Source organism: Pristiophorus japonicus, unplaced genomic scaffold, assembly GCF_044704955.1.
Source record: "Pristiophorus japonicus isolate sPriJap1 unplaced genomic scaffold, sPriJap1.hap1 HAP1_SCAFFOLD_212, whole genome shotgun sequence".
Lineage (NCBI taxonomy): Eukaryota > Metazoa > Chordata > Chondrichthyes > Pristiophoridae > Pristiophorus > Pristiophorus japonicus.
Genome location: NW_027251821.1, coordinates 86763 through 158851, shown reverse-complemented (window position 1 = coordinate 158851; position 72089 = coordinate 86763).

Below are 72089 nucleotides of genomic sequence, written 5' to 3'. Positions count from 1 at the left end.
AACACTACACTGTCCTGGGATTACCACCCATTTAATCACCTCCCACAGCCCGTGTACACAGTACACTGTCCTGGGATTACCACCCATTTAATCACCTCCCACAGCCCCTGTACACACGACACTGTCCTGGGATTACCACCCATTTAATCACCTCCCACAGCCCCTGTACACACTACACTGTCCTGGGATTACCACCCATTTAATCACCTCCCACAGCCCCTGTACACGCTACACTGTCCTGGGATTAACACCCATTTAATCACCTCCCACAGCCCCTGTACATACTACACTGTCCTGGGATTACCACCCATTTAATCACCTCCCACAGCCCCTGTACACACTACACTGTCCTGGGATTACCACCCATTTAATCACCTCCCACAGCCCCTGTACACGCTACACTGTCCTGGGATTACCACCCATTTAATCACCTCCCACAGCCCCTGTACACACTGCACTGTCCTGGGATTACCACCCATTTAATCACCTCCCACAGCCCCTGTACACACTGCACTGTCCTGGGATTACCACCCATTTAATCACCTCCCACAGCCCCTGTACACACTACACTGTCCTGGGATTACCACCCATTTAATCACCTCCCACAGCCCGTGTACACACTACACTGTCCTGGGATTACCACCCATTTAATCACCTCCCACAGCTCCTGTACACACTACACTGTCCTGGGATTACCACCCATTTAATCACCTCCCACAGCCCCTGTACACAATACACTACCCTGGGATTACCACCCATTTAATCACCTCCCACAGCCCCTGTACACAGTAGACTGTCCTGGGATTACCACCCATTTAATCACCTCCCACAGACCGTGTACACACTACACTCCCCTGGGATTACCACCCATTTAATCACCTCCCACAGCCCCTGTACACACTGCACTGTCCTGGGATTACCACCCATTTAATCACCTCCCACAGCCCCTGTACACACTACAATGTCCTGGGATTACCACCCATTTAATCACCTCCCACAGCCCCTGTACACACTACACTGTCCTGGGATTACCACCCATTTAATCACCTCCCACAGCCCCTGCACACACTACACTGTCCTGGGATTACCACCCATTTAATCACCTCCCACATCCCCTGTACACGCTATACTGTCCTGGGATTACCACCCATTTAATCACCTCCCACAGCCCCTGTACACAGTACACTTTCCTGGGATTACCACCCATTTAATCACCTCCCACAGCCCCTGTACACACTACACTGTCCTGGGATTACCACCCATTTAATCACCTCCCACAGCCCCTGTACACACTACACTGTCCTGGGATTACCACCCATTTAATCACCTCCCACAGCCCCTGTACACGCTACACTGTCCTGGGATTGCCACCCATTTAATCACCTCCCACAGCCCCTGTACACACTGCACTGTCCTGGGATTACCACCCATTTAATCACCTCCCACAGCCCCTGTACACACTGCACTGTCCTGGGATTACCACCCATTTAATCACCTCCCACAGCCCCTGTACACACTACACTGTCCTGGGATTACCACCCATTTAATCACCTCCCACAGCCCGTGTACACACTACACTGTCCTGGGATTACCACCCATTTAATCACCTCCCACAGCTCCTGTACACACTACACTGTCCTGGGATTACCACCCATTTAATCACCTCCCACAGCCCCTGTACACAATACACTACCCTGGGATTACCACCCATTTAATCACCTCCCACAGCCCCTGTACACAGTACGCTGTCCTGGGATTACCACCCATTTAATCACCTGTCACAGCCCCTGTACACACTATACTGTCCTGGGATTACCACCCATTTAATCACCTCCCACAGCCCCTGTACACAGTACACTGTCCTGGGATTACCACCCATTTAATCACCTCCCACAGGCCCTGTACACACTACACTGTCCTGGGATTACCACCCATTTAATCACCTCCCTCAGCCCCTGTACACAGTACACTGTCCTGGGATTACCACCTATTTAATCACCTCCCACAGCCCCTGTACATACTACATTATCCTGGGATTACCACCCATTTAATCACCTCCCACAGCCCCTGTACACACTGCACTCTCCTGAGATTACCACCCATTTAATCACCTCCCAAAGTCCATGTACATAGTACACTGTCCTGGGATTACCACCCATTTAATCAGCTCCCACAGCCCGTGTACACACTACACTGTCCTGGGATTACCACCCATTTAATCACATCCCACAGCCCCTGTACACACTACACTGTCCTGGGATTACCACCCATTTAATCACCACCCACAGCCCCTGAGATCACTACACTGTCCTGGTATTACCACCCATTTAATCACCTCCCATAGCCCCTGTACACACTACACTGTCCTGGGATTACAACCCATTAATCACCTCCCACAGCCCCTGTACACACTACACTACCCTGGGATTACCACCCATTTAAACACCTCCCACAGCTCCTGTACACGCTACACTGTCCTGGGATTACCACCCATTTAATCACCTCCCACAGCCCCTGTACACAATACACTACCCTGGGATTACCACCCATTTAATCACCTCCCACAGCCCCTGTACACACTACACTGTCCTGGGATTACCACCCATTTAATCACCTCCCACAGCCCCTGTACACACTACACTGTCCTGGGATTACCACCCATTTAATCACCTCCCACAGCCCCTGTAAACACTACACTGTCCTGGGATTACCACCCATTTAATCACCTCCCACAGCCCGTGTACACAGTACACTGTCCTGGGATTACCACCCATTTAATCACCTCCCACAGCCCCTGTACACACGACACTGTCCTGGGATTACCACCCATTTAATCACCTCCCACAGCCCCTGTACACACTACACTGTCCTGGGATTACCACCCATTTAATCACCTCCCACAGCCCCTGTACACGCTACACTGTCCTGGGATTAACACCCATTTAATCACCTCCCACAGCCCCTGTACATACTACACTGTCCTGGGATTACCACCCATTTAATCACCTCCCACAGCCCCTGTACACACTACACTGTCCTGGGATTACCACCCATTTAATCACCTCCCACAGCCCCTGTACACGCTACACTGTCCTGGGATTACCACCCATTTAATCACCTCCCACAGCCCCTGTACACACTGCACTGTCCTGGGATTACCACCCATTTAATCACCTCCCACAGCCCCTGTACACACTGCACTGTCCTGGGATTACCACCCATTTAATCACCTCCCACAGCCCCTGTACACACTACACTGTCCTGGGATTACCACCCAATTAATCACCTCCCACAGCCCGTGTACACACTACACTGTCCTGGGATTACCACCCATTTAATCACCTCCCACAGCTCCTGTACACACTACACTGTCCTGGGATTACCACCCATTTAATCACCTCCCACAGCCCCTGTACACAATACACTACCCTGGGATTACCACCCATTTAATCACCTCCCACAGCCCCTGTACACAGTAGACTGTCCTGGGATTACCACCCATTTAATCACCTCCCACAGACCGTGTACACACTACACTGCCCTGGGATTACCACCCATTTAATCACCTCCCACAGCCCCTGTACACACTGCACTGTCCTGGGATTACCACCCATTTAATCACCTCCCACAGCCCCTGTACACACTACAATGTCCTGGGATTACCACCCATTTAATCACCTCCCACAGCCCCTGTACACACTACACTGTCCTGGGATTACCACCCATTTAATCACCTCCCACAGCCCCTGCACACACTACACTGTCCTGGGATTACCACCCATTTAATCACCTCCCACATCCCCTGTACACGCTATACTGTCCTGGGATTACCACCCATTTAATCACCTCCCACAGCCCCTGTACACAGTACACTTTCCTGGGATTACCACCCATTTAATCACCTCCCACAGCCCCTGTACACACTACACTGTCCTGGGATTACCACCCATTTAATCACCTCCCACAGCCCCTGTACACACTACACTGTCCTGGGATTACCACCCATTTAATCACCTCCCACAGCCCGTGTACACAGTACACTGTCCTGGGATTACCACCCATTTAATCACCTCCCACAGCCCCTGTACACACGACACTGTCCTGGGATTACCACCCATTTAATCACCTCCCACAGCCCCTGTACACACTACACTGTCCTGGGATTACCACCCATTTAATCACCTCCCACAGCCCCTGTACACACTACACTGTCCTGGGATTACCACCCATTTAATCACCTCCCACAGCCCCTGTACACACTACACTGTCCTGGGATTACCACCCATTTAATCACCTCCCACAGCCCCTGTACACACTACACTGTCCTGGGATTACCACCCATTTAATCACCTCCCACAGCCCCTGTACACAATACACTGTCCTGGGATTACCACCCATTTAATCACCTCCCACAGCCCCTGTACACACTGCACTGTCCTGGGATTACCACCCATTTAATCACCTCCCACAGCCCCTGTACACACTACACTGTCCTGGGATTACCACCCATTTAATCACCTCCCACAGCCCCTGTACACACTGCACTGTCCTGGGATTACCTCCCATTTAATCACCTCCCACAGGCCCTGTACACAGTACACTGTCCTGGGATTACCACCCATTTAATCACCTCCCACAGCCCCTGTACACAGCACACTGTCCTGGGATTACCACCCATTTAATCACCTCCCACAGGCCCTGTACACACTACACTGTCCTGGGATTACCATCCATTTAATCACTTCCCACAGCCCCTGTACACAGTACACTGTGCTGGGATTACCACCCATTTAATCACCTCCCACAGCCCCTGTACACACTACACTACCCTGGGATTACCACCCATTTAATCACCTCCCACAGCCCCTGTACACACTGCACTGTCCTGAGCTTACCACCCATTTAATCACCTCCCACAGCCCATGTACACAGTACACTGTCCTGGGATTACCACCCATTTAATCACCTCCCACAGCCTCTGTACACACTGCTCTGTCCTGGGATTAGCACTCATTTAATCACCTCCCACAGCCCCTGTACACACTACACTGTCCTGGGATTACCACCCATTTAATCACCTCCCACAGCCCCTGTACTCAGTACACTGTCCTGGGATTACCACCCATTTAATCACCTCCCAAAGCCCATGTACACAGTACACTGTCCTGGGATTACCACCCATTTAATCACCTCCCACAGCCCCTGTACACACTGCACTGTCCTGAGATTACCACCCATTTAAACACCTCCCACAGTCCATGTACATAATACACTGTCCTGGGATTACCACCCATTTAATCAGCTCCCACAGCCCGTGTACACACTACACTGTCCTGGGATTACCACCCATTTAATCACATCCCACAGCCCCTGTACACACTACACTGTCCTGGGATTACCACCCATTTAATCACCACCCACAGCCCCTGAGATCACTACACTGTCCTGGGATTACCACCCATTTAATCACCTCCCACAGCCCCTGTACACACTACACTGTCCTGGGATTACAACCCATTTAATCACCTCCCACAGCCCCTGTACACACTACACTACCCTGGGATTACCACCCATTTAAACACCTCCCACAGCTCCTGTACACACTACACTGTCCTGGGATTACCACCCATTTAATCACCTCCCACAGCCCCTGTACACAATACACTACCCTGGGATTACCACCCATTTAATCACCTCCCACAGCCCCTGTACACAGTACACTGTCCTGGGATTACCACCCATTTAATCACCTCCCACAGACCGTGTACACAGTACACTGTCCTGGGATTACCACCCATTTAATCACCTCCCACAGCCCCTGTACACACTGCACTGTCCTGGGATTACCACCCATTTAATCACCTCCCACAGCCCCTGTACACACTACACTGCCCTGGGATTACCACCCATTTAATCACCTCCCACAGCCCCTGTACACACTACACTGTCCTGGGATTACCACCCATTTAATCACCTCCCACAGCCCCTGCAAACACTACACTGTCCTGGGATTACCACCCATTTAATCACCTCCCACAGCCCCTATGCACACTACACTACCCTGGGATTACCACTCATTTCATCAACTCCCACAACCCCTGTACACACTGCACTGTCCTGAGATTACCACACAGTTAATCACCTCCCACAGCCCATGTACACAGTACACTGTCCTGGGATTACCACCCATTTAATCACCTCCCACAGCCCCTGTACACACTACACTGTCCTGGGATTACCTCCCATTTAATCACCTCCCACAGGCCCTGTACACAGAACACTGTCCTGGGATTACCACCCATTTAATCACCTCCCACAGCCCCTGTACACAGTACACTGTCCTGGGATTACCACCCATTTAATCACCTCCCACAGGCCCTGTACACACTACACTGTCCTGGGATTACCATCCATTTAATCACTTCCCACAGCCCCTGTACACAGTACACTGTCCTGGGATTACCACCCATTTAATCAACTCCCACAGCCCCTGTACACACTACACTACCCTGGGATTACCACCCATTTAATCACCTCCCACAGCCCCTGTACACACTGCACTGTCCTGAGATTACCACCCATTTAATCATCTCCCACAGCCCATGTACACAGTACACTGTCCTGGGATTACCACCCATTTAATCACCTCCCACAGCCCCTGTACACACTAATCTGTCCTGGGATTAGCACCCATTTAATCACCTCCCACAGCTCCTGTACACACTACACTGTCCTGGGATTACCACCCATTTAATCACCTCCCAAAGCCCGTGTACACACTACACTACCCTGGGATTACCACCCATTTAATCACCTCCCACAGCCCCTGTACACAATACACTACCCTGGGGTTACCACCCATTTAATCACCTCCCACAGCCCCTGTACACAGTACACTGTCCTGGGATTACCACCCATTTAATCACCTCCCACAGCCCGTGTACACACTACACAGTCCAAGGATTACCACCCATTTAATCACCTCCCACAGCCCCTGTACACACTACACTGTCCTGAGATTACCACCCATTTAATCACCTCCCACAGCCCCTGTACACACTACACTGTCCTGGGATTACCACCCATTTAATCACCTCCCACAGCCCCTGTACTCAGTACACTGTCCTGGGATTACCACCCATTTAATCACCTCCCACAGCCCCTGTACACACTACACTGTCCTGGGATTACCACCCATTTAATCACCTCCCACAGCCCCTGTACACACTACACTGTCCTGGGATTACCACCCATTTAATCACCTCCCACAGCCCCTGTACATACTACACTGTCCTGGGATTACCACCCATTTAATCACCTCCCACAGCCCCTGTACACAGTACACTGTCCTGGGATTACCACCCATTTAATCACCTCCCACAGGCCCTGTGCACACTACACTGTCCTGGGATTACCATGCATTTAATCACCTCCCACAGCCCCTGTACACAGTACACTGTCCTGGGATTACCACCTATTTAATCACCTCCCACAGCCCCTGTACACACTACACTACCCTGGGATTACCACCCATTTAATCACCTCCCACAGCCCCTGTACACACTGCACTGTCCTGAGATTACCACCCATTTAATCACCTCCCACAGTCCATGTACATAGTACACTGTCCTGGGATTACCACCCATTTAATCAGCTCCCACAGCCCGTGTACACACTACACTGTCCTGGGATTACCACCCATTTAATCACCTCCCACAGCCCATGTACACACTACACTGTCCTGGGATTACCACCCATTTAATCACCACCCACAGCCCCTGAGATCACTACACTGTCCTGGGATTACCACCCATTTAATCACCTCCCACAGCCCCTGTACACACGACACTGTCCTGGGATTACAACCCATTTAATCACCTCCCACAGCCCCTGTACATACTGCACTACCCTGGGATTACCACCCATTTAAACACCTCCCACAGCTCCTGTACACACTACACTGTCCTGGGATTACCACCCATTTAATCACCTCCCACAGCCCCTGTACACAGTACACTGTCCTGGGATTACCACCCATTTATTCACCTCCCACAGCCCGTGTACACAGTACACTGTCCTGGGATTACCACCCATTTAATCACCTCCCACAGCCCCTGTACACACGACACTGTCCTGGGATTACCACCCATTTAATCACCTCCCACAGCCCCTGTACACACTACACTGTCCTGGGATTACCACCCATTTAATCACCTCCCACAGCACCTGTACACACGACAATGTCCTGGGATTACCACCCATTTAATCACCTCCCACAGCCCCTGTACACACTACACTGTCCTGGGATTTCCACGCATTTAATCACCTCCCACAGCCCCTGTACACACTACACTGTCCTGGGATTACCACCCATTTAATCACCTCCCACAGCCCCTGTACACACTACACTGTCCTGGGATTACCACCCATTTAATCACCTCCCACAGCCCCTGTACACACTACACTGTCCTGGGATTACCACCCATTTAATCACCTCCCACAGCCCCTGCACACACTACACTGTCCTGTGATTACCCCCCATTTAATCACCTCCCACAGCCCCTGCACACACTACACTGTCCTGGGATTTCCACCCATTTAATCACCCCCCACAGCCCCTATACACACTACACTACCCTGGGATTACCACTCATTTAATCACCTCCCACAACCCCTGTACACACTGCACTGTCCTGAGATTACCACACAGTTAATCACCTCCCACAGCCCATGTACACAGTACACTGTCCTAGGATTACCACCCATTTAATCACCTCCCACAGCCCCTGTACACACTACACTCTCCTGGGATTACCTCCCATTTAATCACCTCCCACAGGCCCTGTACACAGAACACTGTCCTGGGATTACCACCCATTTAATCACCTCCCACAGCCCCTGTACACAGTACACTGTCCTGGGATTACCACCCATTTAATCACCTCCCACAGGCCCTGTACACACTACACTGTCCTGGGATTACCATCCATTTAATCACTTCCCACAGCCCCTGTACACAGTACACTGTCCTGGGATTACCACCCATTTAATCACCTCCCACAGCCCCTGTACACACTACACTACCCTGGGATTAACACCCATTTAATCACCTCCCACAGCCCCTGTACACACTGCACTGTCCTGAGATTACCACCCATTTAATCACCTCCTACAGCCCATGTACACAGTACACTGTCCTGGGATTACCACCCATTTAATCACCTCCCATAGCCCCTGTACACACTACACTGTCCTGGGATTAGCACCCATTTAATCACCTCCCACAGCCCCTGTACACACTACACTGTCCTGGGATTACCACCCATTTAATCACCTCCCACAGCCCGTGTACACACTACACTACCCTGGGATTACCACCCATTTAATCACCTCCCACAGCCCCTGTACACAATACACTACCCTGGGATTACCACCCATTTAATCACCTCCCACAGCCCCTGTACACAGTACACTGTCCTGGGATTACCACCCATTTAATCACCTCCCACGGCCCGTGTACACACTACACTATCCAAGGATTACCACCCATTTAATCATCTCCCACAGCCCCTGTACACACTACACTGTCCTGAGATTACCACCCATTTAATCACCTCCCACAGCCCCTGTACACACTACACTGTCCTGGGATTACCACCCATTTAATCACCTCCCACAGCCCCTGTACTCAGTACACTGTCCTGGGATTACCACCCATTTAATCACCTCCCACAGCCCCTGTACACACTACACTGTCCTGGGATTACCACCCATTTAATCACCTCCCACAGCCCCTGTACACACTACACTGTCCTGGGATTACCACCCATTTAATCACCTCCCACAGCCCCTGTACATACTATACTGTCCTGGGATTACCACCCATTTAATCACCTCCCACAGCCCCTGTACACAGTACACTGTCCTGGGATTACCACCCATTTAATCACCTCCCACAGGTCCTGTGCACACTACACTGTCCTGGGATTACCATGCATTTAATCACCTCCCACAGCCCCTGTACACAGTACACTGTCCTGGGATTACCACCTATTTAATCACCTCCCACAGCACCTGTACACACTACACTACCCTGGGATTACCACCCATTTAATCACCTCCCACAGCCCCTGTACACACTGCACTCTCCTGAGATTACCACCCATTTAATCACCTCCCACAGTCCATGTCCATAGTACACTGTCCTGGGATTACCACCCATTTAATCAGCTCCCACAGCCCGCGTACACACTACACTGTCCTGGGATTACCACCCATTTAATCACATCCCACAGCCCCTGTACACACTACACTGTCCAGGGATTACCACCCATTTAATCACCACCCACAGCCCCTGAGATCACTACACTGTCCGGGGATTACCACCCATTTAATCACCTCCCACAGCCCCTGTACACACTACACTGTCCTGGGATTACAACCCATTTAATCACCTCCCACAGCCCCTGTACATAATGCACTACCCTGGGATTACCACCCATTTAAACACCTCCCACAGCTCCTGTGCACACTACACTGTCCTGGGATTACCACACATTTGATCACCTCCCACAGCCCCTGTACACAATACACTACCCTGGGATTACCACCCATTTAATCACCTCCCACAGCCCCTGTACACAGTACACAGTCCTGGGATTACCACCCATTTAATCACCTCCCACAGACCGTGTACACACTACACTGTCCTGGGATTACCACCCATTTAATCACATCCCACAGCCCCTGTACACACTGCACTGTCCTGGGATTACCACCCATTTAATCACCACCCACAGCCCCTGAGATCACTACACTGTCCTGGGATTACCACCCATTTAATCACCTCCCACAGCCCCTGTACACAGTACACTGTCCTGGGATTACCACCCATTTATTCACCTCCCACAGCCCGTGTGCACAGTACGCTGTCCTGGGATTACCACCCATTTAATCACCTCCCACAGCCCCTGTACACACGACACTGTCCTGGGATTACCACCCATTTAATCACCTCCCACAGCCCCTGTACACATTACACTGTCCTGGGATTACCACCCATTTAATCACCTCCCACAGCCCCTGTACACACTACACTGTCCTGGGATTACCACCCATTTAATCACCACCCACAGCCCCTGAGATCACTACACTGTCCTGGGATTACCACCCAATTAATCACCTCCCACAGCCCCTGTACACAGTACACTGTCCTGGGATTACCACCCATTTATTCACCTCCCACAGCCCGTGTACACAGTACACTGTCCTGGGATTACCACCCATTTAATCACCTCCCACAGCCCCTGTACACACGACACTGTCCTGGGATTACCACCCATTTAATCACCTCCCACAGCCCCTGTACACATTACACTGTCCTGGGATTACCACCCATTTAATCACCTCCCACAGCCCCTGTACACAGTACACTGTCCTGGGATTACCACCCATTTAATCACCTCCCACAGCCCGTGTACACACTACACTGTCCTGGGATTACCACCCATTTAATCACCTCCCACAGCCCCTGCACACACTACACTGTCCTGTGATTACCCCCCATTTAATCACCTCCCACAGCCCCTGCACACACTACACTGTCCTGGGATTTCCACCCATTTAATCACCCCCCACAGCCCCTATACACACTACACTACCCTGGGATTACCACTCATTTAATCACCTCCCACAACCCCTGTACACACTGCACTGTCCTGAGATTACCACACAGTTAATCACCTCCCACAGCCCATGTACACAGTACACTGTACTAGGATTACCACCCATTTAATCACCTCCCACAGCCCCTGTACACACTACACTCTCCTGGGATTACCTCCCATTTAATCACCTCCCACAGGCCCTGTACACAGAACACTGTCCTGGGATTACCACCCATTTAATCACCTCCCACAGCCCCTGTACACAGTACACTGTCCTGGGATTACCACCCATTTAATCACCTCCCACAGGCCCTGTACACACTACACTGTCCTGGGATTACCATCCATTTAATCACTTCCCACAGCCCCTGTACACAGTACACTGTCCTGGGATTACCACCCATTTAATCACCTCCCACAGCCCCTGTACACACTACACTACCCTGGGATTAACACCCATTTAATCACCTCCCACAGCCCCTGTACACACTGCACTGTCCTGAGATTACCACCCATTTAATCACCTCCCACAGCCCATGTACACAGTACACTGTCCTGGGATTACCACCCATTTAATCACCTCCCATAGCCCCTGTACACACTACTCTGTCCTGGGATTAGCACCCATTTAATCACCTCCCACAGCCCCTGTACACACTACACTGTCCTGGGATTACCACCCATTTAATCACCTCCCACAGCCCGTGTACACACTACACTACCCTGGGATTACCACCCATTTAATCACCTCCCACAGCCCCTGTACACAATACACTACCCTGGGATTACCACCCATTTAATCACCTCCCACAGCCCCTGTACACAGTACACTGTCCTGGGATTACCACCCATTTAATCACCTCCCACGGCCCGTGTACACACTACACTATCCAAGGATTACCACCCATTTAATCATCTCCCACAGCCCCTGTACACACTACACTGTCCTGAGATTACCACCCATTTAATCACCTCCCACAGCCCCTGTACACACTACACTGTCCTGGGATTACCACCCATTTAATCACCTCCCACAGCCCCTGTACTCAGTACACTGTCCTGGGATTACCACCCATTTAATCACCTCCCACAGCCCCTGTACATACTATACTGTCCTGGGATTACCACCCATTTAATCACCTCCCACAGCCCCTGTACACAGTACACTGTCCTGGGATTACCACCCATTTAATCACCTCCCACAGGTCCTGTGCACACTACACTGTCCTGGGATTACCATGCATTTAATCACCTCCCACAGCCCCTGTACACAGTACACTGTCCTGGGATTACCACCTATTTAATCACCTCCCACAGCACCTGTACACACTACACTACCCTGGGATTACCACCCATTTAATCACCTCCCACAGCCCCTGTACACACTGCACTGTCCTGAGATTACCACCCATTTAATCACCTCCCACAGTCCATGTCCATAGTACACTGTCCTGGGATTACCACCCATTTAATCAGCTCCCACAGCTCGTGTACACACTACACTGTCCTGGGATTACCACCCATTTAATCACATCCCACAGCCCCTGTACACACTACACTGTCCAGGGATTACCACCCATTTAATCACCACCCACAGGCCCTGAGATCACTACACTGTCCTGGGATTACCACCCATTTAATCACCTCCCACAGCCCCTGTACACACTACACTGTCCTGGGATTGCAACCCATTTAATCACCTCCCACAGCCCCTGTACATAATGCACTACCCTGGGATTACCACCCATTTAAACACCTCCCACAGCTCCTGTGCACACTACACTGTCCTGGGATTACCACCCATTTGATCACCTCCCACAGCCCCTGTACACAATACACTACCCTGGGATTACCACCCATTTAATCACCTCCCACAGCCCCTGTACACAGTACACAGTCCTGGGATTACCACCCATTTAATCACCTCCCACAGACCGTGTACACACTACACTGTCCTGGGATTACCACCCATTTAATCACATCCCACAGCCCCTGTACACACTGCACTGTCCTGGGATTACCACCCATTTAATCACCACCCACAGCCCCTGAGATCACTACACTGTCCTGGGATTACCACCCAATTAATCACCTCCCACAGCCCCTGTACACAGTACACTGTCCTGGGATTACCACCCATTTATTCACCTCCCACAGCCCGTGTACACAGTACGCTGTCCTGGGATTACCACCCATTTAATCACCTCCCACAGCCCCTGTACACACGACACTGTCCTGGGATTACCACCCATTTAATCACCTCCCACAGCCCCTGTACACATTACACTGTCCTGGGATTACCACCCATTTAATCACCTCCCACAGCCCCTGTACACACTACACTGTCCTGGGATTACCACCCATTTAATCACCTCCCACAGCCCCTGTACACACTACACTGTCCTGGGATTACCACGCATTTAATCACCTCCCACAGCCCCTGTACACACTACACTGTCCTGGGATTACCACCCATTTAATCACCTCCCACAGCCCCTGTACACACTACACTGTCCTGGGATTACCACCCATTTAATCACTTCCCACAGCCCCTGTACACTGTCCTGGGATTACCACCCATTTAATCACCTCCCACAGCCCCTGCACACACTACACTGTCCTGTGATTACCACCCATTTAATCACCTCCCACAGCCCCTGCACACACTACACTGTCCTGGGATTACCACCCATTTAATCACCTCCTACAGCCCCTATACACACTACACTACCCTGGGATTACCACTCATTTAATCACCTCCCACAACCCCTGTACACACTGCACTGTCCTGAGATTACCACACAGTTAATCACCTCCCACAGCCCATGTACACAGTACACTGTCCTGGGATTACCACCCATTTAATCACCTCCCACAGCCCCTGTACACACTACACTCTCCTGGGATTACCTCCCATTTAATCACCTCCCACAGGCCCTGTACACAGAACACTGTCCTGGGATTACCACCCATTTAATCACCTCCCACAGCCCCTGTACACAGTACACTGTCCTGGGATTACCACCCATTTAATCACCTCCCACAGGCCCTGTACACACTACACTGTCCTGGGATTACCATCCATTTAATCACTTCCCACAGCCCCTGTACACAGTACACTGTCCTGGGATTACCACCCATTTAATCACCTCCCACAGCCCCTGTACACGCTACACTGTCCTGGGATTACCACCCATTTAATCACCTCCCACAGCCCGTGTACACACTACACTACCCTGGGATTACCACCCATTTAATCACCTCCCACAGCCCCTGTACACAATACACTACCCTGGGATTACCACCCATTTAATCACCTCCCACAGCCCCTGTACACAGTACACTGTCCTGGGATTACCACCCATTTATCACCTCCCACGGCCCGTGTACACACTACACTGTCCAAGGATTACCACCCATTTAATCATCTCCCACAGCCCCTGTACACACTACACTGTCCTGAGATTACCACCCATTTAATCACCTCCCACAGCCCCTGTACACACTACACTCTCCTGGGATTATCTCCCATTTAATCACCTCCCACAGGCCCTGTGCACAGAAAACTGTCCTGGGATTACCACCCATTTAATCACCTTCCACAGCCCCTGTACACAGTACACTGTCCTGGGATTACCACCCATTTAATCACCTCCCACAGGCCCTGTACACACTACACTGTCCTGGGATTACCATCCATTTAATCACTTCCCACAGCCCCTGTACACAGTACACTGTCCTGGGATTACCACCCATTTAATCACCTCCCACAGTCCCTGTACACACTACACTACCCTGGGATTAACACCCATTTAATCACCTCCCACAGCCCCTGTACACACTGCACTGTCCTGAGATTACCACACAGTTAATCACCTCCCACAGCCCATGTACACAGTACACTGTCCTGGGATTACCACCCATTTAATCACCTCCCACAGCCCCTGTACTCAGTACACTACCCTGGGATTACCACTCATTTAATCACCTCCCACAGCCCCTGTACACAATACACTACCCTGGGATTACCACCCATTTAATCACCTCCCACAGCCCCTGTACACAGTACACTGTCCTGGGATTACCACCCATTTAATCACCTCCCACAGCCCGTGTACACACTACACTGTCCAAGGATTACCACCCATTTAATCATCTCCCACAGCCCCTGTACACACTACACTGTCCTGAGAGTACCACCCATTTAATCACCTCCCACAGCCCCAGTACACACTAAACTGTCCTGGGATTACCACCCATTTAATCACCTCCCACAGCCCCTGTACTCAGTACACTGTCCTGGGATTACTACCCATTTAATCACCTCCCACAGCCCCTGTACACACTACACTGTCCTGGGATTACCACCCATTTAATCACCTCCCACAGCCGCTGTACACACTACACTGTCCTGGGATTACCACCCATTTAATCACCTCCCACAGCCCCTGTACACACTGCAATGTCCTGGGATTACCACCCATTTAATCACCTCCCACAGCCCCTGTACACACTACACTGTCCTGGGATTACCACCCATTTAATCACCTCCCACAGACCGTGTACACACTACACTGTCCTGGGATTACCACCCATTTAATCACATCCCACAGCCCCTGTACACACTGCACTGTCCTGGGATTACCACCCATTTAATCACCACCCACAGCCCCTGAGATCACTAAACTGTCCTGGGATTACCACCCATTTAATCACCTCCCACAGCCCCTGTACACACTACACTTTCCTGGGATTACCACCCATTTAATCACCTCCCACAGCCCGTGTACACAGTACACTGTCCTGGGATTACCACCCATTTAATCACCTCCCACAGCCCCTGTACACACGACACTGTCCTGGGATTACCACCCATTTAATCACCTCCCACAGCCCCTGTACACACTACACTGTCCTGGGATTACCACCCATTTAATCACCTCCCACAGCCCCTGTACACACTACACTGTCCTGGGATTACCACCCATTTAATCACCTCCCACAGCCCCTGTACACACTACACTGTCCTGGGATTAACACCCATTTAATCACCTCCCACAGCCCCTGTACACACTACACTGTCCTGGGATTACCACCCATTTAATCACCTCCCACAGCCCCTGTACGCACTACACTGTCCTGGGATTACCACCCATTTAATCACCTCCCACAGCCCCTGTACACACTACACTGTCCTGGGATTACCACCCATTTAATCACCTCCCACAGCCCCTGCACACACTACACTGTCCTGTGATTACCACCCATTTAATCACCTCCCACAGCCCCTGCACACACTACACTGTCCTGGGATTACCACCCATTTAATCACCTCCCACAGCCCCTATACACACTACACTACCCTGGGATTACCACTCATTTAATCACCTCCCACAACCCCTGTACACACTGCACTGTCCTGAGATTACCACACAGTTAATCACCTCCCACAGCCGATGTACACAGTACACTGTCCTGGGATTACCACCCATTTAATCACCTCCCACAGCCTCTGCACACACGACACTCTCCTGGGATTACCTCCCATTTAATCACCTCCCACAGGCCCTGTACACAGAACACTGTCCTGGGATTACCACCCATTTAATCACCTCCCACAGCCCCTGTACACAGTACACTGTCCTGGGATTACCACCCATTTAATCACCTCCCACAGGTCCTGTGCACACTACACTGTCCTGGGATTACCATGCATTTAATCACCTCCCACAGCCCCTGTACACAGTACACTGTCCTGGGATTACCACCTATTTAATCACCTCCCACAGCACCTGTACACACTACACTACCCTGGGATTACCACCCATTTAATCACCTCCCACAGCCCCTGTACACACTGCACTCTCCTGAGATTACCACCCATTTAATCACCTCCCACAGTCCATGTCCATAGTACACTGTCCTGGGATTACCACCCATTTAATCAGCTCCCACAGCCCGCGTACACACTACACTGTCCTGGGATTACCACCCATTTAATCACATCCCACAGCCCCTGTACACACTACACTGTCCAGGGATTACCACCCATTTAATCACCACCCACAGCCCCTGAGATCACTACACTGTCCGGGGATTACCACCCATTTAATCACCTCCCACAGCCCCTGTACACACTACACTGTCCTGGGATTACAACCCATTTAATCACCTCCCACAGCCCCTGTACATAATGCACTACCCTGGGATTACCACCCATTTAAACACCTCCCACAGCTCCTGTGCACACTACACTGTCCTGGGATTACCACACATTTGATCACCTCCCACAGCCCCTGTACACAATACACTACCCTGGGATTACCACCCATTTAATCACCTCCCACAGCCCCTGTACACAGTACACAGTCCTGGGATTACCACCCATTTAATCACCTCCCACAGACCGTGTACACACTACACTGTCCTGGGATTACCACCCATTTAATCACATCCCACAGCCCCTGTACACACTGCACTGTCCTGGGATTACCACCCATTTAATCACCACCCACAGCCCCTGAGATCACTACACTGTCCTGGGATTACCACCCATTTAATCACCTCCCACAGCCCCTGTACACAGTACACTGTCCTGGGATTACCACCCATTTATTCACCTCCCACAGCCCGTGTGCACAGTACGCTGTCCTGGGATTACCACCCATTTAATCACCTCCCACAGCCCCTGTACACACGACACTGTCCTGGGATTACCACCCATTTAATCACCTCCCACAGCCCCTGTACACATTACACTGTCCTGGGATTACCACCCATTTAATCACCTCCCACAGCCCCTGTACACACTACACTGTCCTGGGATTACCACCCATTTAATCACCACCCACAGCCCCTGAGATCACTACACTGTCCTGGGATTACCACCCAATTAATCACCTCCCACAGCCCCTGTACACAGTACACTGTCCTGGGATTACCACCCATTTATTCACCTCCCACAGCCCGTGTACACAGTACACTGTCCTGGGATTACCACCCATTTAATCACCTCCCACAGCCCCTGTACACACGACACTGTCCTGGGATTACCACCCATTTAATCACCTCCCACAGCCCCTGTACACATTACACTGTCCTGGGATTACCACCCATTTAATCACCTCCCACAGCCCCTGTACACAGTACACTGTCCTGGGATTACCACCCATTTAATCACCTCCCACAGCCCGTGTACACACTACACTGTCCTGGGATTACCACCCATTTAATCACCTCCCACAGCCCCTGCACACACTACACTGTCCTGTGATTACCCCCCATTTAATCACCTCCCACAGCCCCTGCACACACTACACTGTCCTGGGATTTCCACCCATTTAATCACCCCCCACAGCCCCTATACACACTACACTACCCTGGGATTACCACTCATTTAATCACCTCCCACAACCCCTGTACACACTGCACTGTCCTGAGATTACCACACAGTTAATCACCTCCCACAGCCCATGTACACAGTACACTGTACTAGGATTACCACCCATTTAATCACCTCCCACAGCCCCTGTACACACTACACTCTCCTGGGATTACCTCCCATTTAATCACCTCCCACAGGCCCTGTACACAGAACACTGTCCTGGGATTACCACCCATTTAATCACCTCCCACAGCCCCTGTACACAGTACACTGTCCTGGGATTACCACCCATTTAATCACCTCCCACAGGCCCTGTACACACTACACTGTCCTGGGATTACCATCCATTTAATCACTTCCCACAGCCCCTGTACACAGTACACTGTCCTGGGATTACCACCCATTTAATCACCTCCCACAGCCCCTGTACACACTACACTACCCTGGGATTAACACCCATTTAATCACCTCCCACAGCCCCTGTACACACTGCACTGTCCTGAGATTACCACCCATTTAATCACCTCCCACAGCCCATGTACACAGTACACTGTCCTGGGATTACCACCCATTTAATCACCTCCCATAGCCCCTGTACACACTACTCTGTCCTGGGATTAGCACCCATTTAATCACCTCCCACAGCCCCTGTACACACTACACTGTCCTGGGATTACCACCCATTTAATCACCTCCCACAGCCCGTGTACACACTACACTACCCTGGGATTACCACCCATTTAATCACCTCCCACAGCCCCTGTACACAATACACTACCCTGGGATTACCACCCATTTAATCACCTCCCACAGCCCCTGTACACAGTACACTGTCCTGGGATTACCACCCATTTAATCACCTCCCACGGCCCGTGTACACACTACACTATCCAAGGATTACCACCCATTTAATCATCTCCCACAGCCCCTGTACACACTACACTGTCCTGAGATTACCACCCATTTAATCACCTCCCACAGCCCCTGTACACACTACACTGTCCTGGGATTACCACCCATTTAATCACCTCCCACAGCCCCTGTACTCAGTACACTGTCCTGGGATTACCACCCATTTAATCACCTCCCACAGCCCCTGTACATACTATACTGTCCTGGGATTACCACCCATTTAATCACCTCCCACAGCCCCTGTACACAGTACACTGTCCTGGGATTACCACCCATTTAATCACCTCCCACAGGTCCTGTGCACACTACACTGTCCTGGGATTACCATGCATTTAATCACCTCCCACAGCCCCTGTACACAGTACACTGTCCTGGGATTACCACCTATTTAATCACCTCCCACAGCACCTGTACACACTACACTACCCTGGGATTACCACCCATTTAATCACCTCCCACAGCCCCTGTACACACTGCACTGTCCTGAGATTACCACCCATTTAATCACCTCCCACAGTCCATGTCCATAGTACACTGTCCTGGGATTACCACCCATTTAATCAGCTCCCACAGCTCGTGTACACACTACACTGTCCTGGGATTACCACCCATTTAATCACATCCCACAGCCCCTGTACACACTACACTGTCCAGGGATTACCACCCATTTAATCACCACCCACAGGCCCTGAGATCACTACACTGTCCTGGGATTACCACCCATTTAATCACCTCCCACAGCCCCTGTACACACTACACTGTCCTGGGATTGCAACCCATTTAATCACCTCCCACAGCCCCTGTACATAATGCACTACCCTGGGATTACCACCCATTTAAACACCTCCCACAGCTCCTGTGCACACTACACTGTCCTGGGATTACCACCCATTTGATCACCTCCCACAGCCCCTGTACACAATACACTACCCTGGGATTACCACCCATTTAATCACCTCCCACAGCCCCTGTACACAGTACACAGTCCTGGGATTACCACCCATTTAATCACCTCCCACAGACCGTGTACACACTACACTGTCCTGGGATTACCACCCATTTAATCACATCCCACAGCCCCTGTACACACTGCACTGTCCTGGGATTACCACCCATTTAATCACCACCCACAGCCCCTGAGATCACTACACTGTCCTGGGATTACCACCCAATTAATCACCTCCCACAGCCCCTGTACACAGTACACTGTCCTGGGATTACCACCCATTTATTCACCTCCCACAGCCCGTGTACACAGTACGCTGTCCTGGGATTACCACCCATTTAATCACCTCCCACAGCCCCTGTACACACGACACTGTCCTGGGATTACCACCCATTTAATCACCTCCCACAGCCCCTGTACACATTACACTGTCCTGGGATTACCACCCATTTAATCACCTCCCACAGCCCCTGTACACACTACACTGTCCTGGGATTACCACCCATTTAATCACCTCCCACAGCCCCTGTACACACTACACTGTCCTGGGATTACCACGCATTTAATCACCTCCCACAGCCCCTGTACACACTACACTGTCCTGGGATTACCACCCATTTAATCACCTCCCACAGCCCCTGTACACACTACACTGTCCTGGGATTACCACCCATTTAATCACTTCCCACAGCCCCTGTACACTGTCCTGGGATTACCACCCATTTAATCACCTCCCACAGCCCCTGCACACACTACACTGTCCTGTGATTACCACCCATTTAATCACCTCCCACAGCCCCTGCACACACTACACTGTCCTGGGATTACCACCCATTTAATCACCTCCTACAGCCCCTATACACACTACACTACCCTGGGATTACCACTCATTTAATCACCTCCCACAACCCCTGTACACACTGCACTGTCCTGAGATTACCACACAGTTAATCACCTCCCACAGCCCATGTACACAGTACACTGTCCTGGGATTACCACCCATTTAATCACCTCCCACAGCCCCTGTACACACTACACTCTCCTGGGATTACCTCCCATTTAATCACCTCCCACAGGCCCTGTACACAGAACACTGTCCTGGGATTACCACCCATTTAATCACCTCCCACAGCCCCTGTACACAGTACACTGTCCTGGGATTACCACCCATTTAATCACCTCCCACAGGCCCTGTACACACTACACTGTCCTGGGATTACCATCCATTTAATCACTTCCCACAGCCCCTGTACACAGTACACTGTCCTGGGATTACCACCCATTTAATCACCTCCCACAGCCCCTGTACACACTACACTACCCTGGGATTAACACCCATTTAATCACCTCCCACAGCCACTGTACACACTGCACTGTCCTGAGATTACCACCCATTTAATCACCTCCCACAGCCCATGTTCACAGTACACTGTCCTGGGATTACCACCCATTTAATCACCTCCCACAGCCCCTGTACACACTACTCTGTCCTGGGATTAGCACCCATTTAATCACCTCCCACAGCCCCTGTACACGCTACACTGTCCTGGGATTACCACCCATTTAATCACCTCCCACAGCCCGTGTACACACTACACTACCCTGGGATTACCACCCATTTAATCACCTCCCACAGCCCCTGTACACAATACACTACCCTGGGATTACCACCCATTTAATCACCTCCCACAGCCCCTGTACACAGTACACTGTCCTGGGATTACCACCCATTTATCACCTCCCACGGCCCGTGTACACACTACACTGTCCAAGGATTACCACCCATTTAATCATCTCCCACAGCCCCTGTACACACTACACTGTCCTGAGATTACCACCCATTTAATCACCTCCCACAGCCCCTGTACACACTACACTCTCCTGGGATTATCTCCCATTTAATCACCTCCCACAGGCCCTGTGCACAGAACACTGTCCTGGGATTACCACCCATTTAATCACCTTCCACAGCCCCTGTACACAGTACACTGTCCTGGGATTACCACCCATTTAATCACCTCCCACAGGCCCTGTACACACTACACTGTCCTGGGATTACCATCCATTTAATCACTTCCCACAGCCCCTGTACACAGTACACTGTCCTGGGATTACCACCCATTTAATCACCTCCCACAGTCCCTGTACACACTACACTACCCTGGGATTAACACCCATTTAATCACCTCCCACAGCCCCTGTACACACTGCACTGTCCTGAGATTACCACACAGTTAATCACCTCCCACAGCCCATGTACACAGTACACTGTCCTGGGATTACCACCCATTTAATCACCTCCCACAGCCCCTGTACTCAGTACACTACCCTGGGATTACCACTCATTTAATCACCTCCCACAGCCCCTGTACACAATACACTACCCTGGGATTACCACCCATTTAATCACCTCCCACAGCCCCTGTACACAGTACACTGTCCTGGGATTACCACCCATTTAATCACCTCCCACAGCCCGTGTACACACTACACTGTCCAAGGATTACCACCCATTTAATCATCTCCCACAGCCCCTGTACACACTACACTGTCCTGAGAGTACCACCCATTTAATCACCTCCCACAGCCCCAGTACACACTAAACTGTCCTGGGATTACCACCCATTTAATCACCTCCCACAGCCCCTGTACTCAGTACACTGTCCTGGGATTACTACCCATTTAATCACCTCCCACAGCCCCTGTACACACTACACTGTCCTGGGATTACCACCCATTTAATCACCTCCCACAGCCGCTGTACACACTACACTGTCCTGGGATTACCACCCATTTAATCACCTCCCACAGCCCCTGTACACACTGCAATGTCCTGGGATTACCACCCATTTAATCACCTCCCACAGCCCCTGTACACACTACACTGTCCTGGGATTACCACCCATTTAATCACCTCCCACAGACCGTGTACACACTACACTGTCCTGGGATTACCACCCATTTAATCACATCCCACAGCCCCTGTACACACTGCACTGTCCTGGGATTACCACCCATTTAATCACCACCCACAGCCCCTGAGATCACTAAACTGTCCTGGGATTACCACCCATTTAATCACCTCCCACAGCCCCTGTACACACTACACTTTCCTGGGATTACCACCCATTTAATCACCTCCCACAGCCCGTGTACACAGTACACTGTCCTGGGATTACCACCCATTTAATCACCTCCCACAGCCCCTGTACACACGACACTGTCCTGGGATTACCACCCATTTAATCACCTCCCACAGCCCCTGTACACACTACACTGTCCTGGGATTACCACCCATTTAATCACCTCCCACAGCCCCTGTACACACTACACTGTCCTGGGATTACCACCCATTTAATCACCTCCCACAGCCCCTGTACACACTACACTGTCCTGGGATTAACACCCATTTAATCACCTCCCACAGCCCCTGTACACACTACACTGTCCTGGGATTACCACCCATTTAATCACCTCCCACAGCCCCTGTACGCACTACACTGTCCTGGGATTACCACCCATTTAATCACCTCCCACAGCCCCTGTACACACTACACTGTCCTGGGATTACCACCCATTTAATCACCTCCCACAGCCCCTGCACACACTACACTGTCCTGTGATTACCACCCATTTAATCACCTCCCACAGCCCCTGCACACACTACACTGTCCTGGGATTACCACCCATTTAATCACCTCCCACAGCCCCTATACACACTACACTACCCTGGGATTACCACTCATTTAATCACCTCCCACAACCCCTGTACACACTGCACTGTCCTGAGATTACCACACAGTTAATCACCTCCCACAGCCGATGTACACAGTACACTGTCCTGGGATTACCACCCATTTAATCACCTCCCACAGCCTCTGCACACACGACACTCTCCTGGGATTACCTCCCATTTAATCACCTCCCACAGGCCCTGTACACAGAACACTGTCCTGGGATTACCACCCATTTAATCACCTCCCACAGCCCCTGTACACAGTACACTGTCCTGGGATTACCACCCATTTAATCACCTCCCACAGGCCCTGTACACACTACACTGTCCTGGGTTTACCATCCATTTAATCACTTCCCACAGCCCCTGTACACAGTACACTGTCCTGGGATTACCACCCATTTAATCACCTCCCACAGCCCCTGTACACACTACACTACCCTGGGATTAACACCCATTTAATCACCTCCCACAGCCCCTGTACACACTGCACTGTCCTGAGATTACCACCCATTTAATCACCTCCCACAGCCCATGTACACAGTACACTGTCCTGGGATTACCACCCATTTAATCACCTCCCACAGCCCCTGTACACACTACTCTGTCCTGGGATTAGCACCCATTTAATCACCTCCCACACCCCCTGTACACACTACACTGTCCTGGGATTACCACCCATTTAATCACCTCCCACAGCCCGTGTACACACTACACTACCCTGGGATTACCACCCATTTAATCACCTCCCACAGCCCCTGTACACAATACACTACCCTGGGATTACCACCCATTTAATCATCTCCCACAGCCCCTGTACACAGTACACTGTCCTGGGATTACCACCCATTTAATCACCTCCCACGGCCCGTGTACACACTACACTGTCCAAGGATTACCACCCATTTAATCATCTGCCACAGCCCCTGTACACACTACACTGTCCTGAGATTACCACCCATTTAATCACCTCCCAGAGCCCCTGTACACACTACACTGTCCTGGGATTACCACCCATTTAATCACCTCCCACAGCCCCTGTACTCAGTACACTGTCCTGGGATTACCACCCATTTAATCACCTCCCACAGCCACTGTACACACTACACTGTCCTGGGATTACCACCCATTTAATCACCTCCCACAGCCCCTGTACACACTACACTGTCCTGGAATTACCACCCATTTAATCACCTCCCACAGCCCCTGCACACACTGCAATGTCCTAGGATTACCACCCATTTAATCACCTCCCACAGCCACTGTACACACTACACTGTCCTGGGATTACCACCCATTTAATCACCTTTCACAGCCCCTGTACACAATGCACTGTCCTGGGATTACCACCCATTTAATCACCTCCCACAGCCCCTGTACACACTACACTGTCCTGGGATTACCACCCATTTAATCACGTCCCACAGCCCGTGTACACACTACACTGTCCCGGATTACCACCCATTTAATCACCTCCCACAGCCCCTGTACACACTACACTGTCCTGGGATTACCTCCCATTTAATCACCTCCCACAGGCCCTGAAAACAGTACACTGTCCTGGGATTACCACCCATTTAATCACCTCCCACAGCCCCTGTACACACTACACTCTCCTGGGATTATCTCCCATTTAATCACCTCCCACAGGCCCTGTACACAGAACACTGTCCTGGGATTACCACCCATTTAATCACCTCCCACAGCCCCTGTACACAGTACACTGTCCTGGGATTACCACCCATTTAATCACCTCCCACAGCCCGTGTACACACTACACTACCCTGGGATTACCACCCATTTAATCACCTCCCACAGCCCCTGTACACAATACACTACCCTGGGATTACCACCCATTTAATCACCTCCCACAGCCCCTGTACACAGTACACTGTCCTGGGATTACCACCCATTTAATCACCTCCCACAGCCCGTGTACACACTACACTGTCCAAGGATTACCACCCATTTAATCATCTCCCACAGCCCCTGTACACACTACACTGTCCTGAGAGTACCACCCATTTAAGCACCTCCCACAGCCCCTGTACACACTACACTGTCCTGGGATTACCACCCATTTAATCACCTCCCACAGCCCCTGTACTCAGTACACTGTCCTGGGATTACTACCCATTTAATCACCTCCCACAGCCCCTGTACACACTACACTGTCCTGGGATTACCACCCATTTAATCACCTCCCACAGCCCCTGTACACACTACACTGTCCTGGGATTACCACCCATTTAATCACCTCCCACAGCCCCTGTACACACTGCAATGTCCTGGGATTACCACCCATTTAATCACCTCCCACAGCCCCTGTACACACTACACTGTCCTGGGATTACCACCCATTTAATCACCTCCCACAGCCCGTGTACACACTACACTGTCTTGGGATTACCACCCATTTAATCACCTCCCACAGCCCCTGTACACACTACACTGTCCTGGGATTACCTCCCATTTAATCACCTCCCACAGGCCCTGTACACAGTACACTGTCCTAGGATTACCACCCATTTAATCACCTCCCACAGCCCCTGTACACAGTACACTGTCCTGGGATTACGACCCATTTAAACACTTCCCACAGGCCCTGTACACACTACACTGTCCTGGGATTACCATCCATTTAATCACTTCCCACAGCCCCTGTACACACTACACTGTCCTGGGATTACCACACATTTAATCACCTCCCACAGCCCCTGTACACACTACACTACCCTGGGATTACTACCCATTTAATCACCTCCCACAGCCCCTGTACACACTGCACTGTCCTGAGATTACCACCCATTTAATCACCTCCCGCAGCCCATGTACACAGTACACTGTCCTGGGATTACTACCCATTTAATCACCTCCCACAGCCCCTGTACACACTGCTCTGTCCTGGGATTAGCACCCATTTAATCACCTCCCACAGCCCCTGTACACACTACACTGTCCTGGGATTACCACCCATTTAATCACCTCCCACAGCCCGTGTACACACTACACTACCCTGGGATTACCACCCATTTAATCACCTCCCACAGCCCATGTACACAGTACACTGTCCTGTGATTACCACCCATTTAATCACCTCCCACAGCCCCTGTACACACTACACTGTCCTGGGATTACCACCCATTTAATCACCTCCCACAGCCCCTGTACACACTACACTGTCCTAGGATTACCTCCCATTTAATCACCTCCCACAGGCCCTGTACACAGTACACTGTCCTGGGATTACCACCATTTAATCACCTCCCACAGCCCCTGTACACACTACACTCTCCTGGGATTATCTCCCATTTAATCACCTCCCACAGGCCCTGTACACAGAACACTGTCCTGGGATTACCACCCATTTAATCACCTCCCACAGCCCCTGTACACAGTACACTGTCCTGGGATTACCATCCATTTAATCACCTCCCACAGCCCATGTACACAGTACACTGTCCTGGGATTACCACCCATTTAATCACCTCCCACAGCCCCTGTACACACTACACTGTCCTGGGATTACCACCCATTTAATCACCTCCCACAGCCCGTGTACACACTACACTACCCTGGGATTACCACCCATTTAATCACCTCCCACAGCCCCTGTACACAATACACTACCCTGGGATTACCACCCATTTAATCACCTCCCACAGCCCCTGTACACAGTACACTGTCCTGGGATTACCACCCATTTAATTACCTCCCACAGCCCGTGTACACACTACACTGTCCAAGGATTACCACCCATTTAATCATCTCCCACAGCCCCTGTACACACTACACTGTCCTGAGAGTACCACCCATTTAATCACCTCCCACAGCCCCTGTACACACTACACTGTCCTGGGATTACTACCCATTTAATCACCTCCCACAGCCCCTGTACACACTACACTGTCCTGGGATTACCACCCATTTAATCACCTCCCACAGCCCCTGTACACACTACACTGTCCTGGGATTACCACCCATTTAATCACCTCCCACAGCCCCTGTGCACACTGCAATGTCCTGGGATTACCACCCATTTAATAACCTCCCACAGCCCCTGTACACACTACACTGTCCTGGGATTACCACTCATTTAATCACCTCCCACAGCCCCTGTACACAATGCACTGTCCTGGGATTACCACCCATTTAATCACCTCCCACAGCCCCTGTACACACTACACTGTCCTGGGATTACCACCCATTTAATCACCTCCCACAGCCCGTGTACACACTACACTGTCCTGGGATTACCACCCATTTAATCACCTCCCACAGCCCCTGTACACACTACACTGTCCTGGGATTACCTCCCCTTTAATCACCTCCCACAGCCCCTGTACACAGTACACTGTCCTGGGATTACGACCCATTTAAACACTTCCCACAGGCCCTGTACACACTACACTGTCCTGGGATTACCATCCATTTAATCACTTCCCACAGCCCCTGTACACACTACACTGTCGTGGGATTACCACACATTTAATCACCTCCCACAGCCCCTGTACACACTACACTACCCTGGGATTACCACCCATTTAATCACCTCCCACAGCCCCTGTACACACTGCACTGTCCTGAGATTACCACCCATTTAATCACCTCCCGCAGCCCATGTACACAGTACACTGTCCTGGGATTACTACCCATTTAATCACCTCCCACAGCCCCTGTACACACTGCTCTGTCCTGGGATTAGCACCCATTTAATCACCTCCCACAGCCCCTGTACACACTACACTGTCCTGGGATTACCACCCATTTAATCACCTCCCACAGCCCGTGTACACACTACACTACCCTGGGATTACCACCCATTTAATCACCTCCCACAGCCCATGTACACAGTACACTGTCCTGGGATTACCACCCATTTAATCACCTCCCACAGCCCCTGTACACAGTACACTGTCCTGGGATTACCACCCATTTAATCACCTCCCACAGCCCCTGTACACAGTACACTGTCCTGGGATTACCACCCATTTAATCACCTCCCACAGCCCCTGTACACACTACACTGTCCTGGGATTACCACCCATTTAATCACCTCCCACAGCCCCTGTACACACTCCACTGTCCTGGGATTACCACCCATTTAATCACCTCCCACAGCCCCTGTACACACTGCACTGTCCTGGGATTACCACCCATTTAATCACCTCCCTCAGCCCCTGTACACACTACACTGTCCTGCGATTACCACCCATTTAATCACCTCCCACGGCCCCTGTACACAATACACAGTCCTGGGATTACCACCCATTTAATCACCTCCCACAGCCCGTGTACACACTGCACTGTCCTGGGATTACCACCCATTTAATCACCTCCCACAGCCCCTGTACACACTACACTGTCCTGGGATTACCACCCATTTAATCACCTCCCACAGCCCCTGTACACACTACACTGTCCTGGGATTACCACCCATTTAATCACCTCCCACAGCCCCTGTACACAGTACACTGTCCTGCGATTACCACCCATTTAATCACCTCCCACAGCCCGTGTACACACTACACTGTCCGGGGATTACCACCCATTTAATCACCTCCCACAGCCCCTGTACACACTACACTGTCCTGGGATTACCACGCATTTAATCACCTCCCACAGCCCGTGTACACAGTACACTGTCCTGGGATTACCACCCACTTAATCACCTCCCACAGCCCCTGTACACACTACACTGTCCTGGGATTACCACCCATTTAATCACCTCCCACAGCCTATGTACACACTGCACTCTCCTGGGATTACCACCCATTTAATCACCTCCAACAGCCCCTGTACACACTGCACTGTCCTGGGATTACCACTCTTTTAATCACCTCCCACAGCCCCTGTACACACTGCACTGTCCTGGGATTACCACCCATTTAATCACCTCCCACAGCCCCTGTACACACTGCACTGTCCTGGGATTACCACCCATTTAATCACCTCCCACAGCCCCTGTACACACTGCACTGTCCTGGGATTAACACCCATTTAATCACCTCCCACAGCCCCTGTATACACTGCACTGTCCTGGGATTACCACCCATTTAATCACCTCCCACAGCCCCTGTACACACTACACTGTCCTGGGATTACCACGCATTTCATCACCTCCCACAGCCCGTGTACACAGTACACTGTCCTGGGATTACCACCCATTTAAACACATCCCACAGCCCCTGTACACACTGCACTGTCCTGGGATTACCACCCATTTGATCACCTCCCACAGCCTCTGTACACACTACACTGTCGTGGGATTACCACCCATTTAATCACCTCCCACAGCCCCTGTACACACTGCACTGTCCTGGGATTACCACCCATTTAATCACCTCCCAAAGCCCCTGTACACACTTCACTGTCCTGGGATTACCACCCATTTAATCACCTCCCACAGCCCCTGTACACACTGCACTGTCCTGGTATTACCACCCATTTAATCACCTCCCACAGCCCCTGTACACACTACACTGTCCTGGGGTTACCACCCATTTAATCACCTCCCACAGCCCCTGTACACACTACACTGTCCTGGGATTACCACCCATTTAATCACCTCCCACAGCCCCTGTACACACTACACTGTCCAGGGATTACCACCCATTTAATCACCTCCCACAGCCCCTGTACACACTACACTGTCCTGCGATTACCACCCATTTAATCACCTCCCACAGCCCGTGTACACACTACACTGTCCGGGGATTACCACCCATTTAATCACCTCCCACAGCCCCTGTACACACTACACTGTCCTGGGATTACCACGCATTTAATCACCTCCCACAGCCCGTGTACACAGTACACTGTCCTGGGATTACCACCCATTTAATCACCTCCCACAGCCCCTGTACACACTACACTGTCCTGGGATTACCACCCATTTAATCACCTCCCACAGCCTATGTACACACTGCACTCTCCTGGGATTACCACCCATTTAATCACCTCCCACAGCCCCTGTACACACTGCACTGTCCTGGGATTACCACTCTTTTAATCACCTCCCACAGCCCCTGTACACACTGCACTGTCCTGGGATTACCACCCATTTAATCACCTCCCACAGCCCCTGTACACACTGCACTGTCCTGGGATTACCACCCATTTAATCACCTCCCACAGCCCCTGTACACACTGCACTGTCCTGGGATTAACACCCATTTAATCACTTCCCACAGCCCCTGTATACACTGCACTGTCCTGGGATTACCACCCATTTAATCACCTCCCACAGCCCCTGTACACACTGCACTGTCCTGGTATTACCACCCATTTAATCACCTCCCACAGCCCCTGTACACACTACACTGTCCTGGGGTTACCACCCATTTAATCACCTCCCACAGCCCCTGTACACACTACACTGTCCTGGGATTACCACCCATTTAATCACCTCCCACAGCCCCTGTACACACTACACTGTCCAGGGATTACCACCCATTTAATCACCTCCCACAGCCCCTGTACACACTACACTGTCCTGGGATTACCACCCATTTAATCACCTCCCACAGCCCCTGTACACACTACACTGTCCTGGGATTACCACCCATTTAATCACCTCCCACAGCCCCTTTACACAGTACACTGTCCTGCGATTACCACCCATTTAATCACCTCCCACAGCCCGTGTACACACTACACTGTCCGGGGATTACCACCCATTTAATCACCTCCCACAGCCCCTGTACACACTACACTGTCCTGGGATTACCACGCATTTAATCACCTCCCACAGCCCGTGTACACAGTACACTGTCCTGGGATTACCACCCATTTAATCACCTCCCACAGCCCCTGTACACACTACACTGTCCTGGGATTACCACCCATTTAATCACCTCCCACAGCCTATGTACACACTGCACTCTCCTGGGATTACCACCCATTTAATCACCTCCCACAGCCCCTGTACACACTGCACTGTCCTGGGATTACCACTCTTTTAATCACCTCCCACAGCCCCTGTACACACTGCACTGTCCTGGGATTACCACCCATTTAATCACCTCCCACAGCCCCTGTACACACTGCACTGTCCTGGGATTACCACCCATTTAATCACCTCCCACAGCCCCTGTACACACTGCACTGTCCTGGGATTAACACCCATTTAATCACTTCCCACAGCCCCTGTATACACTGCACTGTCCTGGGATTACCACCCATTTAATCACCTCCCACAGCCCCTGTACACACTACACTGTCCTGGGATTACCACGCATTTCATCACCTCCCACAGCCCGTGTACACAGTACACTGTCCTGGGATTACCACCCATTTAATCACATCCCACAGCCCCTGTACACACTGCACTGTCCTGGGATTACCACCCATTTAATCACCTCCCACAGCCTCTGTACACACTACACTGTCGTGGGATTACCACCCATTTAATCACCTCCCACAGCCCCTGTACACACTGCACTGTCCTGGGATTACCACCCATTTAATCACCTCCCAAAGCCCCTGTACACACTTCACTGTCCTGGGATTACCACCCATTTAATCACCTCCCACAGCCCCTGTACACACTGCACTGTCCTGGTATTACCACCCATTTAATCACCTCCCACAGCCCCTGTACACACTAAACTGTCCTGGGGTTACCACCCATTTAATCACCTCCCACAGCCCCTGTACACACTACACTGTCCTGGGATTACCACCCATTTAATCACCTCCCACAGCCCCTGTACACACTACACTGTCCAGGGATTACCACCCATTTAATCACCTCCCACAGCCCCTGTACACACTACACTGTCCTGGGATTACCACCCATTTAATCACCTCCCACAGCCCCTGTACACACTACACTGTCCTGGGATTACCACCCATTTAATCACCTCCCACAGCCCGTGTACACACTACACTGTCCTGAGATTACCACCCATTTAATCACCTCCCACAGCACCTGTACACACTACACTGTCCTGGGATTATCACCCATTTAATCACCTCCCACAGCCCCTGTACACAGTACACTGTCCTGGGATTACCACCCATTTAATCAGCTCCCACAGCCCCTGTACACACTACACTGTCCTGGGATTACCACCCATTTAATCACCTCCCACAGCACCTGTACACAATACACTGTCCTGGGATTACCACCCATTTAATCACCTCCCACAGCCCCTGTACACAGTACACTGTCCTGGGATAACCACCCATTTAATCACCTCCCACAGCCCCTGTACACACTACACTGTCCTGGGATTACCACCCATTTAATCACCTCCCACAGCCCCTGTACACAGTACACTGTCCTGGGATTACCACCCATTTAATCACCTCCCACAGCTCCTGTACACAGTACACTGTCCTGGGATTACCACCCATTTAATCACCTCCCACAGCCCCTGTACACACTACACTGTCCTGGGATTACCACCCATTTAATCACCTCCCACAGCCCGTGTACACACTACACTGTCTTGGGATTACCACCCATTTAATCACCTCCCACAGCCTGTGTACACACTACACTGTCCTGGGATTAGAACCCATTTAATCACCTCCCACAGCCCCTGTACACACTACACTGTCCTGGGATTACCACCATTTAATCACCTCCCACAGCCCCTGTACACACTATACTGTCCTGGGATTACCACCCATTTAATCACCTCCCACAGCCCCTGTGCACAGTACACTGTCCTGGGATTACCACCCATTTAATCACCTCCCACAGCCCCTGTACACAATACACTGTCCTGGGATTACCACCCATTTAATCACCTCCCACAGCCCCTGTACACACTACACAGTCCTGGGATTACCACCCATTTAATCACCTCACAAAGCCCCTGTACACGTTACACTGTCCTGGGATTACCACCCATTGAATCACCTCCCACAGCCCCTGTACACAGTACACTGTCCTGGGATTACCACCCATTTAATCACCTCCCACAGCCCCTGTACACAGTACACTGTCCTGGGATTACCACCTATTTAATCACCTCCCACAGCCCGTGTATACAGTACACTGTCCTGGGATTACCACCCATTTAATCACCTCCCAAAGCCCCTGTACACAATACACTGTCCTGGGATTACCACCCATTTAATCACCTCCCACAGCCCGTGTACACACTACACTGTCCTGGGATTACCACCCATTTAATCACCTCCCACAGCCCCTGTACACACTACACTGTCCTGGGATTAACACCCATTTAATCACCTCCCACAGCCCGTGTACACACTGCACTGTCCTGGGATTACCACCCATTTAATCACCTCCCACAGCCCCTTTGCACAGTACACTGTCCTGGGATTACCACCCATTTAATCACCTCCCACAGCCCCTGTACACAATACACTGTCCTGGGATTACCACCCATTTAATCACCTCCCACAGCCCCTGTACACACTACACAGTCCTGGGATTACCACCCATTTAATCACCTCACAAAGCCCCTGTACACATTACACTGTCCTGGGATTACCACCCATTGAATCACCTCCCACAGCCCCTGTACACAGTACACTGTCCTGGGATTAGAACCCATTTAATCACCTCCCACAGCCCCTGTACACACTACACTGTCCTGGGATTACCACCCATTTAATCACCTCCCACAGCCCCTGTACACACTACACTGTCCTGGGATTACCACCCATTTAATCACCTCCCACAGCCCCTGTGCACAGTACACTGTCCTGGGATTACCACCCATTTAATCACCTCCCACAGCCCCTGTACACAATACACTGTCCTGGGATTACCACCCATTTAATCACCTTCCACAGCCCCTGTACACACTGCACTGTCCTGGGATTACCACCCATTTAATCACCTCCGACAGCCCCTGTACACAGTAGAGTGTCCTGGGATTACCACCCATTTAATCACCTCCCACAGCCGCTGTACACACTACACTGTCCTGGGATTACCACCCATTTAATCACCTCCCACAGCCCCTGTACACACTGCACTGTCCTGGGATTATCACACATTTAATCACCTCCCACAGCCCCTGTACACAGTACACTGTCCTGGGATTACCACCCAGTTAATCACCTCCCACAGCCCCTGTACACACTACACTGTCCTGGGATTACCACCCATTTAATCACCTCCCACAGCCCCTGTACACAATACACTGTCCTGCGATTACCACCCATTTAATCACCTCCCACAGCCCCTGTACACAGTACACTGTCCTGGGATTACCACCCATTTAATCACCTCCCACAGCCCCTGTAAACACTACACTGTCCTGGGATTACCAGCCATTTAATCACCTCCCACAGCCACTGTACAGACTGCACTGTCCTGGGATTACCACCCATTTAATCACCTCCCACAGCCCATGTACACACTACACTGTCCTGGTATTACCACCCATTTAATCACCTCCCACAGCCCGTGTACACACTGCACTGTCCTGTGATTACCACCCATTTAATCACCTCCCACAGCCCCTGTACACACTACACTGTCTTGGAATTACCACCCATTTAATTCACCACCCACAGCCCCTGTACACACTACACTGTCCTGGGATTACCACCCATTTAATCACCTCCCACAGCCCCTGTACACACTGCACTGTCCTGGGATTACCACCCATTTAATCACCTCCCACAGCACCTGTACACACTGCACTGTCCTGGGATTACCACCCATTTAATCACCTCCCTCAGCCCCTGTACACACTACACTGTCCTGGGATTACCACCCATTTCATCACCTCCCACAGCCCGTGTACACACTGCACTTTCCTGGGATTACCACCCATTTAATCACCTCCCACAGCCCCTGTACACACTACACTGTCTTGGAATTACCACCCATTTAATCACCTCCCACAGCCCCTGTACCCACTACACTGTCCTGGGATTACCACCCATTTAATCACCTCCCACAGCCCCTGTACACATTACACTGTCTTGGAATTACCACCCATTTAATCACCTCCCACAGCCCCTGTACACACTACACTGCCCTGGGATTACCACCCATTTAATCACCTCCCACAGCCCCTGTACACACTACACTGTCCTGGGATTACCACCCATTTAATCACCTCCCACAGCCCGTATACACACTGCACTGTCCTGGGATTACCACCCATTTAATCACCTCCCACAGCCCCTGTACACACTACACTGTCCTGGGATTACCACCCATTTAATCACCTCCCACAGCCCCTGTACACACTACACTGTCCTGGGATTACCACCCATTTAATCACCTCCCACAGCCCCTGTACACAGTACACTGTCCTGCGATTACCACCCATTTAATCACCTCCCACAGCCCGTGTACACACTACACTGTCCGGGGATTACCACCCATTTAATCACCTCCCACAGCCCCTGTACACACTACACTGTCCTGGGATTACCACGCATTTAATCACCTCCCACAGCCCGTGTACACAGAACACTGTCCTGGGATTACCACCCATTTAATCACCTCCCACAGCCCCTGTACACACTACACTGTCCTGGGATTACCACACATTTAATCACCTCCCACAGCCTATGTACACACTGCACTCTCCTGAGATTACCACCCATTTAATCACCTCCCACAGCCCCTGTACACACTGCACTGTCCTGGGATTACCACTCTTTTAATCACCTCCCACAGCCCCTGTACACACTGCACTGTCCTGGGATTACCACCCATTTAATCACCTCCCACAGCCCCTGTACACACTGCACTGTCCTGGGATTACCACCCATTTAATCACCTCCCAGAGCCCCTGTACACACTGCACTGTCCTGGGATTAACACCCATTTAATCACCTCCCACAGCCCCTGTATACACTGCACTGTCCTGGGATTACCACCCATTTAATCACCTCCCACAGCCCCTGTACACACTACACTGTCCTGGGATTACCACGCATTTCATCACCTCCCACAGCCCGTGTACACAGTACACTGTCCTGGGATTACCACCCATTTAATCACATCCCACAGCCCCTGTACACACTGCACTGTCCTGGGATTACCACCCATTTAATCACCTCCCACAGCCTCTGTACACACTACACTGTCGTGGGATTACCACCCATTTAATCACCTCCCACAGCCCCTGTACACACTGCACTGTCCTGGGATTACCACCCATTTAATCACCTCCCAAAGCCCCTGTACACACTTCACTGTCCTGGGATTACCACCCATTTAATCACCTCCCACAGCCCCTGTACACACTGCACTGTCCTGGTATTACCACCCATTTAATCACCTCCCACAGCCCCTGTACACACTACACTGTCCTGGGGTTACCACCCATTTAATCACCTCCCACAGCCCCTGTACACACTACACTGTCCTGGGATTACCACCCATTTAATCACCTCCCACAGCCCCTGTACACACTACACTGTCCAGGGATTACCACCCATTTAAGCACCTCCCACAGCCCCTGTACACACTACACTGTCCTGGGATTACCACCCATTTAATCACCTCCCACAGCCCCTGTACACACTACACTGTCCTGGGATTACCACCCATTTAATCACCTCCCACAGCCCGTGTACACACTACACTGTCCTGAGATTACCACCCATTTATTCACCTCCCACAGCCCCTGTACACACTACACTGTCCTGGGATTATCACCCATTTAATCACCGCCCACAGCCCCTGTACACAGTACACTGTCCTGGGATTACCACCCATTTAATCAGCTCCCACAGCCCCTGTACACACTACACTGTCCTGGGATTACCACCCATTTAATCACCTCCCACAGCACCTGTACACAATACACTGTCCTGGGATTACCACCCATTTAATCACCTCCCACAGCCCCTGTACACAGTACACTGTCCTGGGATTACCACCCATTTAATCACCTCCCACAGCCCCTGTACACACTACACTGTCCTGGGATTACCACCCATTTAATCACCTCCCACAGCCCCTGTACACAATACACTGTCCTGGGATTACCACCCATTTAATCACCTCCCACAGCTCCTGTACACAGTACACTGTCCTGGGATTACCACCCATTTAATCACCTCCCACAGCCCCTGTACACACTACACTGTCCTGGGATTACCACCCATTTAATCACCTCCCACAGCCCGTGTACACACTACACTGTCTTGGGATTACCACCCATTTAATCACCTCCCACAGCCTGTGTACACACTACACTGTCCTGGGATTAGAACCCATTTAATCACCTCCCACAGCCCCTGTACACACTACACTACCCTGGGATTACCACCCATTTAATCACCTTCCACAGCCCCTGTACACACTAAACTGTCCTGGGATTACCACCCATTTAATCACCTCCCACAGCCCCTGTACACAATACACTGTCCTGCGATTACCACCCATTTAATCACCTCCCACAGCCCCTGTACACAGTACACTGTCCTGGGATTACCACCCATTTAATCACCTCCCACAGCCCCTGTAAACACTACACTGTCCTGGGATTACCAGCCATTTAATCACCTCCCACAGCCACTGTACAGACTGCACTGTCCTGGGATTACCACCCATTTAATCACCTCCCACAGCCCATGTACACACTACACTGTCCTGGTATTACCACCCATTTAATCACCTCCCACAGCCCGTGTACACACTGCACTGTCCTGTGATTACCACCCATTTAATCACCTCCCACAGCCCCTGTACACACTACACTGTCTTGGAATTACCACCCATTTAATTCACCACCCACAGCCCCTGTACACACTACACTGTCCTGGGATTACCACCCATTTAATCACCTCCCACAGCCCCTGTACACACTGCACTGTCCTGGAATTACCACCCATTTAATCACCTCCCACAGCCCCTGTACACACTACACTACCCTGGGATTACCACCCATTTAATCACCTTCCACAGCCCCTGTACCCACTACACTGTCCTGGGATTACCACCCATTTAATCACCTCCCACTGCCCCTGTACACAATACATTTTCCTGGGATTACCACCCATTTAATCACCTCCCACAGCACCTGTACACACTGCACTGTCCTGGGATTACCACCCATTTAATCACCTCCCTCAGCCCCTGTACACACTACACTGTCCTGGGATTACCACCCATTTCATCACCTCCCACAGCCCGTGTACACACTGCACTTTCCTGGGATTACCACCCATTTAATCACCTCCCACAGCCCCTGTACACACTACACTGTCTTGGAATTACCACCCATTTAATCACCTCCCACAGCCCCTGTACCCACTACACTGTCCTGGGATTACCACCCATTTAATCACCTCCCACAGCCCCTGTACACATTACACTGTCTTGGAATTACCACCCATTTAATCACCTCCCACAGCCCCTGTACACACTACACTGCCCTGGGATTACCACCCATTTAATCACCTCCCACAGCCCCTGTACACACTACACTGTCCTGGGATTACCACCCATTTAATCACCTCCCACAGCCCGTATACACACTGCACTGTCCTGGGATTACCACCCATTTAATCACCTCCCACAGCCCCTGTACACACTACACTGTCCTGGGATTACCACCCATTTAATCACCTCCCACAGCCCCTGTACACACTACACTGTCCTGGGATTACCACCCATTTAATCACCTCCCACAGCCCCTGTACACAGTACACTGTCCTGCGATTACCACCCATTTAATCACCTCCCACAGCCCGTGTACACACTACACTGTCCGGGGATTACCACCCATTTAATCACCTCCCACAGCCCCTGTACACACTACACTGTCCTGGGATTACCACGCATTTAATCACCTCCCACAGCCCGTGTACACAGAACACTGTCCTGGGATTACCACCCATTTAATCACCTCCCACAGCCCCTGTACACACTACACTGTCCTGGGATTACCACACATTTAATCACCTCCCACAGCCTATGTACACACTGCACTCTCCTGAGATTACCACCCATTTAATCACCTCCCACAGCCCCTGTACACACTGCACTGTCCTGGGATTACCACTCTTTTAATCACCTCCCACAGCCCCTGTACACACTGCACTGTCCTGGGATTACCACCCATTTAATCACCTCCCACAGCCCCTGTACACACTGCACTGTCCTGGGATTACCACCCATTTAATCACCTCCCACAGCCCCTGTACACACTGCACTGTCCTGGGATTAACACCCATTGAATCACCTCCCACAGCCCCTGTATACACTGCACTGTCCTGGGATTACCACCCATTTAATCACCTCCCACAGCCCCTGTACACACTACACTGTCCTGGGATTACCACGCATTTCATCACCTCCCACAGCCCGTGTACACAGTACACTGTCCTGGGATTACCACCCATTTAATCACATCCCACAGCCCCTGTACACACTGCACTGTCCTGGGATTACCACCCATTTAATCACCTCCCACAGCCTCTGTACACACTACACTGTCGTGGGATTACCACCCATTTAATCACCTCCCACAGCCCCTGTACACACTGCACTGTCCTGGGATTACCACCCATTTAATCACCTCCCAAAGCCCCTGTACACACTTCACTGTCCTGGGATTACCACCCATTTAATCACCTCCCACAGCCCCTGTACACACTGCACTGTCCTGGTATTACCACCCATTTAATCACCTCCCACAGCCCCTGTACACACTACACTGTCCTGGGGTTACCACCCATTTAATCACCTCCCACAGCCCCTGTACACACTACACTGTCCTGGGATTACCACCCATTTAATCACCTCCCACAGCCCCTGTACACACTACACTGTCCAGGGATTACCACCCATTTAAGCACCTCCCACAGCCCCTGTACACACTACACTGTCCTGGGATTACCACCCATTTAATCACCTCCCACAGCCCCTGTACACACTACACTGTCCTGGGATTACCACCCATTTAATCACCTCCCACAGCCCGTGTACACACTACACTGTCCTGAGATTACCACCCATTTATTCACCTCCCACAGCCCCTGTACACACTACACTGTCCTGGGATTATCACCCATTTAATCACCGCCCACAGCCCCTGTACACAGTACACTGTCCTGGGATTACCACCCATTTAATCAGCTCCCACAGCCCCTGTACACACTACACTGTCCTGGGATTACCACCCATTTAATCACCTCCCACAGCACCTGTACACAATACACTGTCCTGGGATTACCACCCATTTAATCACCTCCCACAGCCCCTGTACACAGTACACTGTCCTGGGATTACCACCCATTTAATCACCTCCCACAGCCCCTGTACACACTACACTGTCCTGGGATTACCACCCATTTAATCACCTCCCACAGCCCCTGTACACAATACACTGTCCTGGGATTACCACCCATTTAATCACCTCCCACAGCTCCTGTACACAGTACACTGTCCTGGGATTACCACCCATTTAATCACCTCCCACAGCCCCTGTACACACTACACTGTCCTGGGATTACCACCCATTTAATCACCTCCCACAGCCCGTGTACACACTACACTGTCTTGGGATTACCACCCATTTAATCACCTCCCACAGCCTGTGTACACACTACACTGTCCTGGGATTAGAACCCATTTAATCACCTCCCACAGCCCCTGTACACACTACACTACCCTGGGATTACCACCCATTTAATCACCTTCCACAGCCCCTGTACCCACTACACTGTCCTGGGATTACCACCCATTTAATCACCTCCCACTGCCCCTGTACACAATACATTTTCCTGGGATTACCACCCATTTAATCACCTCCCACAGCACCTGTACACACTGCACTGTCCTGGGATTACCACCCATTTAATCACCTCCCTCAGCCCCTGTACACACTACACTGTCCTGGGATTACCACCCATTTCATCACCTCCCACAGCCCGTGTACACACTGCACTTTCCTGGGATTACCACCCATTTAATCACCTCCCACAGCCCCTGTACACACTACACTGTCTTGGAATTACCACCCATTTAATCACCTCCCACAGCCACTGTACACACTACACTGTCCTGGGATTACCACCCATTTAATCACCTCCCACAGCCCCTGTACACATTACACTGTCTTGGAATTACCACCCATTTAATCACCTCCCACAGCCCCTGTACACACTACACTGCCCTGGGATTACCACCCATTTAATCACCTCCCACAGCCCCTGTACACACTACACTGTCCTGGGATTACCACCCATTTAATCACCTCCCACAGCCCGTATACACACTGCACTGTCCTGGGATTACCACCCATTTAATCACCTCCCACAGCCCCTGTACACACTACACTGTCCTGGGATTACCACCCATTTAATCACCTCCCACAGCCCCTGTACACACTACACTGTCCTGGGATTACCACCCATTTAATCACCTCCCACAGCCCCTGTACACAGTACACTGTCCTGCGATTACCACCCATTTAATCACCTCCCACAGCCCGTGTACACACTACACTGTCCGGGGATTACCACCCATTTAATCACCTCCCACAGCCCCTGTACACACTACACTGTCCTGGGATTACCACGCATTTAATCACCTCCCACAGCCCGTGTACACAGAACACTGTCCTGGGATTACCACCCATTTAATCACCTCCCACAGCCCCTGTACACACTACACTGTCCTGGGATTACCACCCATTTAATCACCTCCCACAGCCCCTGTACACACTGCACTGTCCTGGGATTACCACTCTTTTAATCACCTCCCACAGCCCCTGTACACACTGCACTGTCCTGGGATTACCACCCATTTAATCACCTCCCACAGCCCCTGTACACACTGCACTGTCCTGGGATTACCACCCATTTAATCACCTCCCACAGCCCCTGTACACACTGCACAGTCCTGGGATTAACACCCATTTAATCACCTCCCACAGCCCCTGTATACACTGCACTGTCCTGGGATTACCACCCATTTAATCACCTCCCACAGCCCCTGTACACACTACACTGTCCTGGGATTACCACGCATTTCATCACCTCCCACAGCCCGTGTACACAGTACACTGTCCTGGGATTACCACCCATTTAATCACATCCCACAGCCCCTGTACACACTGCACTGTCCTGGGATTACCACCCATTTAATCACCTCCCACAGCCTCTGTACACACTACACTGTCGTGGGATTACCACCCATTTAATCACCTCCCACAGCCCCTGTACACACTGCACTGTCCTGGGATTACCACCCATTTAATCACCTCCCAAAGCCCCTGTACACACTTCACTGTCCTGGGATTACCACCCATTTAATCACCTCCCACAGCCCCTGTACACACTGCACTGTCCTGGTATTACCACCCATTTAATCACCTCCCACAGCCCCTGTACACACTACACTGTCCTGGGGTTACCACCCATTTAATCACCTCCCACAGCCCCTGTACACACTACACTGTCCTGGGATTACCACCCATTTAATCACCTCCCACAGCCCCTGTACACACTACACTGTCCAGGGATTACCACCCATTTAAGCACCTCCCACAGCCCCTGTACACACTACACTGTCCTGGGATTACCACCCATTTAATCACCTCCCACAGCCCCTGTACACACTACACTGTCCTGGGATTACCACCCATTTAATCACCTCCCACAGCCCGTGTACACACTACACTGTCCTGAGATTACCACCCATTTAATCACCTCCCACAGCCCCTGTACACACTACACTGTCCTGGGATTATCACCCATTTAATCACCGCCCACAGCCCCTGTACATAGTACACTGTCCTGGGATTACCACCCATTTAATCAGCTCCCACAGCCCCTGTACACACTACACTGTCCTGGGATTACCACCCATTTAATCACCTCCCACAGCACCTGTACACAATACACTGTCCTGGGATTACCACCCATTTAATCACCTCCCACAGCCCCTGTACACAGTACACTGTCCTGGGATTACCACCCATTTAATCACCTCCCACAGCCCCTGTACACACTACACTGTCCTGGGATTACCACCCATTTAATCACCTCCCACAGTCCCTGTACACAATACACTGTCCTGGGATTACCACCCATTTAATCACCTCCCACAGCTCCTGTACACAGTACACTGTCCTGGGATTACCACCCATTTAATCACCTCCCACAGCCCCTGTACACACTACACTGTCCTGGGATTACCACCCATTTAATCACCTCCCACAGCCCGTGTACACACTACACTGTCTTGGGATTACCACCCATTTAATCACCTCCCACAGCCTGTGTACACACTACACTGTCCTGGGATTAGAACCCATTTAATCACCTCCCACAGCCCCTGTACACACTACACTGTCTTGGGATTACCACCCATTTAATCACCTCCCACAGCCCCTGTACACACTACACTGTCCTGGGATTACCACCCATTTAATCACCTCCCACAGCCCCTGTGCACAGTACACTGTCCTGGGATTACCACCCATTTAATCACCTCCCACAGCCCGTGTACACACTACACTGTCCTGGGATTACCACCCATTTAATCACCTCGCACAGCCCCTGTACACACTACTCTGTCCTGGGATTACCACGCATTTAATCACCTCCCACAGCCCGTGTACACAGTACACTGTCCTGGGATTACCACCCATTTAATCACCTTCCACAGCCCCTGAACACACTACACTGTCCTGGGATTACCACCCATTTAAGCACCTTCCACAGCCCCTGTACACACTACACTGTCCTGGGATTATCACCCATTTAATCACATCCCACAGCCCCTGTACACAGTACACTGTCCTGGGATTACCACCCATTTAATCACCTCCCACAGCCCCTGTACACACTACACTGTCCTGGGATTACCAGCCATTTAATCACCTCCCACAGCCCCTGTACACAATACACAGTCCTGGGATTACCACCCATTTAATCACCTCCCACAGCCTGTGTACACACTACACTGTCCTGGGATTAGAACCCATTTAATCACCTCCCACAGCCCCTGTACACACTACACTGTCTTGGGATTACCACCCATTTAATCACCTCCCACAGCCCCTGTACACACTACACTGTCCTGGGATTACCACCCATTTAATCACCTCCCACAGCCCCTGTGCACAGTACACTGTCCTGGGATTACCACCCATTTAATCACCTCCCACAGCCCGTGTACACACTACACTGTCCTGGGATTACCACCCATTTAATCACCTCGCACAGCCCCTGTGCACACTACTCTTTCCTGGGATTACCACGCATTTAATCACCTCCCACAGCCCGTGTACACAGTACACTGTCCTGGGATTACCACCCATTTAATCACCTTCCACAGCCCCTGTACACACTACACTGTCCTGGGATTACCACCCATTTAAGCACCTTCCACAGCCCCTGTACACACTACACTGTCCTGGGATTATCACCCATTTAATCACATCCCACAGCCCCTGTACACAGTACACTGTCCTGGGATTACCACCCATTTAATCACCTCCCACAGCCCCTGTACACACTACACTGTCCTGGGATTACCAGCCATTTAATCACCTCCCACAGCCCCTGTACACAATACACAGTCCTGGGATTACCACCCATTTAATCACCTCCCACAGCCCCTGTACACAGTACACTGTCCTGGGATTACCACCCATTTAATCACCTCCGACAGCCCCTGTACACAGTACACTATCCTGGGATTACCACCCATTTAATCACCTCGCACAGCCCCTGTACACACTACAGTGTCCAGTGATTACCACCCATTTAATCACCTCCCACACCCACTGTACACACTACACTGTCCTGGGATTACCACCCATTTAATCACCTCCCACAGCCCCTGTACACACTACACTGTCCTGGGATTACCACCCATTTAATCACCTCCCACAGCCCGTGTACACACTACACTGTCCTGCGATTACCACCCATTTAATCACCTCCCACAGCCCGTGTACACACTACACTGTCCGGGGATTACCACCCATTTAATCACCTCCCACAGCCCCTGTACACACTACACTGTCCTGGGATTACCACGCATTTAATCACCTCCCACAGCCCGTGTACACAGTACACTGTCCTGGGATTACCACCCATTTAATCACCTCCCACAGCCCCTGTACACACTACACTGTCCTGGGATTACCACACATTTAATCACCTCCCACAGCCTATGTACACACTGCACTCTCCTGGGATTACCACCCATTTAATCACCTCCCACAGCCCCTGTACACACTGCACTGTCCTGGGATTACCACTCTTTTAATCACCTCCCACAGCCCCTGTACACACTGCACTGTCCTGGGATTACCAGCCATTTAATCACCTCCCACAGCCCCTGTACACAATACACAGTCCTGGGATTACCACCCATTTAATCACCTCCCACAGCCCCTGTACACAGTACACTGTCCTGGGATTACCACCCATTTAATCACCTCCGACAGCCCCTGTACACACTACACTGTCCTGGGATTACCACCCATTTAATCACCTCGCACAGCCCCTGTACACACTACAGTGTCCAGTGATTACCACCCATTTAATCACCTCCCACAGCCCCTGTACACACTACACTGTCCTGGGATTACCACCCATTTAATCACCTCCCACAGCCCCTGTACACACTACACTGTCCTGGGATTACCACCCATTTAATCACCTCCCACAGCCCGTGTACACACTACACTGTCCGGGGATTACCACCCATTTAATCACCTCCCACAGCCGCTGTACACACTACACTTTCCTGGGATTACCACACATTTAATCACCTCCCACAGCCTATGTACACACTGCACTCTCCTGGGATTACCACCCATTTAATCACCTCCCACAGCCCCTGTACACACTACACTGTCCTGGGATTACCACCCATTTAATCACCTCCCACAGCCCCTGTACACACAGCACTGTCCTGGGATTACCACTCTTTTAATCACCTCCCACAGCCCCTGTACACACTGCACTGTCCTGGGATTACCACCCATTTAATCACCTCCCACAGCCCCTGTACACACTGCACTGTTATTGGGATTACCACCCATTTAATCACCTCCCGCAGCCCCTGTACACACTGCACTGTCCTGGGATTAACACCCATTTAATCACCTCCCACAGCCCCTGTATACACTGCACTGTCCTGGGATTACCACCCATTTAATCACCTCCCACAGCCCCTGTACACACTACACTGTCCTGGGATTACCACGCATTTCATCACCTCCCACAGCCCGTGTACACAGTACACTGTCCTGGGATTACCACCCATTTAATCACATCCCACAGCCCCTGTACACACTGCACTGTCCTGGGATTACCACCCATTTAATCACCTCCCACAGCCTCTGTACACACTACACTGTCGTGGGATTACCACCCATTTAATCACCTCCCACAGCCCCTGTACACACTGCACTGTCCTGGGATTACCACCCATTTAATCACCTCCCAAAGCCCCTGTACACACTTCACTGTCCTGGGATTACCACCCATTTAATCACCACCCACAGCCCCTGTACACACTGCACTGTCCTGGTATTACCACCCATTTAATCACCTCCCACAGCCCCTGTACACACTACACTGTCCTGGGGTTACCACCCATTTAATTACCTCCCACAGCCCCTGTACACACTACACTGTCCTGGGATTACCACCCATTTAATCACCTCCCACAGCCCCTGTACACACTACACTGTCCAGGGATTACCACCCATTTAAGCACCTCCCACAGCCCCTGTACACACTACACTGTCCTGGGATTACCACCCATTTAATCACCTCCCACAGCCCCTGTACACACTACACTGTCCTGGGATTACCACCCATTTAATCACCTCCCACAGCCCGTGTACACACTACACTGTCCTGAGATTACCACCCATTTAATCACCTCCCACAGCCCCTGTACACACTACACTGTCCTGGGATTATCACCCATTTAATCACCGCCCACAGCCCCTGTACACAGTACACTGTCCTGGGATTACCACCCATTTAATCAGCTCCCACAGCCCCTGTACACACTACACTGTCCTGGGATTACCACCCATTTAATCACCTCCCACAGCACCTGTACACAATACACTGTCCTGGGATTACCACCCATTTAATCACCTCCCACAGCCCCTGTACACAGTACACTGTCCTGGGATTACCACCCATTTAATCACCTCCCACAGCCCCTGTACACACTACACTGTCCTGGGATTACCACCCATTTAATCACCTCCCACAGCCCCTGTACACAATATACTGTCCTGGGATTACCACCCATTTAATCACCTCCCACAGCTCCTGTACACAGTACACTGTCCTGGGATTACCACCCATTTAATCACCTCCCACAGCCCCTGTACACACTACACTGTCCTGGGATTACCACCCATTTAATCACCTCCCACAGCCCGTGTACACACTACACTGTCTTGGGATTACCACCCATTTAATCACCTCCCACAGCCTGTGTACACACTACACTGTCCTGGGATTAGAACCCATTTAATCACCTCCCACAGCCCCTGTACACACTACACTGTCTTGGGATTAGCACCCATTTAATCACCTCCCACAGCCCCTGTACACACTACACTGTCCTGGGATTACCACCAATTTAATCACCTCCCACAGCCCCTGTGCACAGTACACTGTCCTGGGATTACCACCCATTTAATCACCTCCCACAGCCCGTGTACACACTACACTGTCCTGGGATTACCACCCATTTAATCACCTTGCACAGCCCCTGTACACACTACTCTGTCCTGGGATTACCACGCATTTAATCACCTCCCACAGCCCGTGTACACAGTACACTGCCCTGGGATTACCACCCATTTAATCACCTTCCACAGCCCCTGTACACACTACACTGTCCTGGGATTACCACCCATTTAAGCACCTTCCACAGCCCCTGTACACACTACACTGTCCTGGGATTATCACCCATTTAATCACATCCCACAGCCCCTGTATACAGTACACTGTCCTGGGATTACCACCCATTTAATCACCTCCCACAGCCCCTGTACACACTACACTGTCCTGGGATTACCACCCATTTAATCACCTCCCACAGCCCCTGTACACAATACACAGTCCTGGGATTACCACCCATTTAATCACCTCCCACAGCCCCTGTACACAGTACACTGTCCTGGGATTACCACCCATTTAATCACCTCCGACAGCCCCTGTACACACTACTCTGTCCTGGGATTAGCACCCATTTAATCACCTCCCACAGCCCCTGTACACACTACACTGTCCTGGGATTACCACCCATTTAATCACCTCCCACAGCCCGTGTACACACTACACTACCCTGGGATTACCACCCATTTAATCACCTCCCACAGCCCCTGTACACAATACACTACCCTGGGATTACCACCCATTTAATCACCTCCCACAGCCCCAGTACACAGTACACTGTCCTGGGATTACCACCCATTTAATCACCTCCCACAGCCCGTGTACACACTACACTGTCCTGGGATTACCACCCATTTAATCACCTCCCACAGCCCCTGTACACACTACACTGTCCTGGGATTACCACCCATTTAATCACCTCCCACAGCCCCTGTACACACTACACTGTCCTGGGATTACCACCCATTTAATCACCTCCCACAGCCCGTGCACACACTACACTGTCCTGGGATTACCACCCATTTAATCACCTCCCACAGCCCATGTACACAGTACACTCTCCTGGGATTACCACCCATTTAATCACCTTCCACAGCCTCTGTACACACTGCTCTGTCCTGGGATTAGCACCCATTTAATCACCTCCCACAGCCCCTGTACACACTACACTACCCTGGGATTACCACCCATTTAATCACCTCCCACAGCCCCTGTACACACTGCACTGTCCTGAGATTACCACCCATTTAATCTCCTCCCACAGTCCATGTACATAGTACACTGTCCTGGGATTACCACCCATTTAATCAGCTCCCACAGCCCGTGTACACACTACACTGTCCTGGGATTACCACCCATTTAATCACATCCCACAGCCCCTGTACACACTACACTGTCCTGGGATTACCACCCATTTAATCACCACCCACAGCCCCTGAGATCACTACAATGTCCTGGGATTACCACCCATTTAATCACCTCCCACAGCCCGTGTACACACTACACTGTCCTGGGATTACAACCCATTTAATCACCTCCCACAGCCCCTGTACACACTACACTACCCAGGGATTACCACCCATTTAAACACCTCCCACAGCTCCTGTACACACTACACTGTCCTGGGATTACCACCCATTTAATCACCTCCCACAGCCCCTGTACACAATACACTATCTGGGATTACCACCCATTTAATCACCTCCCACAGCCCCTGTACACAGTACACTGTCCTGGGATTACCACCCATTTAATCACCTCCCACAGCCCGTGTACACACTGCACTGTCCTGGGATTACCACCCATTTAATCACCTCCCACAGCCCGTGTACACACTACACTGTCCTGGGATTACCACCCATTTAATCACCTCCCACAGCCCCTGTACACACTGCACTGTCCTGGGATTACCACCCATTTAATCACCTCCCACAGCCCGTGTACACACTACACTGTCCTGGGATTACCACCCATTTAATCACCTCCCACAGCCCCTGTACACACTACACTGTCCTGGGATTACCACCCATTTAATCACCTCCCACAGCCCCTGTACACACTACACTGTCCTGGGATTACCACCCATTTAATCACCTCCCACAGCCCCTGTACACACTGCACTGTCCTGGGATTACCACCCATTTAATCACCTCCCACAGCCCCTGTACACACTGCACTGTCCTGGGATTACCACCCATTTAATCACCTCCCACAGCCCCTGTACACACTACACTGTCCTGGGATTACCACCCATTTAATCACCTCCCACAGCCCGTGTACACACTACACTGTCCTGGGATTACCACCCATTTAATCACCTCCCACAGCCCCTGTACACACTGCACTGTCCTGGGATTACCTCCCATTTAATCACCTCCCACAGGCCCTGTACACAGTACACTGTCCTGGGATTACCACCCATTTAATCACCTCCCACAGGCCCTGTACACACTACACTGTCCTGGGATTACCATCCATTTAATCACTTCCCACAGCCCCTGTACACTGTACACTGTCCTGGGATTACCACCCATTTAATCACCTCCCTCAGCCCCTGTACACACTACACTACCCTGGGATTACCACCCATTTAATCACCTCCCACAGCCCCTGTACACACTGCACTGTCCTGAGATTACCACCCATTTAATCACCTCCCACAGCCCATGTACACAGTATACTGTCCCGGGATTACCACCCATTTAATCACCTCCCATAGCCTCTGTACACACTGCTCTGTCCTAGGATTAGCACCCATCTAATCACCTCCTACAGCCCCTGTACACACTACACTGTCCTGGGATTACCACCCATTTAATCACCTCCCACAGCCTCTGTACACACTACACTGTCCTGGGATTACCACCCATTTAATCACCTCCCAAAGCCCATGTACACAGTACACTGTCCTGGGATTACCACCCATTTAATCACCTGTCACAGCCCCTGTACACAATATACTGTCCTGGGATTACCACCCATTTAATCACCTCCCACAGCCCCTGTACACAGTACACTGTCCAGGGATTACCACCCATTTAATCACCTCCCACAGGCCCTGTACACACTACACTGTCCTGGGATTACCATGCATTTAATCACCTCCCACAGCCCCTGTACACAGTACACTGTCCTGGGATTACCACCTATTTAATCACCTCCCACATCCCCTGTACACACTACACTACCCTGGGATTACCACCCATTTAATCACCTCCCACAGCCCCTGTACACACTGCACTGTCCTGAGATTACCACCCATTTAATCACCTCCCACAGTCCATGTACATAGTACACTGTCCTGGGATTACCACCCATTTAATCAGCTCCCACAGCCCGTGTACACACTACACTGTCCTGGGATTACCACCCATTTAATCACATCCCACAGCCCCTGTATACACTACACTGTCCTGGGATTACCACCCATTTAATCACCACCCACAGCCGCTGAGATCACTACACTGTCCTGGGATTACCACCCATTTAATCACCTCCCACAGCCCCTGTACACACTACACTGTCCTGGGATTACCACCCATTTAATCACCTCCCACAGCACCTGTACACAATACACTGTCCTGGGATTACCACCCATTTAATCACCTCCCACAGCCCCTGTACACAGTACACTGTCCTGGGATTACCACCCATTTAATCACCTCCCACAGCCCCTGTACACACTACACTGTCCTGGGATTACCACCCATTTAATCACCTCCCACAGTCCCTGTACACAATACACTGTCCTGGGATTACCACCCATTTAATCACCTCCCACAGCTCCTGTACACAGTACACTGTCCTGGGATTACCACCCATTTAATCACCTCCCACAGCCCCTGTACACACTACACTGTCCTGGGATTACCACCCATTTAATCACCTCCCACAGCCCGTGTACACACTACACTGTCTTGGGATTACCACCCATTTAATCACCTCCCACAGCCTGTGTACACACTACACTGTCCTGGGATTAGAACCCATTTAATCACCTCCCACAGCCCCTGTACACACTACACTGTCTTGGGATTACCACCCATTTAATCACCTCCCACAGCCCCTGTACACACTACACTGTCCTGGGATTACCACCCATTTAATCACCTCCCACAGCCCCTGTGCACAGTACACTGTCCTGGGATTACCACCCATTTAATCACCTCCCACAGCCCGTGTACACACTACACTGTCCTGGGATTACCACCCATTTAATCACCTCGCACAGCCCCTGTACACACTACTCTGTCCTGGGATTACCACGCATTTAATCACCTCCCACAGCCCGTGTACACAGTACACTGTCCTGGGATTACCACCCATTTAATCACCTTCCACAGCCCCTGAACACACTACACTGTCCTGGGATTACCACCCATTTAAGCACCTTCCACAGCCCCTGTACACACTACACTGTCCTGGGATTATCACCCATTTAATCACATCCCACAGCCCCTGTACACAGTACACTGTCCTGGGATTACCACCCATTTAATCACCTCCCACAGCCCCTGTACACACTACACTGTCCTGGGATTACCAGCCATTTAATCACCTCCCACAGCCCCTGTACACAATACACAGTCCTGGGATTACCACCCATTTAATCACCTCTCACAGCCTGTGTACACACTACACTGTCCTGGGATTAGAACCCATTTAATCACCTCCCACAGCCCCTGTACACACTACACTGTCTTGGGATTACCACCCATTTAATCACCTCCCACAGCCCCTGTACACACTACACTGTCCTGGGATTACCACCCATTTAATCACCTCCCACAGCCCCTGTGCACAGTACACTGTCCTGGGATTACCACCCATTTAATCACCTCCCACAGCCCGTGTACACACTACACTGTCCTGGGATTACCACGCATTTAATCACCTCCCACAGCCCGTGTACACAGTACACTGTCCTGGGATTACCACCCATTTAATCACATCCCACAGCCCCTGTACACAGTACACTGTCCTGGGATTACCACCCATTTAATCACCTCCCACAGCCCCTGTACACACTACACTGTCCTGGGATTACCAGCCATTTAATCACCTCCCACAGCCCCTGTACACAATACACAGTCCTGGGATTACCACCCATTTAATCACCTCCCACAGCCCCTGTACACAGTACACTGTCCTGGGATTACCACCCATTTAATCACCTCCGACAGCCCCTGTACACAGTACACTGTCCTGGGATTACCACCCATTTAATCACCTCGCACAGCCCCTGTACACACTACAGTGTCCAGTGATTACCACCCATTTAATCACCTCCCACACCCCCTGTACACACTACACTGTCCTGGGATTACCACCCATTTAATCACCTCCCACAGCCCCTGTACACACTACACTGTCCTGGGATTACCACCCATTTAATCACCTCCCACAGCCCGTGTACACACTACACTGTCCTGCGATTACCACCCATTTAATCACCTCCCACAGCCCGTGTACACACTACACTGTCCGGGGATTACCACCCATTTAATCACCTCCCACAGCCCCTGTACACACTACACTGTCCTGGGATTACCACGCATTTAATCACCTCCCACAGCCCGTGTACACAGTACACTGTCCTGGGATTACCACCCATTTAATCACCTCCCACAGCCCCTGTACACACTACACTGTCCTGGGATTACCACACATTTAATCACCTCCCACAGCCTATGTACACACTGCACTCTCCTGGGATTACCACCCATTTAATCACCTCCCACAGCCCCTGTACACACTGCACTGTCCTGGGAATACCACTCTTTTAATCACCTCCCACAGCCCCTGTACACACTGCACTGTCCTGGGATTACCAGCCATTTAATCACCTCCCACAGCCCCTGTACACAATACACAGTCCTGGGATTACCACCCATTTAATCACCTCCCACAGCCCCTGTACACAGTACACTGTCCTGGGATTACCACCCATTTAATCACCTCCGACAGCCCCTGTACACACTACACTGTCCTGGGATTACCACCCATTTAATCACCTCGCACAGCCCCTGTACACACTACAGTGTCCAGTGATTACCACCCATTTAATCACCTCCCACAGCCCCTGTACACACTACACTGTCCTGGGATTACCACCCATTTAATCACCTCCCACAGCCCCTGTACACACTACACTGTCCTGGGATTACCACCCATTTAATCACCTCCCACAGCCCGTGTACACACTACACTGTCCTGCGATTACCACCCATTTAATCACCTCCCACAGCCCGTGTACACACTACACTGTCCGGGGATTACCACCCATTTAATCACCTCCCACAGCCGCTGTACACACTACACTGTCCTGGGATTACCACACATTTAATCACCTCCCACAGCCTATGTACACACTGCACTCTCCTGGGATTACCACCCATTTAATCACCTCCCACAGCCCCTGTACACACAGCACTGTCCTGGGATTACCACTCTTTTAATCACCTCCCACAGCCCCTGTACACACTGCACTGTCCTGGGATTACCACCCATTTAATCACCTCCCACAGCCCCTGTACACACTGCACTGTTATTGGGATTACCACCCATTTAATCACCTCCCGCAGCCCCTGTACACACTGCACTGTCCTGGGATTAACACCCATTTAATCACCTCCCACAGCCCCTGTATACACTGCACTGTCCTGGGATTACCACCCATTTAATCACCTCCCACAGCCCCTGTACACACTACACTGTCCTGGGATTACCACGCATTTCATCACCTCCCACAGCCCGTGTACACAGTACACTGTCCTGGGATTACCACCCATTTAATCACATCCCACAGCCCCTGTACACACTGCACTGTCCTGGGATTACCACCCATTTAATCACCTCCCACAGCCTCTGTACACACTACACTGTCGTGGGATTACCACCCATTTAATCACCTCCCGCAGCCCCTGTACACACTGCACTGTCCTGGGATTACCACCCATTTAATCACCTCCCAAAGCCCCTGTACACACTTCACTGTCCTGGGATTACCACCCATTTAATCACCACCCACAGCCCCTGTACACACTGCACTGTCCTGGTATTACCACCCATTTAATCACCTCCCACAGCCCCTGTACACACTACACTGTCCTGGGGTTACCACCCATTTAATTACCTCCCACAGCCCCTGTACACACTACACTGTCCTGGGATTACCACCCATTTAATCACCTCCCACAGCCCCTGTACACACTACACTGTCCAGGGATTACCACCCATTTAAGCACCTCCCACAGCCCCTGTACACACTACACTGTCCTGGGATTACCACCCATTTAATCACCTCCCACAGCCCCTGTACACACTACACTGTCCTGGGATTACCACCCATTTAATCACCTCCCACAGCCCGTGTACACACTACACTGTCCTGAGATTACCACCCATTTAATCACCTCCCACAGCCCCTGTACACACTACACTGTCCTGGGATTATCACCCATTTAATCACCGCCCACAGCCCCTGTACACAGTACACTGTCCTGGGATTACCACCCATTTAATCAGCTCCCACAGCCCCTGTACACACTACACTGTCCTGGGATTACCACCCATTTAATCACCTCCCACAGCACCTGTACACAATACACTGTCCTGGGATTACCACCCATTTAATCACCTCCCACAGCCCCTGTACACAGTACACTGTCCTGGGATTACCACCCATTTAATCACCTCCCACAGCCCCTGTACACACTACACTGTCCTGGGATTACCACCCATTTAATCACCTCCCACAGCCCCTGTACACAATATACTGTCCTGGGATTACCACCCATTTAATCACCTCCCACAGCTCCTGTACACAGTACACTGTCCTGGGATTACCACCCATTTAATCACCTCCCACAGCCCCTGTACACACTACACTGTCCTGGGATTACCACCCATTTAATCACCTCCCACAGCCCGTGTACACACTACACTGTCTTGGGATTACCACCCATTTAATCACCTCCCACAGCCTGTGTACACACTACACTGTCCTGGGATTAGAACCCATTTAATCACCTCCCACAGCCCCTGTACACACTACACTGTCTTGGGATTAGCACCCATTTAATCACCTCCCACAGCCCCTGTACACACTACACTGTCCTGGGATTACCACCAATTTAATCACCTCCCACAGCCCCTGTGCACAGTACACTGTCCTGGCATTACCACCCATTTAATCACCTCCCACAGCCCGTGTACACACTACACTGTCCTGGGATTACCACCCATTTAATCACCTCGCACAGCCCCTGTACACACTACTCTGTCCTGGGATTACCACGCATTTAATCACCTCCCACAGCCCGTGTACACAGTACACTGCCCTGGGATTACCACCCATTTAATCACCTTCCACAGCCCCTGTACACACTACACTGTCCTGGGATTACCACCCATTTAAGCACCTTCCACAGCCCCTGTACACACTACACTGTCCTGGGATTATCACCCATTTAATCACATCCCACAGCCCCTGTATACAGTACACTGTCCTGGGATTACCACCCATTTAATCACCTCCCACAGCCCCTGTACACACTACACTGTCCTGGGATTACCACCCATTTAATCACCTCCCACAGCCCCTGTACACAATACACAGTCCTGGGATTACCACCCATTTAATCACCTCCCACAGCCCCTGTACACAGTACACTGTCCTGGGATTACCACCCATTTAATCACCTCCGACAGCCCCTGTACACACTACTCTGTCCTGGGATTAGCACCCATTTAATCACCTCCCACAGCCCCTGTACACACTACACTGTCCTGGGATTACCACCCATTTAATCACCTCCCACAGCCCGTGTACACACTACACTACCCTGGGATTACCACCCATTTAATCACCTCCCACAGCCCCTGTACACAATACACTACCCTGGGATTACCACCCATTTAATCACCTCCCACAGCCCCAGTACACAGTACACTGTCCTGGGATTACCACCCATTTAATCACCTCCCACAGCCCGTGTACACACTACACTGTCCTGGGATTACCACCCATTTAATCACCTCCCACAGCCCCTGTACACACTACACTGTCCTGGGATTACCACCCATTTAATCACCTCCCACAGCCCCTGTACACACTACACTGTCCTGGGATTACCACCCATTTAATCACCTCCCACAGCCCGTGCACACACTACACTGTCCTGGGATTACCACCCATTTAATCACCTCCCACAGCCCATGTACACAGTACACTCTCCTGGGATTACCACCCATTTAATCACCTTCCACAGCCTCTGTACACACTGCTCTGTCCTGGGATTAGCACCCATTTAATCACCTCCCACAGCCCCTGTACACACTACACTACCCTGGGATTACCACCCATTTAATCACCTCCCACAGCCCCTGTACACACTGCACTGTCCTGAGATTACCACCCATTTAATCTCCTCCCACAGTCCATGTACATAGTACACTGTCCTGGGATTACCACCCATTTAATCAGCTCCCACAGCCCGTGTACACACTACACTGTCCTGGGATTACCACCCATTTAATCACATCCCACAGCCCCTGTACACACTACACTGTCCTGGGATTACCACCCATTTAATCACCACCCACAGCCCCTGAGATCACTACAATGTCCTGGGATTACCACCCATTTAATCACCTCCCACAGCCCGTGTACACACTACACTGTCCTGGGATTACAACCCATTTAATCACCTCCCACAGCCCCTGTACACACTACACTACCCAGGGATTACCACCCATTTAAACACCTCCCACAGCTCCTGTACACACTACACTGTCCTGGGATTACCACCCATTTAATCACCTCCCACAGCCCGTGTACACACTGCACTGTCCTGGGATTACCACCCATTTAATCACCTCCCACAGCCCGTGTACACACTACACTGTCCTGGGATTACCACCCATTTAATCACCTCCCACAGCCCCTGTACACACTGCACTGTCCTGGGATTACCACCCATTTAATCACCTCCCACAGCCCGTGTACACACTACACTGTCCTGGGATTACCACCCATTTAATCACCTCCCACAGCCCCTGTACACACTACACTGTCCTGGGATTACCACCCATTTAATCACCTCCCACAGCCCCTGTACACACTACACTGTCCTGGGATTACCACCCATTTAATCACCTCCCACAGCCCCTGTACACACTGCACTGTCCTGGGATTACCACCCATTTAATCACCTCCCACAGCCCCTGTACACACTGCACTGTCCTGGGATTACCACCCATTTAATCACCTCCCACAGCCCCTGTACACACTACACTGTCCTGGGATTACCACCCATTTAATCACCTCCCACAGCCCGTGTACACACTACACTGTCCTGGGATTACCACCCATTTAATCACCCCCCACAGCCCCTGTACACACTGCACTGTCCTGGGATTACCTCCCATTTAATCACCTCCCACAGGCCCTGTACACAGTACACTGTCCTGGGATTACCACCCATTTAATCACCTCCCACAGGCCCTGTACACACTACACTGTCCTGGGATTACCATCCATTTAATCACTTCCCACAGCCCCTGTACACAGTACACTGTCCTGGGATTACCACCCATTTAATCACCTCCCTCAGCCCCTGTACACACTACACTACCCTGGGATTACCACCCATTTAATCACCTCCCACAGCCCCTGTACACACTGCACTGTCCTGAGATTACCACCCATTTAATCACCTCCCACAGCCCATGTACACAGTATACTGTCCCGGGATTACCACCCATTTAATCACCTCCCACAGCCTCTGTACACACTGCTCTGTCCTAGGATTAGCACCCATCTAATCACCTCCTACAGCCCCTGTACACACTACACTGTCCTGGGATTACCACCCATTTAATCACCTCCCACAGCCTCTGTACACACTACACTGTCCTGGGATTACCACCCATTTAATCACCTCCCAAAGCCCATGTACACAGTACACTGTCCTGGGATTACCACCCATTTAATCACCTGTCACAGCCCCTGTACACAATATACTGTCCTGGGATTACCACCCATTTAATCACCTCCCACAGCCCCTGTACACAGTACACTGTCCAGGGATTACCACCCATTTAATCACCTCCCACAGGCCCTGTACACACTACACTGTCCTGGGATTACCATGCATTTAATCACCTCCCACAGCCCCTGTACACAGTACACTGTCCTGGGATTACCACCTATTTAATCACCTCCCACATCCCCTGTACACACTACACTACCCTGGGATTACCACCCATTTAATCACCTCCCACAGCCCCTGTACACACTGCACTGTCCTGAGATTACCACCCATTTAATCACCTCCCACAGTCCATGTACATAGTACACTGTCCTGGGATTACCACCCATTTAATCAGCTCCCACAGCCCGTGTACACACTACACTGTCCTGGGATTACCACCCATTTAATCACATCCCACAGCCCCTGTACACACTACACTGTCCTGGGATTACCACCCATTTAATCACCACCCACAGCCGCTGAGATCACTACACTGTCCTGGGATTACCACCCATTTAATCACCTCCCACAGCCCCTGTACACACTACACTGTCCTGGGATTACAACCCATTTAATCACCTCCCACAGCCCCTGTACACATTACACTACCCTGGGATTACCACCCATTTAAACACCTCCCACAGCTCCTGTACACACTACACTGTCCTGTGATTACCACCCATTTAATCACCTCCCACAGCCCCTGTACACAATACACTACCCTGGGATTACCACCCATTTAATCACCTCCCACAGCCCCTGTACACAGTACACTGTCCTGGGATTAACACCCATTTAATCACCACCCACAGACCGTGTACACACTACACTGTCCTGGGATTACCACCCATTTAATCACCTCCCACAGCCCCTGTACACACTGCACTGTCCTGGGATTACCACCCATTTAATCACCTCCCACAGCCCCTGTACACACTACACTGTCCTGGGATTACCACCCATTTAATCACCTCCCACAGCCCCTGTACACACTACACTGTCCTGGGATTACCACCCATTTAATCACCTCCCACAGCCCCTGTGCACACTACACTGTCCTGGGATTACCACCCATTTAATCACCTCCCACAGCCCCTGTACACTGTACACTGTCCTGGGATTACCACCCATTTAATCACCTCCCACAGCCCCTGTACACAGTACACTGTCCTGGGATTACCACCCATTTAATCACCTCCCACAGCCCGTGTACACACTACACTGTCCTGGGATTACCTCCCATTTAATCACCTCCCACAGGCCCTGTACACAGTACACTGTCCTGGGATTACCACCCATTTAATCACCTCCCACAGCCCCTGTACACACTACACTGTCCTGGGATTACCACCCATTTAATCACCTCCCAAAGCCCATGTACACAGTACACTGTCCTGGGATTACCACCCATTTAATCACCTCCCACAGCCCCTGTACACACTATACTGTCCTGGGATTACCACCCATTTAATCACCTCCCACAGCCCCTGTACACACTACACTGTCCTGGGATTACCACCCATTTAATCACCTCCCACAGCCCGTGTACACACTACACTGTCCTGGTATTACCACCCATTTAATCACCCCCCACAGCCCCTGTACACACTGCACTGTCCTGGGATTACCTCCCATTTAATCACCTCCCACAGGCCCTGTACACAGTACACTGTCCTGGGATTACCACCCATTTAATCACCTCCCACAGGCCCTGTACACACTACACTGTCCTGGGATTACCATCCATTTAATCACTTCCCACAGCCCCTGTACACAGTACACTGTCCTGGGATTACCACCCATTTAATCACCTCCCTCAGCCCCTGTACACACTACACTACCCTGGGATTACCACCCATTTAATCACCTCCCACAGCCCCTGTACACACTGCACTGTCCTGAGATTACCACCCATTTAATCACCTCCCACAGCCCATGTACACAGTATACTGTCCCGGGATTACCACCCATTTAATCACCTCCCACAGCCTCTGTACACACTGCTCTGTCCTAGGATTAGCACCCATCTAATCACCTCCTACAGCCCCTGTACACACTACACTGTCCTGGGATTACCACCCATTTAATCACCTCCCACAGCCTCTGTACACACTACACTGTCCTGGGATTACCACCCATTTAATCACCTCCCAAAGCCCATGTACACAGTACACTGTCCTGGGATTACCACCCATTTAATCACCTGTCACAGCCCCTGTACACAATATACTGTCCTGGGATTACCACCCATTTAATCACCTCCCACAGCCCCTGTACACAGTACACTGTCCAGGGATTACCACCCATTTAATCACCTCCCACAGGCCCTGTACACACTACACTGTCCTGGGATTACCATGCATTTAATCACCTCCCACAGCCCCTGTACACAGTACACTGTCCTGGGATTACCACCTATTTAATCACCTCCCACATCCCCTGTACACACTACACTACCCTGGGATTACCACCCATTTAATCACCTCCCACAGCCCCTGTACACACTGCACTGTCCTGAGATTACCACCCATTTAATCACCTCCCACAGTCCATGTACATAGTACACTGTCCTGGGATTACCACCCATTTAATCAGCTCCCACAGCCCGTGTACACACTACACTGTCCTGGGATTACCACCCATTTAATCACATCCCACAGCCCCTGTACACACTACACTGTCCTGGGATTACCACCCATTTAATCACCACCCACAGCCGCTGAGATCACTACACTGTCCTGGGATTACCACCCATTTAATCACCTCCCACAGCCCCTGTACACACTACACTGTCCTGGGATTACAACCCATTTAATCACCTCCCACAGCCCCTGTACACATTACACTACCCTGGGATTACCACCCATTTAAACACCTCCCACAGCTCCTGTACACACTACACTGTCCTGTGATTACCACCCATTTAATCACCTCCCACAGCCCCTGTACACAATACACTACCCTGGGATTACCACCCATTTAATCACCTCCCACAGCCCCTGTACACAGTACACTGTCCTGGGATTAACACCCATTTAATCACCACCCACAGACCGTGTACACACTACACTGTCCTGGGATTACCACCCATTTAATCACCTCCCACAGCCCCTGTACACACTGCACTGTCCTGGGATTACCACCCATTTAATCACCTCCCACAGCCCCTGTACACACTACACTGTCCTGGGATTACCACCCATTTAATCACCTCCCACAGCCCCTGTACACACTACACTGTCCTGGGATTACCACCCATTTAATCACCTCCCACAGCCCCTGTGCACACTACACTGTCCTGGGATTACCACCCATTTAATCACCTCCCACAGCCCCTGTACACTGTACACTGTCCTGGGATTACCACCCATTTAATCACCTCCCACAGCCCCTGTACACAGTACACTGTCCTGGGATTACCACCCATTTAATCACCTCCCACAGCCCGTGTACACACTACACTGTCCTGGGATTACCTCCCATTTAATCACCTCCCACAGGCCCTGTACACAGTACACTGTCCTGGGATTACCACCCATTTAATCACCTCCCACAGCCCCTGTACACACTACACTGTCCTGGGATTACCACCCATTTAATCACCTCCCAAAGCCCATGTACACAGTACACTGTCCTGGGATTACCACCCATTTAATCACCTCCCACAGCCCCTGTACACACTATACTGTCCTGGGATTACCACCCATTTAATCACCTCCCACAGCCCCTGTACACAGTACACTGTCCTGGGATTACCACCCATTTAATCACCTCCCACAGGCCCTGTACACACTACACTGTCCTGGGATTACCATGCATTTAATCACCTCCCACAGCCCCTGTACACAGTACACTGTCCTGGGATTACCACCTATTTAATCACCTCCCACAGCCCCTGTACACACTACATTACCCTGGGATTACCACCCATTTAATCACCTCCCACAGCCCCTGTACACACTGCACTGTCCTGAGATTACCACCCATTTAATCACCTCCCACAGTCCATGTACATAGTACACTGTCCTGCGATTACCACCCATTTAATCAGCTCCCACAGCCCCTGAGATCACTACACTGTCCTGGGATTACCACCCATTTAATCACCTCCCACAGCCCCTGTACACACTACACTGTCCTGGGATTACCACCCATTTAATCACCTCCCACAGCCCCTGTACACACTACACTGTCCTGGGATTACAACCCATTTAATCACCTCCCACAGCCCCTGTAAACACTACACTACCCTGGGATTACCACCCATTTAATCATCTCCCACAGCCCCTGTACACAGTACACTGTCCTGGGATTACCACCCATTTTATCACCTCCCACAGGCCCTGTACACAGTACACTGTCCTGGGATTACCACCCATTTAATCACCTCCCACAGCCCCTGTACACAGTACACTGTCCTGGGATTACCACCCATTTAATCACCTCCCACAGCCCGTGTACACACTACACTGTCCTGGGATTACCTCCCATTTAATCACCTCCCACAGGCCCTGTACACAGTACACTGTCCTGGGATTACCACCCATTTAATCACCTCCCACAGCCCCTGTACACACTACACTGTCCTGGGATTACCACCCATTTAATCACCTCCCAAAGCCCATGTACACAGTACACTGTCCTGGGATTACCACCCATTTAATCACCTCCCACAGCCCCTGTACACACTATACTGTCCTGGGATTACCACCCATTTAATCACCTCCCACAGCCCCTGTACACAGTACACTGTCCTGGGATTACCACCCATTTAATCACCTCCCACAGGCCCTGTACACACTACACTGTCCTGGGATTACCATGCATTTAATCACCTCCCACAGCCCCTGTACACAGTACACTGTCCTGGGATTACCACCTATTTAATCACCTCCCACAGCCCCTGTACACACTACATTACCCTGGGATTACCACCCATTTAATCACCTCCCACAGCCCCTGTACACACTGCACTGTCCTGAGATTACCACCCATTTAATCACCTCCCACAGTCCATGTACATAGTACACTGTCCTGCGATTACCACCCATTTAATCAGCTCCCACAGCCCCTGAGATCACTACACTGTCCTGGGATTACCACCCATTTAATCACCTCCCACAGCCCCTGTACACACTACACTGTCCTGGGATTACCACCCATTTAATCACCTCCCACAGCCCCTGTACACACTACACTGTCCTGGGATTACAACCCATTTAATCACCTCCCACAGCCCCTGTAAACACTACACTACCCTGGGATTACCACCCATTTAATCACCTCCCACAGCCCCTGTACACAGTACACTGTCCTGGGATTACCACCCATTTTATCACCTCCCACAGGCCCTGTACACACTATACTGTCCTGAGATTACCACTCATTTAATCACCTCCCACAGCCCATGTACACAGTACACTGTCCTGGGATTACCATCCATTTAATCACCTCCCACAGCCCCTGTACACACTACTCTGTCCTGGGATTAGCACCCATTTAATCACCTCCCACAGCCCCTGTACACACTACACTGTCCTGGGATTACCACCCATTTAATCACCTCCCACAGCCCGTGTACACACTACACTACCCTGGGATTACCACCCATTTAATCACCTCCCACAGCCCCTTTACACAATACACTACCCTGGGATTACCACCCATTTAATCACCTCCCACAGCCCCTGTACACAGTACACTGTCCTGGGATTACCACCCATTTAATCACCTCCCACAGCCCGTGTACACACTACACTGTCCTGGGATTACCACCCATTTAATCACCTCCCACAGCCCCTGTACACACTACACTGTCCTGGGATTACCACCCATTTAATCACCTCCCACAGCCCGTGTACACACTACACTGTCCTGGGATTACCACCCATTTAATCACCTCCCACAGCCCCTGTACACACTACACTGTCCTGGGATTACCACCCATTTAATCACCTCCCACAGCCCCTGTACACACTACACTGTCCTGGGATTACCACCCATTTAATCAACTCCCACAGCCCCTGTACACACTGCACTGTCCTGGGATTACCACCCATTTAATCACCTCCCACAGCCCCTGTACACACTGCACTGTCCTGAGATTACCACCCATTTAATCACCTCCCACAGCCCATGTACACAGTACACTGTCCTGGGATTACCACCCATTAAATCACCACCCACAGCCTCTGTACACACTGCTCTGTCCTGGGATTAGCACCCATTTAATCACCTCCTACAGCCCCTGTACACACTACACAGTCCTGGGATTACCACCCATTTAATCACCTCCCACAGCCCCTGTACACACTACACTGTCCTGGGATTACCACCCATTTAATCACCTCCCAAAGCCCATGTACACAGTACACTGTCCTGGGATTACCACCCATTTAATCACCTGTCACAGCCCCTGTACACACTATACTGTCCTGGGATTACCACCCATTTAATCACCTCCCACAGCCCCTGTACACAGTACACTGTCCTGGGATTACCACCCATTTAATCACCTCCCACAGGCCCTGTACACACTACACTGTCCTGGGATTACCATGCATTTAATCACCTCCCACAGCCCCTGTACACAGTACACTGTCCTGGGATTACCACCTATTTAATCACCTCCCACAGCCCCTGTTCACACTACACTACCCTGGGATTACCACCCATTTAATCACCTCCCACAGCCCCTGTACACACTGCACTGTCCTGAGATTACCACCCATTTAATCACCTCCCACATTCCATGTACATAGTACACTGTCCTGGGATTACCACCCATTTAATCAGCTCCCACAGCCCGTGTACACACTACACTTTCCTGGGATTACCACCAATTTAATCACATCCCACAGCCCCTGTACACACTACACTGTCCTGGGATTACCACCCATTTAATCACCACCCACAGCCCCTGAGATCACTACACTGTCCTGGGATTACCACCCATTTAATCACCTCCCACAGCCCCTGTACACACTACACTGTCCTGGGATTACAACTCATTTAATCACCTCCCACAGCCCCTGTACACACTACACTACCCTGGGATTACCACCCATTTAAACACCTCCCACAGCTCCTGTACACACTACACTGTCCTGGGATTACCACCCATTTAATCACCACCCACAGCCCCTGAGATCACTACACTGTCCTGGGATTACCACCCATTTAATCACCTCCCACAGCCCCTGTACACACTACACTGTCCTGGGATTACCACCCATTTAATCACCTCCCACAGCCCCTGTACACAATACACTACCCTGGGATTACCACGCATTTAATCACCTCCCACAGCCCCTGTACACAGTACACTGTCCTGGGATTACCACCCATTTAATCACCTCCCACAGACCGTGTACACACTACACTGTCCTGGGATTACCACCCATTTAATCACCTCCCACAGCCCCTGTACACACTGCACAGTCCTGGGATTACCACCCATTTAATCACCTCCCACAGCCCCTGTACACACTACACTGTCCTGGGATTACCACCCATTTAATCACCTCCCACAGCCCCTGTACACACTACACTGTCCTGGGATTACCACCCATTTAATCACCTCCCACATCCCCTGTACACTGTACACTGTCCTGGGATTACCACCCATTTAATCACCTCCCACAGCCCCTGTACACAGTACACTGTCCTGGGATTACCACCCATTTAATCACCTCCCACAGCCCGTGTACACAGTACACTGTCCTGGGATTACCACCCATTTAATCACCTCCCACAGCCCCTGTACACACTACACTGTCCTGGGATTACCACCCATTTAATCACCTCCCACAGCCCCTGTACACAATAAACTGCCCTGGGATTACCACCCATTTAATCACCTCCCACAGCCCCTGTACACACTGCACTGTCCTGGGATTACCACCCATTTAATCACCTCCCACAGCCCCTGTGCACAGTACACTGTCCTGGGATTACCACCCATTTAATCACCTCCCACAGCCTCTGTACACATTACACTGTCCTGGGATTACCTCCCATTTAATCACCTCCCACAGGCCCTGTACACAGTACACTGTCCTGGGATTACCACCCATTTAATCACCTCCCACAGCCCCTGTACACACTACACTGTCCTGGGATTACCACCCATTTAATCATCTCCCAAAGCCCATGTACACAGTACACTGTCCTGGGATTACCACCCATTTAATCACCTCCCACAGCCCCTGTACGCACTATACTGTCCTGGGATTACCACCCATTTAATCACCTCCCACAGCCCCTGTACACAGTACACTGTCCTGGGATTACCACCCATTTAATCACCTCCCACAGGCCCTGTACACACTACACTGTCCTGGGATTACCATGCATTTAATCACCTCCCACAGCCCCTGTACACAGTACACTGTCCTGGGATTACCACCTATTTAATCACCTCCCACAGCCCCTGTACACACTACACTACCCTGGGATTACCACCCATTTAATCACCTCCCACAGCCCCTGTACACACTGCACTGTCCTGAGATTACCACCCATTTAATCACCTCCCACAGTCCATGTACATAGTACACTGTCCTGCGATTACCACCCATTTAATCAGCTCCCACAGCCCCTGAGATCACTACACTGTCCTGGGATTACCACCCATTTAATCACCTCCCACAGTCCCTGTACACACTACACTGTCCTGGGATTACAACCCATTTAATTACCTCCCACAGCCCCTGTACACACTACACTACCCTGGGATTACCACCCATTTAAACACCTCCCACAGCTCCTGTACACACTACACTGTCCTGGGATTACCACCCATTTAATCACCTCCCACAGCCCCTGTACACAATAAACTACCCTGCGATTACCACCCATGTAATCACCTCCCACAGCCCCTGTACACAGTACACTGTCCTGGGATTACCACCCATTTAATCACCTCCCACAGCCCCTGTACACACTACACTGTCCTGGGATAACCACCCATTTAATCACCTCCCACAGCCCCTGTACACACTACACTGTCCTGGGATTACCACCCATTTAATCACCTCCCACAGCCCCTGTACACACTACACTGTCCTGGGATTACCACCCATTTAATCACCTCCCACATCCCCTGTACACACTACACTGTCCTGGGATTACCACCCATTTAATCACCTCCCACAGCCCCTGTGCACACTACACTGTCCTGGGATTACCACCCATTTAATCACCTCCCAGAGCCCCTGTACACAGTACACTGTCCTGGGATTACCACCCATTTAATCACCTCCCACAGCCCCTGTACACAGTACACTTTCCTGGGATTACCACCCATTTAATCACCTCCCACAGCCCCTGTACACACTACACTGTCCTGGGATTACCACCCATTTAATCATCTCTCACAGCCCCTGTACACACTACACTGTCCTGGGATTACCACCCATTTAATCACCTCCCACAGCCCGTGTACACAGTACACTGTCCTGGGATTACCACCCATTTAATCACCTCCCACAGCCCCTGTACACACGACACTGTCCTGGGATTACCACCCATTTAATCACCTCCCACAGCCCCTGTACACACTACACTGTCCTGGGTTTACCACCCATTTAATCACCTCCCACAGCCCCTGTACACACTACACTGTCCTGGGATTACCACCCATTTAATCACCTCCCACAGCCCCTGTACACACGACACTGTCCTGGGATTACCACCCATTTAATCACCTCCCACAGCCCCTGTACACACTACACTGTCCTGGGATTACCACCCATTGAATCACCTCCCACAGCCCCTGTACACAGTACACTGTCCTGGGATTACCACCCATTTAATCACCTCCCACAGGCCCTGTACACACTACACTGTCCTGGGATTACCATGCATTTAATCACCTCCCACAGCCCCTGTACACAGTACACTGTCCTGGGATTACCACCTATTTAATCACCTCCCACAGCCCCTGTACACACTACATTACCCTGGGATTACCACCCATTTAATCACCTCCCACAGCCCCTGTACACACTGCACTGTCCTGAGATTACCACCCATTTAATCACCTCCCACAGTCCATGTACATAGTACACTGTCCTGCGATTACCACCCATTTAATCAGCTCCCACAGCCCCTGAGATCACTACACTGTCCTGGGATTACCACCCATTTAATCACCTCCCACAGCCCCTGTACACACTACACTGTCCTGGGATTACCACCCATTTAATCACCTCCCACAGCCCCTGTACACACTACACTGTCCTGGGATTACAACCCATTTAATCACCTCCCACAGCCCCTGTAAACACTACACTACCCTGGGATTACCACCCATTTAATCACCTCCCACAGCCCCTGTACACAGTACACTGTCCTGGGATTACCACCCATTTTATCACCTCCCACAGGCCCTGTACACACTATACTGTCCTGAGATTACCACTCATTTAATCACCTCCCACAGCCCATGTACACAGTACACTGTCCTGGGATTACCATCCATTTAATCACCTCCCACAGCCCCTGTACACACTACTCTGTCCTGGGATTAGCACCCATTTAATCACCTCCCACAGCCCCTGTACACACTACACTGTCCTGGGATTACCACCCATTTAATCACCTCCCACAGCCCGTGTACACACTACACTACCCTGGGATTACCACCCATTTAATCACCTCCCACAGCCCCTTTACACAATACACTACCCTGGGATTACCACCCATTTAATCACCTCCCACAGCCCCTGTACACAGTACACTGTCCTGGGATTACCACCCATTTAATCACCTCCCACAGCCCGTGTACACACTACACTGTCCTGGGATTACCACCCATTTAATCACCTCCCACAGCCCCTGTACACACTACACTGTCCTGGGATTACCACCCATTTAATCACCTCCCACAGCCCGTGTACACACTACACTGTCCTGGGATTACCACCCATTTAATCACCTCCCACAGCCCCTGTACACACTACACTGTCCTGGGATTACCACCCATTTAATCACCTCCCACAGCCCCTGTACACACTACACTGTCCTGGGATTACCACCCATTTAATCAACTCCCACAGCCCCTGTACACACTGCACTGTCCTGGGATTACCACCCATTTAATCACCTCCCACAGCCCCTGTACACACTGCACTGTCCTGAGATTACCACCCATTTAATCACCTCCCACAGCCCATGTACACAGTACACTGTCCTGGGATTACCACCCATTAAATCACCACCCACAGCCTCTGTACACACTGCTCTGTCCTGGGATTAGCACCCATTTAATCACCTCCTACAGCCCCTGTACACACTACACTGTCCTGGGATTACCACCCATTTAATCACCTCCCACAGCCCCTGTACACACTACACTGTCCTGGGATTACCACCCATTTAATCACCTCCCAAAGCCCATGTACACAGTACACTGTCCTGGGATTACCACCCATTTAATCACCTGTCACAGCCCCTGTACACACTATACTGTCCTGGGATTACCACCCATTTAATCACCTCCCACAGCCCCTGTACACAGTACACTGTCCTGGGATTACCACCCATTTAATCACCTCCCACAGGCCCTGTACACACTACACTGTCCTGGGATTACCATGCATTTAATCACCTCCCACAGCCCCTGTACACAGTACACTGTCCTGGGATTACCACCTATTTAATCACCTCCCACAGCCCCTGTTCACACTACACTACCCTGGGATTACCACCCATTTAATCACCTCCCACAGCCCCTGTACACACTGCACTGTCCTGAGATTACCACCCATTTAATCACCTCCCACATTCCATGTACATAGTACACTGTCCTGGGATTACCACCCATTTA